Below are 72089 nucleotides of genomic sequence, written 5' to 3'. Positions count from 1 at the left end.
TCAGCTCATTCTGAAACCTCTAACCCTAGTTTACAAGTAAAACAGAAGTGGACCGTCCATTTTTTGTAAACCACTTTTGATGGGGTTAGAAGTTTCGGAATGAGCTGATTTTTGGTGAGGATGATCTCCTCATCATAGAGATCATCCTCCCAAAAAATCAGCCTGTTCCAAACCTTCTAAACCATACATTGAAAAATGTTTGGCTCCCTTTAGGGCCTCTGAACACCACCCTATATATATGGGGAGCGTTCAGTCGACAATCTTAGGGGGACAACGTTGAGAGACAAAATTTGTCCTTTATGGCTTAAAAGTTTCGGATGATTTTTTGTGAGGATGATCCCTATGGTGAGGAGATCATCCTCACAAAAAAAAAATCAGCCCAATCTGAAACTTCTAACCCCATCAAAAGTGGTTTACAAAGTTGAAGAATTGTGGACCGTTGATTTTTATTGTTCATTTGTAAATCACTTTTGATGGGGTTAGAAGTTTCAGATTGGGCTAGTTTTTTGTGAGGATGATATCTTCATCATAGAGATCATTCTCACAAAAAATTAGCCCAATCCGAAACTTTTTAAGCCATATAGGATAAATTTTGTCTCCCAGCGTTGTCCCCTAAGATTGTCTATGAACGCTATATAGATATATGGGACATGTTCGGGGGACATCTAAAATTGACAACTATTTTTAAACAAACACCCGGAAGCTGTCCATTTTTTTAATGTTTTCTACAACACCGCCAGATGCCATCGGATCTTTGTAAAATGGATGGCATCTGAGCCATGTAAAAATAGTTGTCACTTGTAGATGTCCCCCAAACGCGACCTTTTATATATATATATATATATAGAGAGAGAGAGAGAGAGAGAGAGAGAGAGAGAGAGTGTGATGTAGGACGGTGAGGGGAGATAAAAAATACGGGGGGTTTAGGGAATTTTGCTTAGGATTTTGGATAAGGATTAAGGATTTGAGATTGTGTTTATAATTTGAATAAGGATATGATAAACCCAAAAAGTAAAATAAAAATTTTATTTCAATTATTGTAGGATGGAGAAAATGATTAAATGTTTGTAGGATAAGTAAATGATTAAGAGTTAAAGATTTGGAAAAGAGATTAATGAAATAAGGGTTAAAGAAAATGGGAAAAGGATTAAGGGTTGAGGTTTGTACGTTTGTATGCTTCAAGAATCAAGAATTCTAGAAAACCAAGAAGGAACTAAAAGAGAATCAAGAAAAACATAAAAAGAAAAAAAGAAAAAAAATATTAGAAGAAAATAATGTTATACTAAACTCACTCCAAAATGGCCTCACACCACACCCAATGTTGGGAAGATGAAGCTCAAACTTTCCTTTTATTCATCGTTCCTTGTTGTTAATAAAAAAACCCTAATACAATCTATATATAAAGAAAATAAATCAAGAATCCTAATCAAGCTAAAACACCAAATAAATAACCTTATTTTCGTAACTTTTTCTGTCCTAATTTTCAAACCCTAATAAACTTAAATATAAGACAAACTAAAATTACTAAATTGTCCCTAAATATTATACTAAGACTACGGGCCAATCTAATATCAAAATAAGCCCCAAAAACATAAAATTAAAGTCCTAAAACAAAAATCTAAATAAAAACTAAAATCTACAGTTCAAGATTTGATATCCCCATCAGAGAGAGAGAGAGAGAGAGAGAGAGAGAATGCACCCTTGAGAATGATGTTAAGGGGGTATGCAAAGATAGGCCATCATAATAAGGCCCATAATAAAAAAGCCCAAAACAAAGTGCTATTTCACACTTATGCAGTCATTGGTCTTTGTTTTGTATCTCCAAACCAACTTGTCAACTTTCTACTATTTGATTTCCTACTGAGACTAATCTTGAATCTAAATGTAACTTTGATATGCTCATTCTACGAACATGCTTCTTGTAGAATATTCAAGTACAACATGTTGGCTCAACATGTCCTTATAAAATATTCCACTTAGTTTATGTTCCATGATACCAATTTCACTAAATAATTAGTATTGGGGTAAAGAAGGCCTTTTGGTTTTTTTTCTCAAATGTAGATTTGTCAATTTGGTATTATGTGTTGGAACCTATAGTAAAGAGAAGGGGGAAGAGGGTCAAATCCATTCTCCATTCTCCCCTACTTTTCATTCTTCTTCGATATTAAATGTGATGATAACCTAATTTTATCATGGTATCAGAGCATGGTAGATCATTTGTTATCAAAACCCTATTCCAAATTATGGAAGACACATGGAAGATCAAGGGGGTAAGGACAGGAATGAAGACTCTATAGCAATGTCTATCCTCTTTATTTTTAATGTTTTATCATTATTTAAGGAATGCAAAGAAATGAATCTTCAAGTAGCATAACTAAGGATAGTCATAATGATCACCCAAGATTAATGATTACCACATGCAACTTGATGAATATAATTACTTAGCGTAGTCTCAATCCGTTAAATGTTTATCGATAGTTGAAGGAAGCTCGAAAAAATAGAAGTTAAAAAAGAGAGCCATTGCTAGAAGATGAATCCCGTAAAGATTGAGAAAATGACAATTATAGACACCCAAAAATTGCACAACCAAAGAGTAGAGATTCAAAGAAATAGCGAAAGAAAAAGAAATTGTTAAAGGAGGAAAAATCAAAAATCAATACCCAACCCAAAGTCCTCACTCAACTCATCCCTTGCGACCTCAACACAACTCACCAACTCATTTAACTAATTCCCATTCGTTTACTGTAGCTCCCACCAACACAAACCTTGAGCCAAACTACCCATGTATTTCATCATCCAACCCATTAACAACTCCATTTTCTACCACTTTTTCTCAAATACACCCTCTAACTATCCCTATTATCCACTTTACCTCACCTTCACATTTTGATTTTTAAACAAAATCACCCCCAACTCCACATGAATATGCCAACATTCCTCAACAATCTCATCTCAATTCCTCTCTACTTCTAACACGTAGCCCCACTTTCAATCACTATCAATCACCTAAGCCAATTCCTTCCCCACTTCCTCTTCTGCTCACACACGTCTCTTTCTTCATTCTTTACCATTCCCTCATTTTCTCTCACACAAACTCCATGAAGGAGAGCATGCTGGAAAAACTTTTGAGGGCATATAAAATAAGGATGGGAAGATCAAAAAAAGAGGAGAAGTGTGACAAATTTGAGGGTCCAACTCAAAACCAATTGGCCATGAGTGGAGAGGCCCAGGAGCTTATAAGGAGAGAGACAAGGCAATTTGTGCCCAATGTGGGACTAAACTCAACACGCCCCCTCACACGTGGGCTAGACTAGGCCAAAACACGTGGAGATATGAATTGGGTGATGTGGAGGAGAGAAAGGCCCATTTTGTCTTGTGTGTGTGAAGAGCTTCTCTATTTAGATTCAATTGTATGAAATAAAGAATGAAATAGATAGGAATGAAGATGAGATTGTTGAGGAATGCTGGCATATTTGTGTGTAATTGGGAGCAAAAAACAAAGTATGAAAATGGGGTAAAGTGTTAATAAGGGCGGTAAAAGAGTGTGTTTGAGAAAAAGTGGTGGAATAATGGAGTTGTTAATGGGTTGGATGATGGATGACGTGGGTGGTTAGACTCAAGGTTTGTGTTGGTGGGAGCTACAGTCAAGGAATGGGGATTAGTTAGATGAGTTAGTGAGTTGTGTTGGGGTTGTAATAGGGTGAGTTGAGTTGAGTTACAATTTTGGGTTGGGTATTGGTTTTGACTTTTCCTCTCTTTTTACAATTTCATTTTCTTTCTCGATTTCTCTAAATTTCAACTATTTGGTTGTGCAATTTTTGGGTGTCTACAAATGCCACGGAGTATATGTGAAGTACATGCAAAATGGAGTGGTTGAATGCAAAACAAAAATTGACATTTACTCGAGGTTACTTGATTTGACTCAATTGGATTGAAAGTTTCTATGATTTATTGGGACAAAGCTACACTAGCAGTTGCATCTCTGACATTTACTCATCATATCGTCTAAAGCTTTTGTGTCTTGATAAGCCTCTTTTTACCCTTCCACAAAAGGTATTTGGGTGTGTTTATTTTGTTTAATTTCTTGGTCCATCTAACGAGGAAATCAAATTGAGAAGATTATTTTCTTAGGATAGTCAAGTGTCGAGAATGAGCATAAATGTTATTGTACCATGACTATAAAGTGGTATGTTCCTAGAGATGACACATTCTATGATAACCCATTACACAATTAATAGTCTATTTTGTCTTCGTGTTATATAATCTGCAACTATGTGCTTCATTATTTTTTTTTTTTTTCCATTTAATGTTTTGTCCATTATTCTTATTATTTAATTCTTAATTTCTTATGAAATAAATTAATAAAGAGATGAAAAATAAATCATCATTTAGGTTTTGCCCTAGAGTCGCTTCGCCCGAACATGAACTATGACATAGGCATTGCCCAATGCTTTGAATTACAATGCTCCTATCAAAACCACTTCCAATAAATATAAGAAATCAAGATGTAACAATCAAAAAATCTTTTCAAATATTAAAAATAATATTAATAGATCCATACCTTTGTTTATAGAAAATTATGTTTTTATTTAAAAAAAAAAAAAAACCCTTAAATCTTCTTAATCTTGATTGTAACAAACTCCTTTATCTTCTCAATAGCTCTATTGCTCTGCCTTACTAAAATGAAAAAAAAAAAATCAAGAACTTAGGTTGATTATATAAAGAAAAAATGAAGTGAATAGACACAAATACCCTTTAACGTGTATTAAATTAGGGTTTTATTTGCCTAAGTGCAATTAAACAATTCTCCCATGCAATTGATTTTCTTGAGAAAACGTTTTTTACTGCAATCAGCAATCAAACTCAAACGGATAGAAATTAGAGAAAGAAATTAAACAAGAATCCAAAACCCTAGGTTTCTAACCTGAATGGAAGACTGGAGTGATCTCTTCTTTATTTTCGAAGAACAAAGAAACATCCTCTGTTTTCTTCCCTCAAACCCTAACAGAAGTGATGTTGAGGAGAGGAGACATTATCGACGTCAGACTTGGATCTCTCCAGCCTTGATCTTCTCTACTCATCGCCGCGTTAAACTTGATATTTCTTACACGTGGCACTCCAAACCTTGATCATCCAGGTTTAAACGGTTAGTATGTCGTACTAGGACCTCGCCCTACGAAGAAACACGTCGATTAATAGCCTCGCCCCAAAAATTAAGGGTTTTAAAACCAATAATTTTTAGTCTCTCAATTAATAGTTGTATCGAATGGGACAATCCATTTAACTTGATTTATAATGATTAATTATTATTATATCTTAAAATAATTATATCTTTTTAATAAAATAAGAAAGATTATAATTTTTTTAAACATAAAATAATAGTTAATTTATACAATAAATATTTAAATTCTAAAAAAATAATTATTTTAAGAGTCGTGCTGGGGTGACACAAACAGAGACATAGGGGGTGACAAAATGATGTGGTGTCAGTGCACATTACCATAAATGCTTTTTCGGGAGATAAGAATAAAAAACATCTATAGTTATATGTGTGCCTTCACATCATTTTTGTCACACTTGTATCTTCGTTTGTGTCATTCTAACATTTTGCTTATTTTAATCAAAATATACACAATCCCGATTGACTTGATCGAATTTTATTGACTCGGGCGAGTCATCTTGGTCTCGAACAAGATTTAAAATCATTGGTCTAATTGCGAGTTGATGAAAGTATACTAGCGCACTAGGGCTCCTTTGAAGTCGACATCTGGCATCTAAAGATATAGTACAATACACAATATACAAAGCCCAAATAGATGAATCAAACAACTTGAAACTACACTAAACAAAATTATAAACTCTCTATTCAATATAGTGCTCAATAGCAAACAAAGGTAAAAAACAAACAAACAAAAGAGCCTAAGAAAAATCTTGGTACCACTTTGACTTAGAGCTGCCACCATTCTTTTTGAAATAAGGTACGAATGGTTACCTAGGTATTGTTTTAAGAAAATCATTTTTGTAAGGCATGTAATGACATTTTAATGGATAAAGACTTGGCTTAAGTCTAGGTAAGAGGTGCGTGTTAAGTACTCCATTATCTCTATCCTAAGACAATTAAATATTTTTTTAACTTGGCCATGTATACACCCCAATTTGAACAGGCTAAAAAATGTGTTGTACAATTAAAAGAGACCAAGTTCTTAAAAATATGTTCATTTCAAATAAAGGACCCCTAAGGTCCCAATTGACCTAAGGGTCCACCATAAATGCCTTTCTTTTAAAAAATCCACCAAGATCCTCAACCCACTTCCAAGTCCAATTTCAAAGCCATCAAAACCAAAGCTCAATGTCCAAGTCCATAACCTTTTTGAACTTCAAAGCCCATTGATCAAGGTTAAGGCTTTCCCTAACCACTTTGCCACATGTCACCACCATAATCAATTTCCCCAAAAATCAATCTCATCATCACCATCCCCACACCATATCACATGTCACCACTATAGATACCCGAATTTGGATGGGTCTTCTATGCAAAATGTAAAAGTCCACAAAAATTGGAAGAAGTCCCAAGACCCAAACCCTCTAAAAATTCATTTATCTTTCTAATAAATAGTCTAAAGCCCATGTTTGCTTAACTCATGGGTTAGAAAACCCTAACTCAAAAACATACTCAACCCACCACTTAAGCTCATTAAACTTAAAATCAAATCCTATACACATATAATCCACCACCAAGCCAATTAGTCTCAAAGCCCAACCACAATTCCAAGCTCAAGTATCAATCCAATAATCACAACCAATCATGACAATAACTCAAGCTCATCACAAGGGTACATATGTCATTACCTTAACCCATTACCTAATTCATCTACTAACCCCATCACTTTTCTTTAAAAAACCAATCTACTCACATCTCGCCCATACCTATAACATACCCCTATCATTTTCTCCAAACCTCTCATCACAAGCTACCCCCAGACCCCTTCTCCCGAATCAACTCACCTAACACACATCCCCAACACCTTTTACACATGTCACCACATCCTCCACCCTCCCAAAAAATTCTACAACCATTTTCGTACACCCTCATTTTTTTAATCAAAACTCACTTCATTTAACTTACCTAACACTCAATCTACAACCATTATCTTATACTTTCATTCTTTTAACTAAAAATCACTACATTCAACTCACCTAACACTCAACCCAAATGGGTTACAAGATCCAACCCATTTACACCCTCTCCCATAAATATTAGAAGTGCAAGTTAATTCGGTTCAAACCGAAAATCGAACCAAACAGTGTGTTTTGGATTGGTTTGGTTCGATTTTGGATTTAAAAAATGAAAAATCGATAGGTTTGGTTCGGTTTTCGATTCAAACTTGATAAAAAATCAAACCAAATAGAAATCGAACCAATAATTTTTTTAAATAAAATATAAGTTTTTTTTTTCATTTTAAAAACCCACATCTACCCTCTCTTTGTTGTCTCTTACAATTGAGGGCAGAAGGCTAAGGGCTGCGGGTTGAAAGTTGAAGGTTGCCGGCTGCTCTCAACTCAGGCGGTCGATCGGTCGGTCTCTCTATCTTTATTTCTCTCTCTTCTCTTATAGCTGAGGGCTGAGGGCTGCGGGCTGAGGGGTGAGGGTTGTGGGTTGCCGGCTGCTGGCTGCTCTAAACTCAAGCAATCGATCGGTCTTTCTCTCTCTTTTGCGACTATGGGAGTGCGGCTAATGGCTAGCCGTTGCGGGCTCTCTCAACTTCGACGGCCGATGGGTCACCTCTCTCTCTCAGTCACATTAGGTAGGGGGTCTCTTCTTCCATCATTCTTATCTCTAACTGCAATTGCTAAAGAAGGTATGTGTTTCCTCATTTTATTGATTAATTTATGTTTTTTTTTCAACCAATGGAATCGAACTGAACCAAACCGAATTAAGGTCGATTTGAGTTGCTTCGATTCTAGTTCCTATATAATGGAACCTACCTTAGTCGGTTCGGTTCTGATTTTGCTCTAAACTGAACCAATCCGAACCAAGTTGCACCCCTAATAAATACCCTTCTACCACCATTAATTTACACACACCCTATTCACGAATCTCACATCATTATATCATTTTCACCTTTTCACCATCATTTTAACACAAAAAAAACATCCCCAAAATCCTATAAAACTCTTTTATTTTCAATGCAAAAGGCCCCCAAGAAACAAATGCTTGAATACCCTCCTCAAGTCATCTCTTTCAACTCTAAACTTATAATCCTTACACTAAATACCTTCATTATCATCCTTAAGTTCAAGCACAATGACAAGAAAACACATTAGAAGATCAAGAAGAAGAAAATAAAAATAAAAAAAATAATACTCTAAAAATAATGTAGAATAATGACGAGTGATGTGAAAAATCCCTCTTCTTTCCTCTCCATCTTCCATCTTCTATCCTCCATATTTCTCTTATTTTATTTTTAATTTAGAATAACCATAAGATGTAATTCTAACCCTCCCCTACCTCCGATAGATTGGACTTCGGTTTGATCGAAAGTGTAAGGGTTGTAACTACATTTAAAACAAAATCATCTTTAATCCCTGGTCACAAGTTGCACATACCACAAAACTCATTTTGGGGCTAAAGGAAGTTGGGTCATTTTCATTCCATGTGAATGGGCCCATAATCGCAAAGCTGACACTTTTCTAAAACTTATGTTTTAAAGGCAGAACATGGTAGGGTCTCTTCTCTCTATGCGATGACCCTCTTTGTTTAAGTTGACATTAAAAGCCATTTCGTTTGAGGGACACAAAATCTTCGTTCAATCGAGTCTTTCTATTTTCTTTTATTTTTCTAAAATGACCATGTCTTTCGAGGTTACCATTATTTGATGGAGAGAAATGGGTGCTTAACACCCTCTCCTCTCTCTACTCGGACCGCTTACCTAGATTATAGGTGGATTAGTATTTTATACGTAAGAGTCACTAAATGTAAAAATATATATTTTTTTTATAAAAATATGTTCTAGGTGACCATTCACACCCTCTTACAAAAGGAAATGGTGGCGACTCCAAATCCTCATAGAGGTGATATTCGAATTCAAAAATCACATATCTACAACCACTTTACACCATCATTTTCTCCAAGAATAACTCCACAAGTCACCCACATACTTCACGACACCCTATCTCCTTAATCAACTCACATAACCCATAAAAAAAACTAACACATGCTTTAATTTTGGATACATGACATAACCGCCTTCACCTTTCCAAAATCAAACCCCTAACCTCAACTATTCTCTTAAGCAATCACCATTTCACTTTGCTTGACCCACATTCAATATAGGTATGGGTTGAAATATCCAACCCATATGGGTCAAAGCACTCAACATGGGTTTAAATATCCATATATCTCACTTCTCAATTTTACCTTCCACTATCCTTGAATTCCAACCAAAATCCCATGTCATTATTTTTCCACATTCTATCTTGGATCATCACACCTTGAAAAAGCCCCTAAAAATCTTATAAAAGTCCATCCCTTTCTCATAAAACCTTTCATGCTTGAACATTTTCTTTCAAGCCTATCAATTATCAAAAACTCTCTTTTAAATCTCAACTAAAACTTCTAAACCATTTTTCTCCCAATCTCAAATCCCTAAAACTTTCAACTTAAAGTCCTTCAACCTCAATCCTTTACACTACAAACATCTTAACCGTCAATTTCCCTATAGTAAAATTCAAAATAAAAAGACTCTTTTAAAGATAAAGAAGAAAAAGACAATAACAAGATAGGATGAGGATAAAAATAATATAACAATTCCCCTTATCTTTCTTCTATCTTCCCTCCTCTATCTTTCATTTTGTTTTTTTATTTTATTTTTTTGATTTAGATCAACCCTAGGATATAGTGGACACCCCCATCTACACCCGATAAATTGGGTCTTAGCTCAATCGAAAGGGTAGGGGTTGAAACTCATTTTCCAAATTTTCAAATTCTTTAAAAATCCCTACACTCATTTGTACCCATCACTGGATATTTTCAAAGGCTAAAGACATTGGCCCCTTTTGCATGAAAATTGGCTCATAACCAATATGGTTCCTTTCTTAATAAGAAATCCCTTATGATCTAGGCCAAAATTAGAGTTTTTCGCACTCGAGGGTACAAAATAGATTTTTTTATTTTATTTCTTTGAAAATGATCATATTTTAAGGTTATCACTTAAGGTGGAGAAAATAAGGTGTTTAACACATTTCCTATTTTTAAATGGACCCCTTACCTAGATCTTAGATAGATTGGTGTCGAATTTATACGAGAGTCACTACAAAAATTGAACTTCTAAAAGTTATTATCTAGGTGGCCATTCACACCCATTTCCTAAACATAAATGGTGGTGACTCTAACCCACACAATATTGATGTTTCAAACTCGAAAATCGTATAGTTACATGTCATTTTAAGAAAACGTCAAACGTAGATGCATGATGTAGCTATATTTCAAAATCCAATATACTTTGTCACTTTTTTTTTCAATAAATGGCCTGAGGCCCTTCCCACGTGGCCCATGGACCAAAGACTCATCACCCCACCTCTATACTTCTCAATCCATCACCATAATTATCCAATCTACTACCCAACTATCCTACCCAAGTCCAATCATTCTACTGAAACCTAAGCCCAATCATTCCTCAACTCATCACCATAATTATCCAATCCACTATCCAACTATCATACCCAAGCGCAACAGATCATAACCAATCACATATGATCATTAAGGTGAGACACATGTCACCACCCTAACCCATCTCCCTTATCCAATTACCAACCCCCATCACATTTTCTCTAAAAAATCCATCTATCCACATCTCAACCCGTACCCTCATCTAACCTACCCTCATCATTCCCTACATATCTATCCTTACAAACCAAACCCAAACCCCTCATCTCATTTCAACACACCTAAAACATTCCATCCCCGTACCTTTTGACACATGTCATTACCTTATTCACCCTTTCAAAATCTAATCAACTAATCTTTTTACATCTCTATTCTCTTAAACTAAACACCATTCTTTTTCACCTCACCAAACACTCAACCAATCAACTAACCCTCTTATACACTCATTTTCTCAATCAAACACCATTCATTTCACTCCACCAACACTTAATCCAAATAGGTTGAAGGATCCAACCCATTTAGGATTACAAATGATCCATTTATACCCCTTTCCCTAAATACCTTTCCATCTTCTTCAATTCACACACAACCCTTTTGACAAACCTCGAACCATTCTACTCATTCTCATCAATTCACTGAATTCTACCCCTATAATTACTCTCCAAATCTTATAAAACTCTCCTCACTCTTAACTTACACCACCTAATGAAAAATTAAGAAAAAAAGACAAAAACTCCATCTCAACACTCTACCCATATTCTATTCACTACTCACTCTCAATTTTCCCAACTTATTAATTCAACCCTCAATCATCAAAAGTCTAACTTTTTATCATATCAAGATAAAGATAAAGATAAAGACGACTCATCCTTTGAATAATCAAAGAAGATAAAGTTAAGATCTAGATGAGTTTTTGACAAAACATCCCCTTTCTCTCATCTCCACTTCCGTTCTTCTACTTCTCCCCTTTTCTACACCTATGCACACATCACAAAAGGCTCGAGCCATCAAAGGGCCCATTTTTTAATAAGGGTGTTCTCAATGGTTTGAACCAACATCGAAGTCCATCACTCGAGGGCACATATCGAATCTTTTCAATTTTCTTTTCTTTTTTATATTTTATTTTCAAAATGATTGAATTCGAGGTTATCACCAACGGTGGAGGGAGTGTGGTGCCTAACACATTCCTTACTTCCTAATATGGACCCCCTTACCTAGATCCAAGGTTGAACCAACGAACCTTATCTGTACGAGAGTCACAAAATGTCAAAATAATATGCTTTTCAAAAAATGCAACTCGGGTGACCATTCACACTATTTTTCAAAATGAATGATGGCGACTCCAAAACCGCCAAAGTGGGAGAGATATTCAGAAACCAAGAATCTCGTGTCCATAAAATAGGTAAGAGAAAAGAATAGGGGTTTCTTAAGATGAGATTTGAATAAAGATTAAGGTGGTGAAGAGTGCTTAAAACATGTATCCCAACTCAAAGGATATGCCTTTTTTTTATAGAATTTTAAAAGCACTTTTGAGGGTGAAATTGTTCAACCCTAGAAATAATAGTAAAAGACATGGGATTTGCATGGAATTTTTCTTTGATTTTTCAATCTTGTTAAGGCAAAATGCGCAAATTGTCATGATCTCTTAAGTCATGCCACTTGGCCAAATCACTGTGGTATATCCTATGTGGCAAAATCTTGGTGGTGGAGGGAAAACATTTGGTTGGAGAAAATGGTTCTTGGGAGAGTGAATGGTTGGAAAACATGTGGAAATGTGAAATAGTAGATAAAAAATGATTTTAAGGTGATTTTGGGAGAATAAATGAAAGTAAGACATGTAGAAATGCAAGTGTAGACACCCCATTTTTGCATCCACCTGATTTAGATAGTAAAAAGAGTGTTGAGGCGTTTTCAACAAGTCTTGCTCATTTTATAAATATCCTAAAAAAACATGATTGTCATGTGGCAATCATAGACCAAGTACATGTACTTTAATGCTTTTTTTTACTTTTTGAGGGTAAAATGGACCATCCTCATAATGCTTTTTGATATATTTACAAGAGTCTCAAGTATTTACCTTGTTAACTTTATTTTTATAAGGGTCATAAAAGGGGTCGACCCACCAATAGGCTTTAAGCATTGACTTACCAACGAATAATTTCCTTGAATGTTGAGACTTATAAGAATTAGTTAAGTGACAAGTAAAATAGAAAGTGAATGGAGAGCTGCCAAGTGACTCTTTTGGGGAATAACATAAGATCCATGGGTTAAATTAATAGGTTTGGGGCTTTGATTTTGAACATGAGCTAGGGTTAGAAATCCCCTAAATTGACCATAGGCTTTGAGCTGTAATCAAGTTTTTAGATCCCTTTTTGTGAATAGGCTTGTGCAATTTAGGGTGTCTATAGTAAGATGAAGATTTTTCTGGTAAAATTTAAATAAAAATAAATATATAGTACTAACTATCATCTGTAACCATTATAGGTTAAATAAGATATCAATTTTAATTGATTGGATATTTATATATATATATATATATATATATATCTTAAAAATATACTTTTTTCTAAATAAAAAATGTTGAATTCTAGTCATTTTATTTGGCCAAAACTCTATTAGGGTCGAGTTAGGGCTTAGTCGACTTAGGCCCAATTAGAATATAGGGCTGATCTAAGATAGTGCTTGTCTCTTTGGATTTGGGTTAGGACTCAAGCAAACCTGGCCTCAACTTGCCCAATAATAGTCTGAGTTGGCTTCATCTCAATGTGACTCATACGTCCAAGTAATGGCCAACAAGTCAAATCTATTGAGATTTCAATTGTTTAAACACAAAATCTAATAATTGAGATTTATATGCATATCCATAACACATGTCTCATATATACTTATATCTATGACAATCTCAACTATTGGATTTTGCATTTACATGATCAAGATCATTACACGTTTTGTCCTACATGGGTGAGAAGTTTCGGAATGGGCTGATTTAGTGAAGATTATATCTATGATGAGGACATCATCCTCACAAAAAATCAGTCATTTTCGAAACTTCTAACCCCATCTTAAGTGATTTACAAAAAATGGATGGTCCACGATTCTTCAAGTCATAAACATGGGGTTAGAAGTTTTAGAATTTACTGATTTTTAGTGAAGATGATCTCCTTATCATAGAAATCATCTTCATAAAAAATCAGCCCATTCCGAAACTTCTAACCCATGCGAGACAAAATGTGTTGGCCAAATAATATATATATATATAGGGTGACGTTCCTACGACCCCCATCGCGATCCCCGATGTCAGCCATTCGATTTTCGTTAGATCTACGGTCCAGATCAATTATTCAATGGTAAAATAACGAGAATTCGTTATTTGCAAACGCCTCCCCGTAAAAAATAACAAAAAAAGTTCAGATTTCTTTTCTCTTCCTCTTCCTCATCTCTCTCTCAAAAACAGATCAGATTTCTTCCTCTTCGTCTTCTTCCAAAGCTCTCTTTAAACTCACATCTGCGACAACCCCCATCGCCGTCTTCCTCATCTCTCTCTCAAAAATAGTTCTGATTTTTTCCAAAGCTTTCTTCCTTTTCATCTTCTTCCAAAGCTTTCTTCCTCTTCGTCTTCTTCGTCCTCTTCAAACTCACATTTGCGACAACCCCCATCGCCGTCTTCCGCATCTCTCTCTCTCTCTCTCTCTAAGTCGTTGCGAAGAAACGAAGAGCTCGGCCGAACCCCAGCTCGACAGAAACCCAACTCGTCATCCCTCCCTCTGCTGGAAACGAAGACAGAACCTCGGCTTCGTCCTCATCTCTCTCCCTCTCTCTCTCCAACAGAAACCCTAAGGTAAACCCTTAATTTTTTTTTTCTTATTTTTTTTTCATTTGTTTTTTTTTATGTATCGATATATATATATAAACAATGATTTATTATGTAAAAGACTAATACACCCTTGTTTTTTCACTGAAAGATAAAACGAGAAAGGGTATTATTGAGAAAAAGAAGTGTTAGACAATGCTAAAGTGCCCATGGAGTATTGGATGTTAGCATTCCCCATGTATATTAGTTATTTTCATGCCAAACCCTTACATTAAACACATATTAATTAAAAATAAATAAATGGCCCACAATGTAGAGTCAACTATAATCAATCTTTCATATAGGGCCCCAATGGTCTTCAAATATATTGATATTTAAAGCTACAGAAGTACACAAATTAATTAACAAAATTTCCAATTTTTCTACACTTGTAGACGTTGAAACCATTGATTTTGATTGATCAAGACCACCTTGAGAATATGTGGAGTAGAGCATCTTCACCTCTCTTTCATGGGCAATTCCTTGAATGCCACATGAAGACTTAACGAACACGTCTTCTCATTTTAATAAATAAATAATACCACTTCCTCAAAATTGAAATTTAGGCTTTTCTTGATATGTTGTGCATTATAAAGTTTTATTTACGGATAAAATACATGTTATTGTCATAAAGTAATTTCCTGCAACAAACATCATTTAGTATAATGATACTCATAACTCATTTCAAATATATAAAACCCATCATCCACTAATGATAAAAGATTATCTACAATTTATACAAAAGAATAAAAAATATTGCATTCATTGTTAATGTATAGTGGGGACAAAAAAGATAATGAGTTTACTAAACACATATTTTTATGGGCAATTTGGACTTGAACCCACGACCTCAAGGTTGTTTTATTATGTGTCAAACCAAGTCAGCTAGGGCTCTAACCCTTTAAAAGAGAGAGGGTGCAGCACGAGGACTTCCCAGGAGCTATAATTTTTGTAGAACTCATTTTATCATCTTTATTATTCACTTCCTTTAACTCATTTTATTATTTTTCATTTTGAACTCCCTTAAACTCAATTTTTTTTAATAATACCTATCTAATTTTTTTTTTTACCTTTACTCCCCTTTATCCCCAAAGAGGAACTCTAGTCAATATAATAAATCACAATTGTAGGGTCTACTTCGCAATAATTTTGTAGGAGATGTGTCCCATTTAACTATAAATTTTATGAGACTCACTTATTACTTAATTGCCTTTCCTCTTCACCTCCTTTAATTTTACTATATTTTATCTTTAACTCATGTTATTGTTTTTTATTTTTTTAACCCATTAATATTAATTTTTCAATAATACCCCTTAAATTTTATTTTTTTCACTTTTAACCCTAAAGAATATGCTCATGTCGTACGCACGAGCAAACTCTACTATATAGATATTTTTCAACTTTTAAATAAATATAGATCGGTCCAATTGAATTGACTAGGCTTCGATTGTGGTCCAACCAACTTAACAAATATTCGATCTGATTATCGGTTTCATTTTTTAAAATATTCATTAAATCATCAACAAAAAGGACGTTAACTTTTGACTTAGAAGATGAACCTAATCTTTCATTTAGCAAGGGGGAAAACCTAATACTGCTTATTTTGTAAGGGGTATCATTAAAGTTCTCAAAAGAAAAAAGATGTTCAAGCAGTTTATATTGGTCGTCGATTTTAGTTTGAAAATGTGGTCTAGATCGAACGGTCCAAAATAATCCATAGACTTGACACTTTCGTCAAACATGACTTGGCCGAAGTCTCCAACACGGTTGACTTAAAAGTCTTTGAACGACGTTTCGAATATTCCCAATCCCCGATCAATTGCCCCAAGACCTCCGTGAAATTACCAAACTAACCCCTCAATTATCTCTTCTTTTTTTTGTTTTTGTTTTTGTTTTTGTTTTGACTAACTCTTTTTTGACAAGCTTCTCATCATATTAGATGATAAAGAGGGGTAAAAAAGAAAAGAGGAAAAAAGCTCAATCGCTAGATTATAGGACGAAACCTCAAAAGAAATAATAAAATTACTTTTATTTTTTAAAATTAATAAATTATAATATTGTGTGGGAGATTTTTCACATCCACCTAAGAATAAGATCACAAATTGTTAAATTTCATCTTTTTGGTGTCCTTTGTCACCTTGTCCACATGTACAAAGCTTATCACTTTCGATATTTTTCTATTATTTATTTATAAAGTTTAAATTAATCATTTTTTTTTTTTTTTGAATTTCCAATCTTAGGAATATCCCTTTAATTTCTATTAATCACAAGAGTTTTTAGGATCTGATTCAATATTACCTGACATTATTATTCTAAGACTTGTTTTATACTTATCTTGAGATAACACACGTCCCATGTAGGAAGGAAAATTATTTTTGAATCATGATAATCTGATGCCACCCTCTAACATATGCCCCCACCATATAACCATAGATCATTTGCCTCGGATACACAAGAAAAAGATTTGTGACTCTAGATATCATTTCCTAAGAAAAATGATCTAAGATTCTATGATGGGGGTGGGGGAGATCAAAAAATCATTATTCATTATTCTTTGAAAAATGATCATATTTTAAAGTTATCACCTAGGATGGATCAAGTAAGGTGTTTAACACTTTTCCTATTTTTTAAATGGATCCCTTATTTAGATCTTAGGTAGATTGGTGTCGAATTCGTACGAGATTCGCTATAAAAATCAAATTTCTAAAAGTTATTATCTGGGTGGCCATTCACAATAATTTCCTAAAAATGAATGGTGATGACTCCAATCCATATAATTTTGATGTTTCAAACTCGAAAATCGCATAGCTACATGTCATTTAAAGAAAATGTCAAATGAAGATGCATGATATACATGGAATGTACCTTTGAGTAAGGGGGGCATTGGTTTTGCATTAAGTCATGAGGACACCATTATTGAAAAAGATGTCATTGTTCGTGCCTTGCCATATAAATGGTATGGATACTTGGATGTTCTCTTGAAAAATAGATGATGATGTGGGCTAAGAGATTAATAGTCATCTTATTAGAAGATGGACTCTTGTCACATAGCCTTAAAAATGTATGGAAATGCATAAGTATGCAACATTTCATTTAGAGCTTAGCTAGAACATGGTGGTCACTCCCATAATGGAGGATTCATTTTTCATTATTGCCATGTGTATGAATGCATAAAAAAGATGCATGAAATGTTGGCCAAAAGTTAGGAAAAAAGATCTCATGCAAATAGACTTTCTTATTTATTTATTTATTTTTGCCATTTTAATAAAAATGAGTTTATGTGTGTGCAAGGTGTGAATGTCATGAAAAAATAATGACATGTAAACAAAGTTAGTGTCATTCCCTTAGGAAAAAAGGGCACCAACTAGTGACATCTTTTTATTGGATTTTTTAGGATTTCAACCCCCACCTCATCGACCAAGCCTTCTCACATGCATTATATAAGACTTGAGCTTGATCTATCGAGTGTTGGAAATGGTTATTACATTGTAGGGATTTTTCCAAAAAGAAAATAAAGAGAGATTGAGGGGATAGAAGAGGGATAAAGGGATGCAAATACTTGAAAATAAATTATCTTAAGACCCTCATTGACTGCATGTTCTTCTACTTTCTCTTCCTTCCTTACGTCTTGAATGCGGCTTTTAAGATAATGAATAGGTAAGAGAAAAGAACGAGAATGCAAGTAAGAGAAGGATTTCTTAAGATGATATTTGGATAAAGATTTAGGTAGTGAAGAGTGCTTGAAACATGTGTCCCAACTCAAAGGATATGCCCTTTTTTATAAAATTTTGAGAGCACTTTTGAGGGTGAAATTGTTCAACCCTAGAAATAATAGTAAAAGACATGGGATTTGCACGTAATTTTTCTTTGATTTTCAATCTTGTTAAGGCAAATGGTGCAAACTGTCATGACCTCTTAAGTCATGCCACTTGGCCAAATCAATGTGGGATATGCCATGTGGCAAAATCTTGGTGGTGGAGGGAAAACATTTGGTAGGAGAAATTGGTTCTTAGGAGAGTGAATGATTGGAAAAATATGTGGAAATGTGAAATGGTAAATGAAAAATGATTTTAAAGTGATTTTGGGAGAATAAATGAAGGTAAGACATGTGGAAATGCAAGTGTAGACACCCCATTTTTGCATCCATCTGATTTGGATAATAAAAAGAGTATTGAGGTGTTTTCAGCAAGTCTTGGTCATTTTATAAATATCCCAAAAAAATATGGTTGTCATGTGGCAATCATGAACCAAGTACATATACTTTGATGTTTTTTGCTTTTTGAGGGTAAAATGGACCATCCTCATATATATATATATATATATATATATTTTTACAAGAGTTCCAAGTATTTACCTTGTTGAATTTATTTTTATGAATGCAATAAAGGGGGTTGACCCACCAATAGGCTTTGAACAATGGCTTACCAACGAATAGTCTCCTTGAATGTTGGGATTTATAAGAATTTGCTAAGTGACAAGCAAAAGAGAAAGTGAATGGAGAGATGCAATGTGACTCTTTTGGGAATAACGTTAGATTCATTGGTTAAATTAATGGGTTTGGGGCTTTGATTTTGAACATGGACTAGAGTAAGAAATCCCCTAAATTGACTATGGGTATTGAACTATAATCAAGTTTTTAGATCCCTTTTTGTGAGTAGGCTCATGTAATTTAGGGTGTCTACAGTAAGATGAAGAGTTTTATGGTAAAATTTAAGTAAAAATAAATATATAATACTAACTATCATCTGTAATCATTATAGGTTAAATAAGATATCAATTTTAATTAATTGGATATTTTTTATAAAAAATAAAAACATATATATTTTAAAAATATACTTTTTTCTAAATAAAAAATGTTGAATTCTAGTCATTTTATTTGCCTAGAAACTTATTAGGGTTGGACTAGGGCTTAGTTCACTTAGACCCAGTGTGAGTATAAGGATGATCCCGTCTCTTTAGATTTGGGTTAGGGCTCAAGCATGCCCATCCTCAACTTGCCTAGTGATAGTCTGAGTTTTCTACATATGATTTTCAAACTAGGTATTTTGTCTTCATCTCAACGTGACTCATACGTCCAAGTCAAGGCCAACCAATCAAATCCATTGAGATTTTAATTGTTTAAACACAAAATCCAATAATTGAGATTTATATGCGTCTCCATAACACATGTCTCATATACACTTATATCTATGACAATTTCAACTATTGAATTTTGCATTTACATGATCAAAATCATATGATTTTTTGTCATGTCATTCTTCACGAGTCATAGGGAATTAACCCTAAAGTGAATATATATATATGGGTCCCGTTATTTGGCCAACAGTTTGGCAAACATTTTGGCAAACACTTTTTCAAAACATGGGTTAGAGGTCTTGGAATGGGCTAATTTTTGGTGAGGATGATCTCTACGGTGAGGAGATCATCCTCACCAAAAATCAGCTCATTCCAAAACTTCTAGCCCTAGTTTACAAGTTGAAAAATTGTGAACCGTCCATTTTTTGTAAACCATTTTTGATGGGGTTAGAAGTTTTGGAATGGGCTGATTTTTGGTGATGATGATCTCCTCACCGTAGAGATCATCCTCACCAAAAATCAGCCCATTCCAAGACCTCTAACCCATGTTTTGAAAAATGTGTTTGCCAAACTGTTGGCCAAATAACGCTACCCTATATATATATATATATATATATATATATATATGAGTCGTTCGGATTCCAACTATTTGACCAACACATTTTGTTCTACATGGGTGAGAAGTTTCGGAATGGACTATTTTTGTGAAGATAATCTCTATGACGAGGCCATCATCCTCACTAAAAATCAACTCATTTCGAAACTCCTAACCCTATCAAAAGTGATATACAAAAAATGGATGGTCCCCGATTCTTCAACTCATAAACATGGGGTTAGAAGTTTCAGAATCAACTGATTTTTGGTGAGGATGATCTTCTCATTATAGAAATCATCTTCACCAAAAATCAGTTTATTCCAAAACTTCTAACCCTTGGGGGATAAAATGTGTTGGCCAAATAATTTACATTATATATATATGGGGGTGATTCAAGGGACATATAGAAAAACATATGTAAAAACAATGGTTTTTCAAAATATGGGTTAGAGGTTTTGGATTGAGCTGATTTTTTGCGAGGATGGTCACTATGATGAGAAGATCATCATCACAAAAAATCAGCTTAATTTGAAACTTCTAAATCCATCAAAAGTGACTTACAAATTATTGATAAAAATTAGAAAAAAAATCGACGGTCCGCATTCTAAATCATTTTTAATGGGTTAGAAGTTTTAGATTGGACTGATTTATTTTTCAGATGATTTTCCCATCATAGAGCATCCTCACAAAAAATCAGCTCAATCCAAAACTTCTAAGCCATATTTTGAAAATTTATTAATGTTACATTGTTTTTACATATGTTTTTTCATATGGCCCTTGAACCTGACCCATATATATATACATATAGGTCCCATTCCCACCCTAAGCTTTACCCTACATTTTAACAAACGTGTTTTGTCCTACATGGGTTAGAAGTTTTGGAATGGGCTGATTTTTGGTGAGGATGATCTCTATGGTGAGGAGATCATCCTCCCCAAAAATCATCTCATTTCAAAACTTCCAACCCCATCAAAAATGTTTTACAAAAAATGGACAGTCCACGATTTTTCAACATGTAAACATGGGGTTAAAAATTTCGGAATGGGCTGATTTTTGGTGAGGATGATCTTCTAATCATAGAGATCATCCTCACCAAAAATCAGCCAATTCCAAAACTTCTAACCCATGTAGGACAAAACACGTTTGTTAAAGTGTAGGGTAAAGCTTAAGGTGTTGAACATTTCCCATATATATATATATATATATATATATGTATGTTAAAAGACAAAACGAGAAGGGGGTATTATTGAGAAAAAGAAGTGTTAGACAAAGTGCCCATGGAGTATTGGACGTTATCATTCCTCATGTATATTAGTTATTTTCATGCCAAACCCTTACATTAAACACATATTAATTAAAAATAAATAAATGGCCCACACTGTAGAGTCAACTATAATCAATCTTTCATATAGGGCCCCAATGGTCTTCAAATATATTGATATTTAAAGCTACAGAAGTACACAAATTAATTAACAAAATTTCCAATTTTTCTACACTTGTAGACGTTGAAACCATTGATTTTGATTGTTCAAGACCACCTTGAGAATATGTGGAGTAGAGCATCTTCACCTCTCTTTCATGGGAAATTCCATGAATGCCACATGAAGACTTAACGAACTCGTCTTCTCATTTTAATAAATAAATAATACCACTTCCTCAAAATTGAAATTTAGGCTTTTCTTGATATGTTGTGCATTATAAAGTTTTATTTACGGATAAAATACATGTCATTGTCTTAAAGTAATTTCATGCAACAAACATCATTTAGTATAATGATACTCATAATTCATTTCAATATATAAAACCCATCATCCACTAATGATAAAAGATTATCTACAATTTATACAAAAGAATAAAAAATATTGCATTCATTTTTAATGTATAGTGGGGAAAAAAAAGATAATGAGTTTAGTAAACACATATTTTTATGGGCAATTTGGACTTGAACCCACGACCTCAAGGTTGTTTTATTATGTGTCAAACCAAGTCAGCTAGGGCTCTAACCCTTTAAAAGAGAGAGGGTGCAGCACGAGGACTTCCCAAGAGCTATAATTTTTGTAGAACTCATTTTATTACATTTATTCTTCACCCCCTTTAACTTTATTATCTTTAACTTTACTATTTTTCATATTTCATCTCTTTAACTCATTTTATTGTTTGTCATGTTGTACCCCTTTAATACTTAATAATACCCATCTAATTTTTTTTCTTTTTTTGCTTTTACCCCTCAACCCTAAAGAGGAGCTCTAGTCAATATAATAAACCACAACTGTAGGGTCTACTTTGTTATAGTTTTGTGGGAGATGTATCCCATCTAACTACATATTTTATAGGGTTCACTTATTATCTAATTGCCTTTTCTCTTCAACTCATTTAATTTTACTATATTTTCTCTTTAATCTATATTATTATTTTTTTATTTTTTTACTCTCTTAATATCAAAATTTTAATAATGGCTCTCCAAATTTTTTTTTTTTTTTTCGCTTTTAACCCCAAAGAGGATGCTTGTGCCATAGGCACAAGCAAACTCTAGTATATAGACATTTTTCAACTTTTAAATAAATATAGACGGGTCCAACTGAATTGAATAGGTTTCGACTATGATCCAACCAACTTAACAACTATTCGATCTGATTATCGATTTCATTTTTTTTTTTCAATATTGGCTAAATCATCAACAAAAAAGGAACTTAAAGGACATTAACTTTTGATTTAGAAAATAAACATAATCTTTCATTCTGTAATGGGTCAGGATCTGTATACACATATATATACTCATATATTTACAACGTGTTTTGTCCTATGTGGACTAAAAATTTCGGATTGAGCTGATTTTTGGTGAGGATGATCTCTATGATAAGAAGATTATCCTCACAAAAAATCAGCTAATTCTAAAACTTCTAACTCCATATTTATGAGTTGAAAAATTATGGACCGTCAACTTTTTGTAAATCACTTTTGACGAAGTTAAAAGTTTCGAATTAAGCTGATTTTTGGTGAGAATGATCTCCTCCTCATAGAAATCATCCTCGCCAAAATTCAGTTCAATCCGAAACTTTTAACCCACAAAGCACAAAACATGTTGTAGATAATATGAGTAGCACGGTCCTTACACTTATTAAAGTTCTCAAAAGAAAAAAATCTTCAAGCCGTTCACATTAATCGTCGATTTTAGTTTGAAAATGGGTCTAGATCGAACGGTCCAAATTAATCCATTGACTTAACACTTTTGTGAAACATGACTTGGCCGAAATCTTTTACACGGTTGACTTGAAAGACTTTGAACGACGTTTCCAATGCTCCTTCCAATCCCTGATAAATTGTCCCACCCGAAGAAATCCATGAAATTACCAAACTAACCTCTCAATTATTTATTATTATTTTTTGTTACTAACTATTTTTTTCAAGCTTCTCATATATTAGATGATAAACAAGGGTAAAAAAAAGAAAAGAGAAAAACAGCTCAATAGCTAGATAATAGGAAGAAACCTCCAAAGAAATAATAAAATTACTTTTATTTTTTTTAATTAATAAATTATAATATTGTGTGGAGAGATTTTTCACATCCACCCTAAGAATAGGATCACAAATGATTAAACTTCATCTTTTTGGTGTTTCACCTGTTACCTTGTCCACATGTACAAAGCTTGTCACTTTTGATATTTTTCTATTATTTATTTATAAATTTTCTAATATTTTAAATTAATCATTTTTTTTTTTTTTTGAATTTCTAATCTTAGGAATATTCTTTAATTTCCATTAATCACAAGAGTTTCTGGGATCTGATTCAATATTCCTTGACATTATATATTCCAAGACTTGATTTTATACCTATCTCGAGATAATACACGTTTCATTAGGGAGAAAAATTATTTTTAAGTCGTGATAATTTGATGCCACCCTCTGACATATGCCCCCACCACATAACCATAGATCATTTGCCTTGGGATACACAAAAAAGATTTGTGATTCTAAATATCCTGAGAAATATGATCTAAGATTCAATGGTGGGGATGGGGGAGATTAGAAAATCATTATTCATTATTTTTTACCAAAAACATATGCATGTAGGGTTAGGTTTCAATGACTCATGAGAGAAATACATGATCCCCAACTGTGTAAACATGAAATCCAACAGTCATGAATTATTCTCGAGATAAGTATCTCCAAGATGTGTGGTATTGAGATACATATAAATTGTGTTTACATGGTTGGGCCTATTTTTATGAGTTTTCGAACCCAACCCATATACATAGATAGTTTCAGTTTTAAAATTTTAAGGTTGTCTATGCTGACTATAAAACTTATTTTAATTAAATAAGTATGGGTAATACTATAAGACTTTAATCAAGAATATTATTTGAAAACAAATTTTTAGATTAATTAGTTAGCAACTCCATTTTTTAATAGTAATATTTTGGCAGTAGTCTATATAATATAGAAATAAATAAGGCTTGTCTGCAGGACTAAGGACACTTGGACCAAATTATCTTCTTAAAAGACAAATATTGTTTAATTTACTTTCTAGTCAAAGTGGTATCTGATATTGAGCTTTGGGTTTGGATTGCCCATCCCAAACCTGGAAGAGCTAGAAGAGTGCCGGCCTAAATTTGTGTCTAATTTCTTCACCTAAATTTAAAATTGAAAAAAAATTTGTTTAACCCAAATTTCAAATTCTATACAATATTGCAAAAAAAAAATTAGAATTTTGATTGAAATTAAAATCTCTTTAATCCATACTTGTTTTTTGGGGTTAAATCTATGGACATGCCATCTATCGTCCATGTTTCAACCCGTTTAACAATGAGACTTAATCCTATGGACATTATCTCGACGGAAGCTTAGTGGCCAAAAGAACTGCCAAGAAAGACACCTTGACATTTACGATGTTGAGAGATTTACAGTTGAGTTGTTTCATAATTAAAAATTGAGAGATTTATCCGATAGACCTAATTGTTGCATTTTTATCATAAAAAATTGATTGGAGTTCTAACAATTCCAAGGAACCTTACTTTATGAAGTTTGCCACCTAACAAACCTTGAAGTGGGGATCCACGTCATAAAATTCAAATTAATGAGGTTAATTGTTACTTAACATACCTTGAAGTGGATCCTTACTGAATCAATATGTGGCATCTAAAAACATGATCTAATGTGATAGGGTTATAAAGGACAAAAAATGTTAATTTTAACGTTGAATTTTAATTTTAAATTGGGAGTTCGGCAACCATCCATTTTCAACACCTTTGATTAAGCTAAAAAGAATTTTTTATTTCTACTTTGAATTTGAGTTTTTCCATTAAATCTAGAAGGTTGTGGTATTGGATTGACAATTTGATAATTCATGTGGGTCCAACAACCTTAGTAAGATTTGAAATTGAACTTAGTTAGTCATGCTAGCCAGTCTTATTCGTAAAGTAAGATTTGTTCACGTAACAAACTTGATAAAATAGCTTTTTGTAATAAAATTACAACAAATAGGTCTGCCCGGTAAATCTCTCTTAGATGTTTAAGGTCTGATGTGCCAGTATAACATTCTGACAATTTGGAGGTACTTTGACAATTTACAATGTACTTTCAAACTATTTGAGATGGCATTCTTCTGATTATTAAGGATAGGAGGGGAAGGGAAGGGGGGAGAGGGCACACTTACACATGTTGGGTGAACTTATTGGTGGAGTGTTGGTCGCATGTCAAGAAACTACTAGCAAACTACTTTTACATATTTTGTTCCACTCCTCTCATATTAAGGAGGATAATGAAGGTAGACAATTTTTTTTTTGTTCAATTCAGAATATTAAGACTAATGTTTTATATAATATTTATTTTTTTTCTTCCTCAACTAACTTGACTATCAGAGTATCTTTGAAGGATATCACACCAATATTCCAATAGATTAATCTTTCTTGAAGTTGAAGAAAAATGAAACTAGTAGAATTTGTTAAAGGATTTGATCTTTGAAGAGTGCACAATTAAAATAGTTGCCACTCCAACCTCAATGCACATATTATGGTAATTAAGAGTTATATATCATGAACAAAAAGAAATGAATTGAGAAATAATTCAATCAAGGCCAAAATGGTAAATTCAAATATTATGACTATCAGCACGTGCCGAACATCTTACTTTTGGACCCACACTGTTAGATTTTTCCACGCGGCATTCATTTTATAAATAAAGACCATACAAAACCTCTAACCACAAAACCAATATCCCATTAAACACACCAAGTCTAACCGGCATCTGACATCACCGGTCAGATATGGCTTCCCTTCCCGCCAAAACCCATCTCTCTCTTCTCGTTTTCCTCTCATTCGCCCTTCTCATCCACGCTGGATTAAATCTCCACCGTTCAGATTCCGACGCTCTCCTACTTTTCAAAAACATGTAGGTTTCAACGGTCAACTCCACTCAACGGAAAACCTCTGCAATTCCGACGGAATCTTCTGCGCGAGAAGAATCTCCGACAACTCTCCAGTTCTCCGAGTGATTCGAATTGTTCTCGATTCAAAAGGCCTCAATGGATCCTTATCTCCAGTAATTGGCCGATTTTCAGAGCTCAAAGAGCTCTCTCTCCCCAACAACCAACTCGTTGACCGAATCCCATCCGAAATCGTTGACTGCCGGAAATTACAAATTCTAAACCTCCAAAACAACCGATTTTCCGGAAAAATTCCTTCCGAGTTCTCTTCTCTAGTAAATCTACGAGTTGTTGATCTCTCTTCCAATAGATTTTCAGGTGATTTGAGCTTCTTGAAGTATTTTCCAAACCTGGAAAATCTCTCTCTTTCGGATAATTTTTTTTCTGGAAAAATTCCGAAATCAATTCGTTCTTTCCGTAATCTTCGATTTCTCAATCTCTCTGGCAATAATTACCTTGAACAATCATCAATACAGACGTCGATGAGGCGAGTAGAATATTCCCTCAATGATTTGAGGACGAAGAATGTTCTTCCAAAGCGGTATATATTTGCAGAAAATTCAACTAGAAATCACAGTTCGGCGGCCATGGCGCCGAATTCGGGTACTTCAGCGCCAGCACCTACAGTTTCAAACCCTAAACATCACAAAAAGAAAAAAAACGTTAAAGGTTGGGTTATAGGGTTTGTTGCTGGAGTACTGGTTGGAATGATGTCTGGGGTGATGTTCTCAGTGATGTTTAAGTTGGTAATGATTTGCATCAAAGGGAGAGAGAAAGAATCAGGTCCGGAGATCTTCAGCCCATTGATCAAGAAAGCCGAAGATCTAGCTTTCTTGGAGAAAGAAGATGGGTTAGCCTCGTTGGAGATCATCGGGCGAGGCGGGTGTGGAGAGGTTTATAAAGCTGAATTGCCCGGAAGCAATGGAAAGATGATTGCAATTAAGAAGATAATTCAGCCTGAAATCGATGCGGGTGATATTAATGAAGAAGATAGTAAGCTATTAAGTAAGAAAATGCGACAAATTAAGTCGGAAATCAAGACCGTGGGTCAGATTAGGCATCGGAACTTGCTTCCGTTGTTGGCCCATGTCCCTCGACCCGATTGCCATTACCTTGTGTATGAGTATATGAAGAATGGGAGCTTACAAGATATGTTAAAACAAGTCTCGGACGGGACTAGGGAGTTGGATTGGATTGTTCGACATCGGATCGCTTTGGGGGTTGCTGCTGGGCTTGAATATCTCCATATTAGTCATAGCCCGCGAATTATACATCGAGATTTAAAGCCAGCAAATATTCTTCTTGATGATGACATGGAACCTCGAATTGCTGATTTTGGACTTGCTAAGGCCGTCCCTGACGCTAACACACATGTCACGACTTCGAATGTGGCGGGTACGGTGGGGTACATTGCACCCGAGTATCACCAAACGTCCAAGTTCACGGACAAGTGCGATATTTATAGTTTTGGAGTGCTTTTGGCTGTGTTGGTGATGGGGAAGTTACCGTCGGATGAATTCTTCCAACATACCGATGAGATGAGCCAAGTTAAGTGGGTGAGGAATGTTATGACGTCGGAGGATCCAAATAGGGCAATTGATTCGAAGCTGAGGGGTAACGGGTACGAGAGCCAGATGCTTTTGGTTCTCAAGATTGCTTGCTTTTGCACTATGGATGATCCGAAGCAGAGACCGGATAGTAAGGATGTTCGGTGCATGTTGGATCAGGTGAAACATTAAGCGAGCTGAATAGTGATGCCTATTTATATAGAATCGTGCCCCCCCCAGCATTGTGTCTTTGCCGTATTCCTACCATTTTCACACAATTCAAATCTAGAGCTGATGGATATCATCTGTTGAAGTTGTCTTACTTGTTATGGGGGTTGTTTGTTGTTCATGTAGAATTGTTGTATTTCTAATGTGCAAGTGTGATAAGAAATTACTAGGTTTCTCAAGGAAATGAGTCATTGGTGTTGGTTTAATTTCCAAAGAAACAATGTAATCTGAGTTTGAATCTTAATTTTCATAGAGAAACAGAGAAGGGTCTTTACTTCTTCACCATTGTAATTGAAACTTAGAACTGAAATTTAGATACTACATTACAATCTCCTGTGTTATCATCTGAACCCTTTGTAGATGAGTATTTGAGGCATTCCATTCTGCCAAAAAGAATTTGAAGATGAATGGTTTTAGGGAGAAATTCAGAGGTTTTTTTTATATTATAAGTTGAAGAAAATGATATTTAGATCAATTTTAATTAGTATATGAGAAGGCCTGGTCAAGAGGCAATGTCATCAACAAAAATTGAAGGGGGTGTGGGGGCAAACCATGGTTAGTTGTATAGTTGAAGAACTTGAAGATGAGATGAATGGTTTTAGGGAGAGGTTTTTTTGTTAGAAGTTGAAGAAAAGGATATTTAAATTATTTTCATTTAGTATATGAGAAGGCCCGATCAAGAGGCAATGTCCTCAACAAAAATTGAAGGGGGTGTGGGAGCAAATGGGGAGAGAAATGAGGGAGTGTGGACAAATGGGGATGTAATTAGTTGAAAATACAAGGGTGTCTTAAAGTTCTATGGGGGACAATTGCCCCCACCACCTCCTTACTAGCTCCACCCAGTTTACTAACCTATTTAACAAGTTTTAAGGATATTGCTTTTTGTACTAGAAAACCTTATTTGAAACTTATGTAGGTTCAAAGAAGAAAAATTAGAAAGCAAGATACAAATGAGAGAGGAGGAGGAATTTGAGATTCACCAAGTATGATGGATGAAAACAGTGAAGTGGGTGTATATAGTCCACCCCTTTCTATTTCTCATAATACCAAAAATTAAAAACACATTTTCCCCTACTTGATTAGGCTTTTTTTCATGAAAAATAGAAGTTTAATCTCATCTTAAAATCCATCAAAATGTAGATTTTATTTTTAAATGATGATAGGTGGGAAAATGATATCCATTCAAACAAAATCTTAATCTCTTTTTTTAATCATATTCACACCACCACCAACACCATTGACACACAAAACTTAAGATTTCAAATAACAGCCCAATTCATGTTGATAAATTGATTAAAATTAAGTGTTTTTTCTCAATAGGAAGAGGATCAAACAATTCCCAATCATGATCCTCATAGATCAAATATTTTGATGAATACTAATCAAAATATTATTTGCTAATAAATTATTCTAAAATAATTGATAAAATAAAATTTAAAAAAAAAAATGAGGGGAGCGACTAGCAGATATTCACTCATTACCTAATTGTACCCCATCAATTAAAAAAATCCTCGTTGCACTCCATTTGTATGATTACACTAAAAACTAAAAAATAATTGCATTTTTTTTTTGTTTCCTCTTCCTCTATTATTCACGAAGAGATAAAAATAAAATTGGAGACTCTCCACCAATTTGTTACCTTTCGTTTTGCTTAGAAGTGCATCGCATCACCATTTGATCATTTTTCCTTTGCAAAGGTAGCCCTCTACCTAGGATGGAGCTGGTAAGGAGTCGGTGGCACCAATTGCCCTTACAAAATATTTTTAGATGATTTTAAATAACCTTACAATTAGCTTTAATTTGAGATACCTAGAATTTTTAACTGATTACATAGCCCATTTGCCCCCACTCCCTCACCTCCTTCCAATTTTTGCACCCTCACCTCCTCTCAATTTTTTGAAGATGACATTGCCTTTTGACCTAGGCCTTCTCTCATAGACTAATTGAAAATGACCTAAAGATCCTTTTCATGAACTTTTCCCCAAAAATCTTTGAATTTCTCCCCAAAACACATTCGTATTCAAGCTCCTAAACTGTACCATTAATTATAAGTTGCCCCTACTAAAATAAAATCCTGATTCCGCCTATACCCCTTATGTTAATCTTTACAAAATTGGGGATTAACCACAGGAATTGCAAATAGTAGGTTTAGATAGAGATTATAAAAAATAAAAAAATAAAAACTTATTTCTTTCTAAGATTGGGGTGGGAGTAACAACTAACAATCCCTTAATATATAAATTGCCTGTAGAAAGGACTTGTAAATTCATCATCCCACAGCTATATTCTAAAAAATTGGGATTTGCCATGGACATGTAAATTACTCAAAATATTTATCCATTAAAAAATAAATTATTATTAATTAAATATAGGACATGTAAATTACTCAAAATATTTATCCATTAAAAAATAGATTATTATTAATTTAAATATTTAAATATAATCTTAATTCAATTATTCTAAGCATATGAGTGTTCTTAAAAGCATACACATATAATATTCCATGTCGTTATTACTTGGTTATTTTATTAATAGTTTGTTTATAAGTATTTAAAAATAAAATATAATAATGTGTTAATTTAGTACACGATAGTCTGTTTATTTAAGCGAATATTTTAATGTGAGGGCATGTGTAATTAGTATGACGTTATTGTTCTCATTTTTACAAATAATTTTGTCGTTTTTGATGATCTACGAGTGTTTTCATGCCAATTTTATCACTTCCTACTATATCGTTTATAGTAGTTTGATGATCTATGAGTGTCTTTTCAAGTAAGTTTTATCATTTCCAATAGTTATAAAGAAAATTTTCTTAATGTTTCAATTATTTTTATAACGCTAATGATTTTCTGACTCAAATTTTTTTACTCGGTCTGTACTCGGTTGACGTGGTAAGGGCACAAAATCGTTGATCTTTTTCCTTATGTCTGATCACGCAAGCTTTACTTTGAGACTGAAAACAAATGCACAAATTCAGATGAAAGCCCGCAAGACCTCAAAATCAAAAGCAAGAGAATTGAAGGGTCCAGCTTCCACTAATAACCTTGAACTTGGCTGCCTCGTCTTCCTCTGATGAAATTGCATCAGGGTGCTTGCTCTCCATGTCTTCTTCTGAGCCTGATGCTTTTTTTTTTTAATAAATTACCAAAACGGTAGACTTTTTGAAATTATTTACCAAAACGGTACATTGTACAAAATATTTCCGAAAACGATAAAGTTACCATTTTTGGAAAATATTTACCAAAACGGTAAAAACAGTAAAAACATTAAATTGTGTACCGAAAATGCCCTTTTTTGTTTTAAGTGTGGATTTACACTTATAACCCTCACAACAACATATAATCCAAAAAAGTTTTTGAGAAAAAGCTGAACTTCATCTTCTTCACCTCTAAAATTCAAAAAAATTGCAAAAATACGTAGGAACCTTTACGTTGTTCATGAAGCTGTGGCTGTCGTTTGTCCCATATGAGTACAGTTTCAAGGTCATACTGTTCACCTTCTGTTTGATTATAGTCTCTGGTTATCGAGTGGGGAACCCGGTGAGAACTGCCATGGATCGGTTATACTCAATTGCCATGGGAGGGTTTGTAGCTGTTCTAGTGAACATTCTTATTTATCCTATATGGGCTGGGGAACAGCTTCACAAGGAACTAGTTAACAACTTTAACTCAGTAGCTGATGCTCTTGAAGGTTAGCTATCTATGAGTACCGTTTCACCATTTATGTGAAGATCCTATATTCCTGGAGTTGAGTTGCAATCCTACTCCCAGCCTCCCTTGGGCCGGTGGATTCAAGTAAGTGGGCCCGCAAGGATTTGCCACAGGGCACCAAAGCAGAATAATGAAAGATGACAAGAGGGCTGAATCGTAATTTCAGTTAAAATTCAAAAAGGGTATTTTCAAAAATTAAAATTTTTTTTTTTTACAGTTTTTACCGATTTGGTAAAAAAAATTATTTTCGAAAACGGTAAATTTACCGTTTTCAGAATTAATTGTTACAGTGTACCGTTTTGGTAAATAATTGAAAAGTTGTGCATGTTTTGATAAATCTGCCTTTTTTTTTCATAAAAGTATAACTATTATAACTTTCATGTAATAAATCATGCGTTATGGTTCTCAGATGTTGCATTTCGTTAGAGGGAAATAGTACAATGGACCTGCATTGAATCATAAGGAAGGCCTTTAGCAACATGATTTTAAAACTCATTTTTACGTCTCGTCTCATTCATGGACGAGTCAACTTGTCTCGGATGACACATACTATTCAACTTGGTTTATAATTATTTATTCATATATGTTTATATAAAAATAATTGTAATTTTTTTTATATAGAATATGTTTGGTCATAAAATCGTATTTTATTTATAGATAATATGAATTTAAATATTAAAAAAATAATTATTTTAAATAAAATATACAAAATTCTGGTTGATTCGTCCAAATTAGCTCGTTTATCTTGTGAGATTCGACACAGTAGAGATGCCATAACTATCTGTTTCGATCTTGGACGAGATTTGAAGCCATGTTTTGCGAAGAGAGATGAAGCCCACCAGATCCACATTTTTCTTCTCAGCATTATCATCAATATTTGCATAGTTGCATTTGGTGATCCAATGATTGTCTTTGTAGATGATCATTTTGATGGGTTTACTTAGGGGTGTTAATGGGTTGGTTCCTAAGGAACTTAAAACCACAACTAATTATATTTAGTTCAGTTTTGATTCTTGCTAGTTCCGGTTCTAAAATAAATGGAATCGGAACTGCCAAAAATCATGGGTACCCAGTGGTTTCGATTCTCAAGAATCGAATGAAAAAAAATTGTATTTCAAATCATTATAAATAAATAAATAATCCTTTCAAAAAATTAACATGTCAACAAAATTACTAACTTAGTTATAATTTGTTATATTAAATATACAAATTAAAGATTTCATTCAAAAATAAAAATTTATCTCAGTTAAAAGTAATAGATTTTTAGAAAAGTAACTCATTTTAAGTTCCAATTGATAATTTACATGAACAATTGAAGCATTTTATACAACATGCATTTATTTTGAAATAAAAAAATATCTTAAATCATTTATAGTATGGAACGAAATGACAAAATAAATTGGTTTCAAGTACCTACAGGTACCCATTGGATAGAACCTAACAGTTCCGGTTCCATTTTAGATCCGGTTCCGATTCCATTTTAGATCCGATTCTAATTAATTCCAATAAAAAGGGAACCGAAATCAGGGTTTTCAATTCGAGTTCGGGTTCGATTTCAATTTTGGTTAAATGGGTACCCATCGACACCCCTACGTTTATTCCAATGCATGGGACCTTGCTTTTCGCTAGAGAAGGAGCCTTTTAATGAAGAAGTATTGTAATAAATACCCCTAACGATTGGGATCTTTTTACCTTGTCATTTTTACGATTTTAATCCCAACCACAATACCCCCTATTGCAAGGAGTATGACAATCATTTCGAATTAACATCATTGGGGAGATGTATACAATCCCACATTCATCATGAGCACAATTAATATGCTAGGTGTCCTTGGTAATTTAGCTAAGGATGTCCATACCAAAAATCAATCCATTCCAAAACTTCTAATCCATGTAGGCCAAAACGTGTTGGCCAAATTATATATATAATGTAAAATAAGTATTTATTGTGTAAAAGACCAATACACCCTTGTCTTTTTCACTAAAAGACAAAATAACAAGGGTATTAATGATAAAAAGAAGCATTAGACAATGCTAACCTCCCCATGAAGAATTGGACATTAGCATTCCTCATATATGTATATAGGGACGGTTCAAGGGACAATTGTAAAAACAATGGTTTTTCAAAATATGGGTTAGAGGTTTTGGATTGAGCTGATTTTTTGCGAGGATGGTCACTGTAATGAGAAGATCATCCTCACAAAAAATCAGTTAAATTTGAAACTTCTAAATCTATCAAAAGTGATTTACAAATTATTGAGAAAAATTAACAAAAAATCGATGGTCCACATTCTAAATCACTTTTAATGGGGTTAGAAGTTTTAGATTGGACTGATTTTTTTTTTTTTTTCCGGATGATCTTCCTATCATAGAGATCATCCTCACAAAAAATCAGCTCAATCCGAAACTTCTAATCCATATTTTGAAATTTTATTAATGTTACATTATTTTTACATATGTCCCTTGATCCTAACTCATATATGTATGTACATGAATTAGTTATTTTCATGCCAAACCCTTGCCTTAAACACATATTAATAAATATATAAAAAAACGGCCCATAGTGTAGAGCCAACTATAGTCAATCTTTCATATAAAGCCCCAATGGTCTTCAAATATATTGAGATTTAAAGCTACAGAAGTATAATAATTAATTAACAAATTTTTTTATTTTTCTACACTTGTAGACATTGAAACCATTGATTTTGATTGATCAAGACCACCTTGAGAGTATGTGGAGTAGAGCATCTTCACCTCTCTTTCTTGGGCAATTCCAACAATCTTCAAAAAAACCCAAACGAACATCGTTCATTTGACTTTTTTCGCTTTAAAAAAAAAAAAAAAAAAAAGACTCTTGAAGCTCAAATGAATAAGCCCTTAACCAATGTGTCTTCTCATTTTAATAAATAAATAATACCACTTTATCAAAATTGAAATTTAGGCTTTTCTTGATACGTGGTACATTATAAAGTTTTATTTCGGGATGAAATACATGTTATTGTCATAAAGTAATTTCATGCAATAAGCATCATTTATTATAATGATACTCATAACTCATTTCAATATATAAAACCCATCATCCACTAATGATAAAAGATTATCTACAATTTATATGAAAGAATAAAAAATGTTGCATTCATTGTTGATATATATTGGAGAAAAAAAAAAAGATAATTAGTTTAGTAAACACATATTTTTTTATGGGCTTCGTGGACTTTTGAACCCACTACCCCAAGGTTGCTTTGTTATGTGTCAAACCAACTCAACTAGGGGACTAAACCCTCTAAAAGAGAGAGTGTGCAACATGAGGACTTCCCATGAGCTATAATTTTTGTAGAATTCATTTTATTATCTTTATTTTTCACCCATTTTAATTTTTCTATCTTTCCTCCTTCACCCCTTCAACTCTCTTTATTATTTTTCATGTTGAACGCCCTTAATCTCACTTAATTTTTAATAATACTCATCCAATTTTTTTTTTTTTTTTTTGGCTTTTACCCCTTAACCCTAAAGAAGAACTCTAGTCAATATAATAAACCACAATTGTAAGGCCTATTTTGCTAATGTTTTGTGAGAGATGTGTCCCATCCAACTACAAATTTTATGGGACTCACTTATTACTTAACTGTCTTTACTCTTCACCTCCTCTAATTTTACTATATTCGCTCTTTAGTCATACTATTATTTTTCAAATTTTTGCCCTCTTAATATCATTTTTTAATAATTCTCCTCCAACTTATTTTTTTCGTTTTTAAACTCTTCAACTTTTATATAAGTATAGATCGGTCCAACTGAATTAATTAGGTTTCGACAGTGATCCAACCAACTTAACAAATATTCGATATGATTATTGGTTTCATTTTTTTAAATGTTGGTTAAATCATCAACAAAAAGGGATGTTAAACGACATCAACTTTTGATTTAGAAGAGGAACTTAATCTTTCATTTTGCAAGGGGGTAAACCTAATACTGTCTGTTTTGTAAGGGGGGTAATATTAAAGTTCTCAAAAGAAAAGATCTTCCAGCCGTTCACATCGGTCGTCGATTTTAGTTTTAAAATGGGGTCTAGATCGAACGGTCCAAACTAATTCATAGACTTGACACTGTTGTGAAACATGACTTGGCCGAAGTGTCCAACACGGTTGACTTAAAAGTCTTTGAACGACGTTTCCAATGCTCCTTCCAAGACTTGCATGAAATTACCAAACTAACCTCTCAATTATCTCTTTATTTTTTTTTACTAAACTCCTTTTTACAAGCTTCTCATCATATTAGATGATAAAGAGGGGTAAAAAAAAGGAAAGAGAAAAACAGCTCAATAGCTAGATTATAGGAAGAAACGCCAAAAGAAATAATAAAATTACTTTTATTTTTTTAATTAATAAATTATAATATTGTGTGGGAGATTTTTCACATCCACCTTAAGAATGAGAATCCAAACTCTTAAATTTTATCTTTTTGGTGTTTCACCTGTCACCTTGTCCACAAGAACAAAACTTGTCACTTTAGATATTTTTCTATTATTTATTTAAAATTTTTATAATATTTTAATTTAATCAATTTGTTTTTTTGAATTTTCAATCTTAGGAAAATTCCTTAAATTTCTATTAATCACAAGAGTTTCTAGGATCTTATTCAATATTCCCTAACATTATTATTCCAAGACCTGATTTTATATGTATCTTATTCAAGTGTTGGTAGCATGTCAAGAAATTGGCAATCTGCCGCGTTTGTTCCACTCCTCTCATATTAAGGAGGATCATGAAGGTAGACAATCTTTTTTTGATCAATTTAGAATATTAAGATTAATATTTTAAATAATATCTCTTTTTCTTCTTTCTCAACAAATTTGACTATCAGAGTATCTTTGAAAGGTACTATACTGATGTTTCGATAGAATAATTTTCCCTAAAAATGAAGAAAGTCATTTATCGAAGAAAAGTGAAAAGTTAGTAGAATTTGTTGAAGGAATATCTTCGAAAATCAAAGTAACTCAAGGTGTGCACACTTAAAATAATTGCCACTTCAACCTTGATGCACATATTATGGTAATTAAGAGTTATATGATGAAGAAAAAAGAAATGAATTAAGAAATAATTCGATAAAGGTCAAAATGGTAAATTCAAAAATTATGACTATCTGCACGTCGAAAATATCTTACTTTGGGCCCACACCGTTAGATTTTTCCACGCGGCATTCATTTATATAAATGAATACAATACAAAACATCTAACCAGCATCTGACACATATGGCTTCCCTTCCCGCCAAAACCCATCTCTCTCTTATCGTTTTCCTCTCATTCGCCCTTCTCATCCACGCTGGATTAAATCTCCACCGTTCAGATTCCGACGCTCTCCTACTTTTCAAAAAACATGTAGGTTTCAACGGTCAACTCCACTCACCGGAAAATCTCTGCAACTCCGACGGAATCTTCTGCGCGAGAAGAATCTCCGACAACTCCCCAGTTCTCCGAGTGATTCGAATTGTTCTCGATTCAAAAGGCCTCAATGGATCCTTATCTCCAGTAATTGGCCGATTTTCAGAGCTCAAAGAGCTCTCTCTCCCCAACAACCAACTCGTTGACCGAATCCCATCCGAAATCGTTGACTGCCGAAAATTACAAATTCTAAACCTCCAAAACAACCGATTTTCAGGAAAAATTCCTTCCGAATTCTCTTCTTTAGTAAATCTTCGAGTTGTTGATCTCTCTTCCAATAGATTTTCAGGTGATTTGAGCTTCTTGAAGTATTTTCCAAACCTGGAAAATCTCTCTCTTTCGGATAATTTTTTTTCTGGAAAAATTCCGAAATCAATTCGTTCTTTCCGTAATCTTCGATTTCTCAATCTCTCCGGAAATAATTACCTTGAACAATCATCAATACAGACGTCGATGAGGCGAGTAGAATATTCCCTCAATGATTTGAGGACGAACAATGTTCTTCCGAAGCGGTATATACTTGCAGAAAATTCAATTAGAAATCACAGTTCGGCCATGCCGCCGCATGTGAATGCGAATCCAGCCTTCGATTCGAATTCGAATACTCCAGCGCCAGCACCTACAGTTTCAAACCCTAAACATCACAAAAAGAAAAAAACGTTAAAGGTTTGGTTATAGGGTTTGTTGCTGGAGTACTGGTTGGAATGATGTCTGGGGTGATGTTCTCAGTGATGTTTAAGTTGGTAATGATTTGCATCAAAGGGAGAGAGAAAGAATCAGGTCCGGAGATCTTCAGCCCATTGATCAAGAAAGCCGAAGATCTAGCTTTCTTGGAGAAAGAAGATGGGTTAGCCTCGTTGGAGATCATCGGGCGAGGCGGGTGTGGAGAGGTTTATAAAGCTGAATTGCCCGGAAGCAATGGAAAGATGATTGCAATTAAGAAGATAATTCAGCCTGAAATCGATGCGGGTGATATTAATGAAGAAGATAGTAAGCTATTAAGTAAGAAAATGCGACAAATTAAGTCGGAAATCAAGACCGTGGGTCAGATTAGGCATCGGAACTTGCTTCCGTTGTTGGCCCATGTCCCTCGACCCGATTGCCATTACCTTGTGTATGAGTATATGAAGAATGGGAGCTTACAAGATATGTTAAAACAAGTCTCGGACGGGACTAGGGAGTTGGATTGGATTGTTCGACATCGGATCGCTTTGGGGGTTGCTGCTGGGCTTGAATATCTCCATATTAGTCATAGCCCGCGAATTATACATCGAGATTTAAAGCCAGCAAATATTCTTCTTGATGATGACATGGAACCTCGAATTGCTGATTTTGGACTTGCTAAGGCCGTCCCTGACGCTAACACACATGTCACGACTTCGAATGTGGCGGGTACGGTGGGGTACATTGCACCCGAGTATCACCAAACGTCCAAGTTCACGGACAAGTGCGATATTTATAGTTTTGGAGTGCTTTTGGCTGTGTTGGTGATGGGGAAGTTACCGTCGGATGAATTCTTCCAACATACCGATGAGATGAGCCAAGTTAAGTGGGTGAGGAATGTTATGACGTCGGAGGATCCAAATAGGGCAATTGATTCGAAGCTGAGGGGTAACGGGTACGAGAGCCAGATGCTTTTGGTTCTCAAGATTGCTTGCTTTTGCACTATGGATGATCCGAAGCAGAGACCGGATAGTAAGGATGTTCGGTGCATGTTGGATCAGGTGAAACATTAAGCGAGCTGAATAGTGATGCCTATTTATATAGAATCGTGCCCCCCCCAGCATTGTGTCTTTGCCGTATTCCTACCATTTTCACACAATTCAAATCTAGAGCTGATGGATATCATCTGTTGAAGTTGTCTTACTTGTTATGGGGGTTGTTTGTTGTTCATGTAGAATTGTTGTATTTCTAATGTGCAAGTGTGATAAGAAATTACTAGGTTTCTCAAGGAAATGAGTCATTGGTGTTGGTTTAATTTCCAAAGAAACAATGTAATCTGAGTTTGAATCTTAATTTTCATAGAGAAACAGAGAAGGGTCTTTACTTCTTCACCATTGTAATTGAAACTTAGAACTGAAATTTAGATACTACATTACAATCTCCTGTGTTATCATCTGAACCCTTTGTAGATGAGTATTTGAGGCATTCCATTCTGCCAAAAAGAATTTGAAGATGAATGGTTTTAGGGAGAAATTCAGAGGTTTTTTTTATATTATAAGTTGAAGAAAATGATATTTAGATCAATTTTAATTAGTATATGAGAAGGCCTGGTCAAGAGGCAATGTCATCAACAAAATTGAAGGGGGTGTGGGGGCAAACCATGGTTAGTTGTATAGTTGAAGAACTTGAAGATGAGATGAATGGTTTTAGGGAGAGGTTTTTTTGTTAGAAGTTGAAGAAAAGGATATTTAAATTATTTTCATTTAGTATATGAGAAGGCCCGATCAAGAGGCAATGTCCTCAACAAAAATTGAAGGGGGTGTGGGAGCAAATGGGGAGAGAAATGAGGGAGTGTGGACAAATGGGGATGTAATTAGTTGAAAATACAAGGGTGTCTTAAAGTTCTATGGGGACAATTGCCCCCACCAGCTCCTTACTAGCTCCACCCAGTTTACTAACCTATTTAACAAGTTTTAAGGATATTGCTTTTTGTACTAGAAAACCTTATTTGAAACTTATGTAGGTTCAAAGAAGAAAAATTAGAAAGCAAGATACAAATGAGAGAGGAGGTGGAATTTGAGATTCACCAAGTATGATGGATGAAAACAGTGAAGTGGGTGTATATAGTCCACCCCTTTCTATTTCTCATAATACCAAAAAATAAAAACACATTTTCCCCTACTTGATTAGGCTTTTTTTCATGAAAAATAGAAGTTTAATCTCATCTTAAAATCCATCAAAATGTAGATTTTATTTTTAAATGATGATAAGTGGGAAAATGATATCCATTCAAACAAAATCTTAATCTCTTTTTTTAATCATATTCACACCACCACCGACACCATTGACACACAAAACTTAAGATTTCAAATAACAGCCCAATTCATGTTGATAAATTGATTAAAATTAAGTGTTTTTCCTCAATAGGAACAGGATCAAACAATTCTCAATCATGATCCTCATAGATCAAATATTTTGATGAATACTAATCAAAATATTATTTGCTAATAAATTATTCTAAAATAATTGATAAAATAAAATTAAAAAAAAAAAAAAATAAGGGGAGCGACTAGCAGATATTCACTCATTACGTAATTGTACCCCATCAATTAAAAAAATCCTCGTTGCACTCCATTTGTATGATTACACTAAAAACTAAAAAATAATTGCATTTTTTTTTTTTGGTTTCCTCTTCCTCTATTATTCACGAAGAGATAAAAATAAAATTGGAGACTCTCCACCAATTTGTTACCTTTCGTTTTGCTTAGAAGTGCATCGCATCACCATTTGATCATTTTTCCTTTGCAAAGGTAGCCCTCTACCTAGGATGGAGCTGGTAAGGAGTCGGTGGCACCAATTGCCCTTACAAAATATTTTTAGATGATTTTAAATAACCTTACAATTAGCTTTAATTTGAGATACCTAGAATTTTTAACTGATTACATAGCCCATTTGCCCCCACTCCCTCACCTCCTTCCAATTTTTGCACCCTCACCTCCTCTCAATTTTTTGAAGATGACATTGCCTTTTGACCTAGGCCTTCTCTCATAGACTAATTGAAAATGACCTAAAGATCCTTTTCATGAACTTTTCCCCAAAAATCTTTGAATTTCTCCCCAAAACACATTCGTATTCAAGCTCCTAAACTGTACCATTAATTATAAGTTGCCCCTACTAAAATAAAATCCTGATTCCGCCTATACCCCTTATGTTAATCTTTACAAAATTGGGGATTAACCACAGGAATTGCAAATAGTAGGTTTAGATAGAGATTATAAAAAATAAAAAAATAAAAACTTATTTCTTTCTAAGATTGGGGTGGGAGTAACAACTAACAATCCCTTAATATATAAATTGCCTGTAGAAAGGACTTGTAAATTCATCATCCCACAGCTATATTCTAAAAAATTGGGATTTGCCATGGACATGTAAATTACTCAAAATATTTATCCATTAAAAAATAAATTATTATTAATTAAATATAGGACATGTAAATTACTCAAAATATTTATCCATTAAAAAATAGATTATTATTAATTTAAATATTTAAATATAATCTTAATTCAATTATTCTAAGCATATGAGTGTTCTTAAAAGCATACACATATAATATTCCATGTCGTTATTACTTGGTTATTTTATTAATAGTTTGTTTATAAGTATTTAAAAATAAAATATAATAATGTGTTAATTTAGTACACGATAGTCTGTTTATTTAAGCGAATATTTTAATGTGAGGGCATGTGTAATTAGTATGACGTTATTGTTCTCATTTTTACAAATAATTTTGTCGTTTTTGATGATCTACGAGTGTTTTCATGCCAATTTTATCACTTCCTACTATATCGTTTATAGTAGTTTGATGATCTATGAGTGTCTTTTCAAGTAAGTTTTATCATTTCCAATAGTTATAAAGAAAATTTCTTAATGTTTCAATTATTTTTATAACGCTAATGATTTTCTGACTCAAATTTTTTTACTCAGTCTGTACTCGGTTGACGTGGTAAGGGCACAAAATGGTTGATCTTTTTCCTTATGTCTGATCACGCAAGCTTTACTTTGAGACTGAAAAAAAATGCACAAATTCAGATGAAAGCCCGCAAGACCTCAAAATCAAAAGCAAGAGAATTGAAGGGTCCAGCTTCCACTAATAACCTTGAACTTGGCTGCCTCGTCTTCCTCTGATGAAATTGCATCAGGGTGCTTGCTCTCCATGTCTTCTTCTGAGCCTGATGCTTTTTTTTTTTTAATAAATTACCAAAACGGTAGACTTTTTGAAATTATTTACCAAAACGGTACACTGTACAAAATATTTTCGAAAACGATAAAGTTACCATTTTGGAAAAAATTTTGGAAAAACGGTAAAAACAGTAAAAACATTAAATTGTGTACCGAAAATGCCCTTTTTTGTTTTAAGTGTGGATTTACACTTATAACGCTCACAACAACATATAATCCAAAAAAGTTTTTGAGAAAAAGCTGAACTTCATCTTCTTCACCTCTAAAATCCAAAAAAATTGCAAAAATACGTAGGAACCTTTACGTCGTTCATGAAGCTGTGGCCGTCGTTTGTCCCATATGAGTACGGTTTCAGGGTCATACTGTTCACCTTCTGTTTGATTATAGTCTCTGGTTATCGAGTGGGGAACCCGGTGAGAACTGCCATGGATCGGTTATACTCAATTGCCATGGGAGGGTTTGTAGCTGTTCTAGTGAACATTCTTATTTATCCTATATGGGCTGGGGAACAGCTTCACAAGGAACTAGTTAACAACTTTAACTCAGTAGCTGATGCTCTTGAAGGTTAGCTATCTATGAGTACCGTTTCACTATTTATGTGAAGATCCTATATTCCTGGAGTTGAGTTGCAATCCTACTCCCAGCCTCCCTTGGGCCGGTGGATTCAAGTAAGTGGGCCCGCAAGGATTTGCCACAGGGCACCAAAGCAGAATAATGAAAGATGACAAGAGGGTTGAATCGTAATTTCAGTTAAAATTCAAAAAGGGTATTTTCGAAAATTAAAATTTTTTTTTACAGTTTTTATCGATTTGGTAAAAAAAATTATTTTCGAAAACGGTAAATTTACCGTTTTCAGAATTAATTGTTACAGTGTACCGTTTTGATAAATAATTGAAAAGTTGTGCATGTTTTGGTAAATCTGCCTTTTTTTTTCATAAAAGTATAACTATTATAACTTTCATGTAATAAATCATGTGTTATGGTTCTCAAATGTTGCATTTCGTTAGAGGGAAATAGTACAATGGACCTGCATTGAATCATAAGGAAGGCCTTTAGCAACATGATTTTAAAACTCATTTTTACGTCTCGTCTCATTCATGGACGAGTCAACTTGTCTCGGATGACACATACTATTCAACTTGGTTTATAATTATTTATTCATATATGTTTATATAAAAATAATTGTAATTTTTTTTATATAGAATATGTTTGGTCATAAAATCGTATTTTATTTATAGATAATATGAATTTAAATATTAAAAAAATAATTATTTTAAATAAAATATACAAAATTCTGGTTGATTTGTCCAAATCAGCTCGTTTATCTTGTGAGATTCGACACAGTAGAGATGCCATATCTATCTGTTTCGATCTTGGACGAGATTTGAAGCCATGTTTTGCGAAGAGAGATGAAGCCCACCAGATCCACATTTTTCTTCTCAGCATTATCATCAATATTTGCATAGTTGCATTTGGTGATCCAATGATTGTCTTTGTAGATGATCATTTTGATGGGTTTACTTAAGGGTGTTAATGGGTTGGTTCCTAAGGAACTTAGAACCATAACCAATTATATTTAGTTCAGTTTTGATTCTTGCTAGTTCCAGTTCTAAAATAAATGGAATCGGAACTGCTAAAAATCATGGGTACCCAGTGGTTTCGATTCTCAAGAATCGAATGAAAAAAAATTGTATTTCAAATCATTATAAATATATAAATAATCCTTTCAAAAAATTAACATGTCAACAAAATTACTAACTTAGTTCTAATTTGTTATATTAAATATACAAATTAAAGATTTCATTCAAAAATAAAAATTTATCTCATTTAGAAGTAATAGATTTTTAGAAGAGTAATTCATTTTAAATTCCAATTGATAATTTACATGAACAATTGAAGCATTTTATACAACATGCATTTATTTTGAAATAAAAAAATATCTTAAATCATTTATAGTATGGAAAGAAATGACAAAATAAATTGGTTTCAAGTACTTGCAGGTACCCATTGGATAGAACCTAACAGTTCCGGTTCCATTTTAGATCCGGTTCCGATTCCATTTTAGATCCGATTCTAATTAATTCCAATAAAAAGGGGACCGAAATCATGGTTTTCAATTCGAGTTCGGGTTCGATTTCAATTTTGGTTAAATGGGTACCCATCGACACCCCTACGTTTATTCCAATGCATGGGACCTTGCTTTTCACTAGAGAAGGAGCCTTTTAATGAAGAAGTATTGTAATAAATACCCCTAACGATTGGGATCTTTTTACCTTGTCATTTTTACGATTTTAATCCCAACTACAATACCCCCTATTGCAAGGAGTATGACAATCATTTCGAATTAACATTATTGGGGAGATGTATACAATCCCACATTCATCATGAGCACAATTAATATGCTAGGTGTCCTTGGTAATTTAGCTAAGGATGTCCATTCCAAAAATCAATCCATTCCGAAACTTCTAACCCATGTAGGCCAAAACGTGTTGGCCAAATTATATATATAATGTAAAATAAGCATTTATTTTGTAAAAGACCAATACACCCTTGTCTTTTTCACTAAAAGACAAAATAACAAGGGTATTATTGATAAAAAGAAGCATTAGACAATGCTAACCTCCCCATGAAGAATTGGACATTAGCATTCCTCATATATGTATATAGGGACGGTTCAAGGGACAATTGTAAAAACAATGGTTTTTCAAAATATGGGTTAGAGGTTTTGGATTGAGCTGATTTTTTGCGAGGATGGTCACTGTGATGAGAAGATCATCCTCACAAAAAATCAGTTAAATTTGAAACTTCTAAATCCATCAAAAGTGATTTACAAATTATTGAGAAAAATTAACAAAAAATCGATGGTCCACATTCTAAATCACTTTTAATGGGGTTAGAAGTTTTAGATTGGACTGATTTTTTTTTTTTTTTCAGATGATCTTCCCATCATAGAGATCATCCTCACAAAAAATCAGCTCAATCCGAAACTTCTAATCCATATTTTGAAAATTTATTAATGTTACATTATTTTTACATATGTCCCTTGATCCTAACTCATATATGTATGTACATGAATTAGTTATTTTCATGCCAAACCCTTGCCTTAAACACATATTAATAAATATATAAAAAAACGGCCCATGTAGAGCCAACTATAGTCAATCTTTCATATAAAGCCGCAATGGTCTTCAAATATATTGAGATTTAAAGCTACAGAAGTATAATAATTAATTAACAAATTTTTTTATTTTTCTACACTTGTAGACATTGAAACCATTGATTTTGATTGATCAAGACCACCTTGAGAGTATGTGGAGTAGAGCATCTTCACCTCTGTTTCTTGGGCAATTCCAACAATCTTCAAAAAAATCCAAACGAACATCATTCATTTGACTTTTTTCGCTTTAAAAAAAAAAAAAAAAGACTCTTGAAGCTCAAATGAATAAGCCCTTAACCAATGTGTCTTCTCATTTTAATAAATAAATAATACCACTTTATCAAAATTGAAATTTAGGCTTTTCTTGATACGTGGTACATTATAAAGTTTTATTTCGGGATGAAATACATGTTATTGTCATAAAGTAATTTCATGCAATAAGCATCATTTATTGTAATGATACTCATAACTCATTTCAATATATAAAACCCATCATCCACTAATGATAAAAGATTATCTACAATTTATATGAAAGAATAAAAAATGTTGCATTCATTGTTGATATATATTGGAGAAAAAAAAAGATAATTAGTTTAGTAAACACATATTTTTTTATGGGCTTCATGGACTTTTGAACCCACTACCCAAGGTTGCTTTGTCATGTGTCAAACCAACTCAACTAGGGGACTAAACCCTCTAAAAGAGAGAGTGTGCAACATGAGGACTTCCCATGAGCTATAATTTTTGTAGAATTCATTTTATTATCTTTATTTTTCACCCACTTTAATTTTTCTATCTTTCCTCCTTCACCCCTTCAACTCTCTTTATTATTTTTCATGTTGAACGCCCTTAATCTCACTTATTTTTTAATAATATTCATCCAAATTTTTTTTTTTTTTTGGCTTTTACCCCTTAACCCTAAAGAAGAACTCTAGTCAATATAATAAACCACAATTGTAGGGCCTATTTTGCTAATGTTTTGTGAGAGATGTGTCCCATCCAACTACAAATTTTATGGGACTCACTTATTACTTAACTGTCTTTACTCTTCACCTCCTCTAATTTTATTATATTCGCTCTTTAGTCATACTATTGTTTTTCAATTTTTTGCCCTCTTAATATCATTTTTTAATAATTCTCCTCCAACTTTATTTTTTTCGCTTTTAAACTCTTCAACTTTTATATAAGTATAGATTGGTCCAACTGAATTAATTAGGTTTCGATAGTGATCCAACCAACTTAACAAATATTCGATATGATTATTGGTTTCATTTTTTTAAATGTTGGTTAAATCATCAACAAAAAGGGATGTTAAACGACATCAACTTTTGATTTAGAAGAGGAACTTAATCTTTCATTTTGCAAGGGGGTAAACCTAATACTGTCTGTTTTGTAAGGGGTAATATTAAAGTTCTCAAAAGAAAAGATCTTCCAGCCGTTCACATCGGTCGTCGATTTTAGTTTTAAAATGGGGTCTAGATCGAACGGTCCAAACTAATTCATAGACTTGACACTGTTGTGAAACATGACTTGGCCGAAGTGTCCAACACGGTTGACTTAAAAGTCTTTGAACGACGTTTCCAATGCTCCTTCCAATCCCTGATTAATTGTCCCACCCCAAGACTTGCATGAAATTACCAAACTAACCTCTCAATTATCTCTTTATTTTTTTTTACTAAACTCTTTTTTACAAGCTTCTCATCATATTAGACGATAAAGAGGGGTAAAAAAAGAAAAGAGAAAAACAGCTCAATAGCTAGATTATAGAAAGAAACCTCAAAAGAAATAATAAAATTACATTTATTCTTTTAATTAATAAATTATAATATTGTGTGGGAGATTTTTCACATCCACCTTAAGAATGAGAATCCAAACTGTTAAATTTTATCTTTTTGGTGTTTCACCTGTCACCTTGTCCACAAGAACAAAGCTTGTCACTTTAGATATTTTTCTATTATTTATTTATAAATTTTATAATATTTTAATTTAATCAATTTGTTTTTTTGAATTTTCAATCTTAAGAAAATTCCTTTAATTTCTATTAATCACAAGAGTTTCTAGGATCTTATTCAATATTCCCTAACATTATTATTCCAAGACTTATTTTTATATGTATCTTATTCAAGTGTTGGTAGCATGTCAAGAAATTGGCAATTCGCTTTTGTTCCACTCCTCTCATATTAAGGAGGATCATGAAGGTAGACGATCTTTTTTTGATCAATTCAAAATATTAAGACTAATATTTTAAATAATATCTTTTTTTCTTCTTTTTCAACAAATTTGATTATCAGAGTATCTTTGAAAGGTACCATACTGATGTTTCGATAGAATAATTTTTCCTGAAGACGAAGAAAGTCATTTGTTGAAGAAAAATGAAAAGTTAGTAGAATTTGTTGAAGGAATATCTTCGAAAATCAAAGTAACTCAAGGAGTGCACACTTAAAATAATTGCCACTTCAACCTTGATGCACATATTATGGTAATTAAGAGTTATATGATGAAGAAAAAAGCAATGAATTAAGAAATAATTCGATAAAGGTCAAAATGGTAAATTCAAAAATTATGACTATCTGCACGTCGAAAATATCTTACTTTGGGCCCACACCGTTAGATTTTTCCACGCGGCATTCATTTATATAAATGAATACAATACAAAACATCTAACCAGCATCTGACACATATGGCTTCCCTTCCCGCCAAAACCCATCTCTCTCTTATCGTTTTCCTCTCATTCGCCCTTCTCATCCACGCTGGATTAAATCTCCACCGTTCAGATTCCGACGCTCTCCTACTTTTCAAAAAACATGTAGGTTTCAACGGTCAACTCCACTCACCGGAAAATCTCTGCAACTCCGACGGAATCTTCTGCGCGAGAAGAATCTCCGACAACTCCCCAGTTCTCCGAGTGATTCGAATTGTTCTCGATTCAAAAGGCCTCAATGGATCCTTATCTCCAGTAATTGGCCGATTTTCAGAGCTCAAAGAGCTCTCTCTCCCCAACAACCAACTCGTTGACCGAATCCCATCCGAAATCGTTGACTGCCGAAAATTACAAATTCTAAACCTCCAAAACAACCGATTTTCAGGAAAAATTCCTTCCGAATTCTCTTCTTTAGTAAATCTTCGAGTTGTTGATCTCTCTTCCAATAGATTTTCAGGTGATTTGAGCTTCTTGAAGTATTTTCCAAACCTGGAAAATCTCTCTCTTTCGGATAATTTTTTTTCTGGAAAAATTCCGAAATCAATTCGTTCTTTCCGTAATCTTCGATTTCTCAATCTCTCCGGAAATAATTACCTTGAACAATCATCAATACAGACGTCGATGAGGCGAGTAGAATATTCCCTCAATGATTTGAGGACGAACAATGTTCTTCCGAAGCGGTATATACTTGCAGAAAATTCAATTAGAAATCACAGTTCGGCCATGCCGCCGCATGTGAATGCGAATCCAGCCTTCGATTCGAATTCGAATACTCCAGCGCCAGCACCTACAGTTTCAAACCCTAAACATCACAAAAAGAAAAAAAACGTTAAAGGTTTGGTTATAGGGTTTGTTGCTGGAGTACTGGTTGGAATGATGTCTGGGGTGATGTTCTCAGTGATGTTTAAGTTGGTAATGATTTGCATCAAAGGGAGAGAGAAAGAATCAGGTCCGGAGATCTTCAGCCCATTGATCAAGAAAGCCGAAGATCTAGCTTTCTTGGAGAAAGAAGATGGGTTAGCGTCGTTGGAGATCATCGGGCGAGGCGGGTGTGGAGAGGTTTATAAAGCTGAATTGCCCGGAAGCAATGGAAAGATGATTGCAATTAAGAAGATAATTCAGCCTGAAATCGATGCGGGTGATATTAATGAAGAAGATAGTAAGCTATTAAGTAAGAAAATGCGACAAATTAAGTCGGAAATCAAGACCGTGGGTCAGATTAGGCATCGGAACTTGCTTCCGTTGTTGGCCCATGTCCCTCGACCCGATTGCCATTACCTTGTGTATGAGTATATGAAGAATGGGAGCTTACAAGATATGTTAAAACAAGTCTCGGACGGGACTAGGGAGTTGGATTGGATTGTTCGACATCGGATCGCTTTGGGTGTTGCTGCTGGGCTTGAATATCTCCATATTAGTCATAGCCCGCGAATTATACATCGAGATTTAAAGCCAGGAAATATTCTTCTTGATGATGACATGGAACCTCGAATTGCTGATTTTGGATTTGCTAAGGCCGTCCCTGACGCTAACACACATGTCACGACTTCAAATGTGGCGGGTACGGTGGGGTACATTGCACCCGAGTATCACCAAACGTCCAAGTTCACGGACAAGTGCGATATTTATAGTTTTGGAGTGCTTTTGGCTGTGTTGGTGATGGGGAAGTTACCGTCGGATGAATTCTTCCAACATACCGATGAGATGAGCCAAGTTAAGTGGTTGAGGAATGTTATGACGTCGGAGGATCCGAATAGGGCAATTGATTCGAAGCTGAGGGGTAACGGGTACGAGAGCCAGATGCTTTTGGTTCTCAAGATTGCTTGCTTTTGCACTATTGATGATCCGAAGCAGAGACCGGATAGTAAGGATGTTCGGTGCATGTTGGATCAGGTGAAACATTAAGCAAGCCAAATAGTGATGCCTATTTATATAGAATCGTGACCCCCCCCCCCCCCCCAGCATTGTGTCTTTGTCGTCTTTGTCGTATTCCTACCATTTTCACACAATTCAACTCTATCTAGAGCTGATGGATATCATCTGTTGAAGTTGTCTTACTTGTTATGGGGGTTGTTTGTTGTTCATGTAGAATTGTTGTATTTCTAATGTGTAAACGGGTACGAGAGCCAGATGCTTTTGGTTCTCAAGATTGCTTGCTTTTGCACTATGGATGATCCGAAGCAGAGACCGGATAGTAAGGATGTTCGGGGCATGTTGGATCAGGTGAAACATTAAGCAAGCCAAATAGTGATGCCTATTTATATAGAATCGTGACCCCCCCCCCCCCCCCCCAGCATTGTGTCTTTGTCGTATTCCTACCATTTTCACACAATTCAACTCTATCTAGAGCTGATGGATATCATCTGTTGAAGTTGTCTTACTTGTTATGGGGGTTGTTTGTTGTTCATGTAGAATTGTTGTATTTCTAATGTGTAAGTGTGATAAGAAATTAGTAGATTTCTCAAGGAAATGAGTCATTGGTGTGTGGTTTAATTTCCAAAGAAACAATGTAATCTGAGTTTGAATCTTAATTTTCAAAGAGAAACAGAGAAGGGTCTTTACTTCTTCACCATTGTAATTGAAACTTAGAACTGAAATTTATATACTATATTGCAATCTCCTATGTTTTTATGTGAACCCTTTGTAGAAGTGTACTTCCGGCATTCCATTCTGCCAAAAAGAGGATACACAGAGGATAGTGGGTATCGGTCATCATTCAAAATATCAATAGTACAAAAAATTTGTATCAGTATCAGTCGATGCCGATACAAAACATTGACTTCGAAACAATAAATGTTTTGGGAATGTATTTGGATTTTATCGGAATGTATCGGCCGATACAACATGGGTTCCTCATAAATGATATTTTAAACCTTGCTAGTATCTCAAGAATTTAATCCATTTAATTCACAATCACAGAATTTTTGAGTTTTTCAACTTAATTAGGAATTGTAATTTGTAAAGACATAAATTGATCTACCATCCATGGCCAATATGTGTTATCTTGCGATGCAATCGTAGTTGGTGGGTATTTGACGAGACCCTATAGCGATGGTCAATATGTGACCATGCATTGTTAAGTCCCATCACCATAAATCCATTTTCATGTGGTATCTTCCATCCATGGCCTACACGTGTTATCTCATGATACTATCATAATTTGATGATATTGGTTGATCTACAAGGATGTACTGTTTTATCAAGTCACAATGGACTTTTGTGAAGGTCGTTTATATGGTCAACCGATTTCATTAGAGGTATTTAATATCCTTTTTGCGTGACAAAGGATTGTAAATTTGTAATTGAATCAAGATACTCTAACTTACTCACGTGGCACATTCAAGCGACACCTCTGATGTGACAGGTTTGAGATCCGGAGGTTTACTCTTCTTGGGATCTTCTTGCGTGAATGCATACAGTCCTGTTCATTCTACTGTTCCCATAACCATTGCAAATGGATCCACTTTATCATGACTTTGTAATTTTATTTGAAACATCAAATATATATTAAAAAAAAAAAAAAAGGCTGATTGCCGTCTTTCATTGAATACTTGTCTAAATGACAAGTGAACGATGAGAGTTCTTTCTTCCTTCCTGGTACAAGTCAGTAAGTCAGTAAGTCAGTCAGTCAGTCAAGAGTGGGGTCTCATGGTGCCCTTTTTTTAATGGTCCAAAAGTTGGTGAAAAACTAGCCAATAGAAGCAAGGCCTTATTGACTTAAGAATCAGCCAAATGTCACACAGCATGAGCAATCCACATTTTTAAGGTGTATGTATATAATCATCTCCATGTAGGCTTGGGTGCAAGAATTTTCCTTTCATTTGGACCCAATTCATGGTACCTCAACTTGAGAAGTCAACCCACTATCTAATAGGTTTCATAGAAAATTACACTTTTAAAAATATAAATATATACTTAATTAGAAATATATATATATATAGGGTCCCGTTCAGCAACAAACATTTTGACAAACATTTTGGCAAAACATTTTTCAAAACATGGGTTAGAGGTTTTGGAATGGGCTGATTTTTGGTGAGGATGATCTCTACGGTGAGGAGACATGTGTAAAAATATATGTAACATTAATAAAATTTTAAAATACGGGTTAGAACTTTCAGATTGAACTGATTTTTTGTGAGGATGATCTCTATAATGGGAAGATCATCCGGAAAAAAAATCAGTTAAATCTGAAACTTCTAACCCCATTAAAAGTGATTTAGCATGTGGACCGTCGATTTTTTTTTTTAATCAATTTTTGCCAACAATTTGTAAATCACTTTTGATGGATTTAGAAGTTCCAGATTGAGCTGATTTTTTGTGAGAATGGTCTTCTCATCATAGTGACCATCCTCGCAAAAAATCAGCTCAATCCAAAACCTCTAACCCATATTTTGAAAAAACAATTATTTTTACATTTGTCCCATGAACCGCCCCATATATTTATGGGAGCGGTTCAACGACCCTAAACTCTACCTAGTTTCGTGCCAAGTTTTAATTGCCGTCAGATATCAACGCATCTAACAGTTGATATCTAATTTTACAATTTTAGAATAAAATGTAATGTAATTACATTCGCCCCCCTGTAAAATCTTATTATTCTGTTTTAAATCCCTCTTCCTACACATCCCTCTCTTTTTCGAATTGAAACCAAGTTACAAAATGTTTGTAACCTAAACTCTCTCTCTCTCTCTCTCTCTCTCTATTTTCTTAAAATTTGAAAATATTTTCTTGCTTAAAGAACAAATTCAACTTTTCTCCACAACAAACAAAATTGGGTTTTGTAAATAGTCAAGTCAGGAAGGGCATCTTTAGCAGACAAAAACTCGTTTCTACCATAACCAAACAAAGCTTCAATGAACAGATTCCAAGGGAAATGAAGACTACAAAAAACGAAAGGCATAGAAATGGTGAATAAAAACAGACACACACACACAAACACTAATTCCCTAGAATCTTTCAAGCAAGTTAATTTACTCGACACAAAGCTGGTGCCGCTTGTATCACACCATCACTTTCCCCTTTACTCCAACAACCATAGCATTCCAATCAATTTCTGGAAAAGAAGAGATCAGTTCCAACTCAAAATTCCTCAACAAATGACTCCATATAGCCTTGATCTGCAGATATGCAAACGGCTCCCCAAGACAACCATGCCTGCCACCTCCAAATGAGAGAGAGAGAGAAAGAGAGCAAGTTTAGGTTACAGACATTCTGTAACTTGGCTTCAATTCGAAGAATAGAGAGATATGTAAGAAGAGGAATTTAAAATAGAATAATAAGATCTTACAGGGGGCCAAACGTAATTACATTACGTTCTATTTTAAAACCGTAAAATTAGAAATCAACCGTTGGATGTGTTGATATCTGACCGCAGTTAAAACTCGGCACGAAACTAGGTAGAGTTTAGGGTCGCTGAACCGCTCCCTATATATATATCATGAGATACAACTCTCTTATAATCTAATACTGTAAGACTATCTCTTGAACTTGATGGGAATAAACGATCTCCATGAGGTTTAAAAGTTTATAACTTGAATATTGTATTGATTCTTTATAAAGGAAATGATGTTGTTGATAAATTGTCAAGAAGCGTCCGATTGTGCTTGTTCATAGTTATTGTTTATCTATGAAGATCATCATTATTGCATCATACTCATTTTTTGAGTTTGTAAAAAATAATGACCCACTAGATATGATCTATCATGATTATATACAACAATTTTGCTTTCCAGCCCCATTCCTATTGGGTCGGTTTTTCCTATTTTTAAATGATTTCGAGACAATTATGGTAATAGAAATGAAAAATCAATTTGATTTTGGAGCAAAAACGATTTCGATATACTCCACCCCACCCTAATTATATTTATATATATTAGATCTACTATTAAGAAGGACCACTTAACAAAGTGGTAAGACACATATAAAATAATTCTCACATCCTAGGTTCAAATCTCTATCAGGCCAGGATGAGAGTAGGGCGTGGGATGGGTGAAAAAAATATTAGATCCTAGTTGGTGTCGAGACAAATTCAAGGCAACCAACCCACTCTGTTGTCATTCCTAATCATTACTTGTCAACGAAGCATACAAAGTAAGGTCCGCGCTGGAGAGAAAGTGGATAAAATAAAAGAAGGAATTGACAGGCATGAATGTGAGGATTAAAGGGTTTATAGAGATACAAAAGAGTGTTGGTTTTTATAGGAAAATATATATAATTAAGCAAATAAAGAAGAAAAATAATTAAACCTTGCAACCAAGATGACATCCATTCTACCGAGTAGAGCTCGTGCTTCAATATTATGTTAAAAGAAGCAAGTTTTGTTCAATTGCTTGAACATTCATAAGCCTAAGTAGAGTTTTTATACAGAATTAATGAATTTTTCTTCTATGTAATTAATTAATATTTATAACTAAAGAATCCTAACTATTCTCATAGATCATTAGAAACAACTTTCCTATTTAATGATATACGCCAATTGTTATCTTCTTTTGATCTTTCTTTTACTTTCAACTCTATCACCACTTACTAACTAGTATTTTTTTTTTAATTTCAATTTTTTTCAAAAGAACTTTTCTTTAACATGTTAAATTTGGAAATCTTTAACATTGGATCCGAACCATAAAAATGGAATATCATCATATAAAAGATCCCATTTATCATGCTCATAATAAGGCATTAACAATCAGGGCCAGAACATCTCTACATTCTATTGATTTACCACCCCTCTACAATTTGGGGTATTGGAGATACCTCCGTGTTTTCAAACGTACGTAATTCCCCCCTTCCAAACCCAAATTGATGACATGCCTTATTTGACGTGTTGCCCCCTCCCTCAATACACCTTTTTTTTATAGGGAAAATTACTTAAAGGATCCTTGACGAGGAGCATCTTTCTAAATAGTCCCTAAGTTTCCAACGGTTTCTTAACAAGGCATTTCGTAAACTTCTTTCTAAATGGTCCTTAGATCTCATCTCCCACATTTCTCATGATTGAATATCTTAACTGTTTGAACTTATCGTTTTCCATCTAAAAATTGAATTTTTGACATCTCAATCAAGTTTCGAAAACTCCATTCCATCATAAAGAAGAAGAAGTCATTTTCGAGGATTTTTCAAATATTTTGAAAATATATGTAAAAAAAACTAGGATTTATTCACTTTTTTTCCTTAATTTTTGAATGAAAATTGATCAAGAATGGGTTTTTTAAATTGAAATTATCTAAACAAGTTGTTAACTCAATATTTTAGTCGATAGTTCCATATATTTTAATAAAAAAAAACTCACAAATTGAAAATGGGTGGGTTTTACCGGTGTTGAGTTCGTCACTTTTTATTTAATAAGTGGTGAGCTCGACAATAATTAAACAGTGTCGAGTTCAACAATAAATAAAAATTGATGAACTCAACAGTAAATAGTAGCGAGTTTGATAGTAAATTTTTTAAACGTGACACTAAATAAAAAAATGTCGAGTTCAATAGTAAATTTTTTGAATTCGACAATACTAAGGATCATTTTCCCCTTTTTTCAATGGGTAAACTAGAGTTGAACCTGATAAGGTCCCAATTATTCGATTTTGGGACCGTAATTGCATTAAGATTACCATTGCATAAATGTTAGTTCCTTTAAATAATTGCAAGTTTTATTTTATTTATCCAAATTAATAAAGCTAATGATATATTAGTGTTAATTGTAGCGCACGTGGAAGCCAACAAATCGCGAAACAATTACGGTTACAATACACGAGTCGAAGGGAAGTTTCCAGAAAAATCTCGATCGATTTGGGCGCCACGTCACCGCGCCGCGGCTAGGCATGACCGCGCCGCGGTCATCTCGAGGAATTTGTCTTCGAGATTTTTACAGAAACTTCTAGAAGCTTCGGTGGTTGTAACTGATTGGGTAGTTCGAAGCAAATCATCCGAAAAGTTGACCCGATTACCCGAATACAAATGTTATAAATTGGGGGCTCTTCTCTTCTTCTCTTGTTCCATAAGTTTTGATTTTTTCTTCTTTTAATTTTCTGTAATTTTTCATTTTGGTGAGATCTTGAGTGTAGTGAGAACATCAAGAGTAAGCCATTGGCTCTATTGTAACTCTTTTGAGAGATCCATTCAAGAAGGAATCAAGTTGCATCTTCATCTTCTTCTCCTATCTTCTCTTTTCTTTTATTATTTTCTACAACTATAACCCTTGCAATGAGTGGCTAGAATCTCCTTAGAGAGTTCAATAATGCCTGAGCAAGTCCATCCATTTAATGTAGTTTAAATTCATTATTTTTGCTTGTCTTGTTAATCATTCTATAAATTCTCCTTTGATTAGATTCCTTAGCTTATCAAAATTTTGCTAGATCAAAATTTAAATGTTTGATCGCCCAATAAGCTCGATGCTCAAGTTCGACTGGCAAATGACAGGTTCTACCAAAGATTAACCGATAAGGAGACATTCCTATTGGAGTTTTGATCGGTTGTAAAGCTTGCAATAGAGATGTAGAGATTAAGATTAAGAAATAGACTTTGGGTAAGTCGAATTCGTTCCACAGGGACAATGAGGATTCAAGGATTCATTCGGATAAAAATGCCAAAACAGAATTTAGAAACAAAAACAGATTAGTTTTAAAAACAAAACAAAGTTGTAGTAGAAACTAAATTGAAATCTAAACAGAAAATAAAGATTGAAATTCTAAGAAAGAGGGATTAGAGAGTTCAATGTAGCCTTTGCAAACCATCCACAATGCAGATTAATTCTGAATCTAACTCAATCCATGTAGCAAGTCATTGCTCATGGATCGGAAAGTGGAGCCGTTTAATCAACGAAAGTAACTAGAAGTTATTCATGTAAATCCTAATCTGATTGAGATTGCTTAATCTATTTTCCGATTCTTCACAGAGCATAGCCATTCTTGAACTTATCTAAGTAATGGCTATCAAAGTTGAATCAGAAATATAAACTAAGGGATCTAATCAAAGAAGAAATTACAGAATATTTAACAAGATAAGCAAGAACAATGAATTTAAAACTACATTAAATGGATGGACTTGCTCTAGCATTATTGAACTCTCTAAGGAGATTCTAGCCACTCATTGCAAGATTCATAATTGCAACAATTAATAAAAAAAACAAAGAGAAGATGGGAGAAGAAGATGAAGATGCAACTTGATTCCTTCTTGACAATCTCTCAAAAGAGTTACAATAGAGCCAATGGCTTACTCTTGATGTTCTCACTACACTCAAGATCTCACCAAAAGGAAAAATTACAGAAAATTAAAAGAAGAAAAAAAATCAAAACTTATGGAACAAGAGAAGAAGAGAAGAGCCCCCAATTTATAACATTTGTATTCGGGTAATCGGGTCAACTTCTCGGATGATTTGCTTCGAACTACCCATTCAGTTACAACCACCGAAGCTTCTAGAAGCTTCTGTAAAAATCTCGAAACCAAATTCCTCGAAATGACCGCGGCGCGGTCATGCCTAGCCGCGGCGCGGTGACGTGGCGCCCAAATCGACCGAGATTTTTCTGGAAACTTCCCTTCGACTCGTGTATTGTAACCGTAATTGTTTCGCGATTTGTTGGCTTCCACGTGCGCTACAATTAACACTAATATATCATTAGCTTTATTAATTTGGATAAATAAAATAATTTTGCAATTATTTAAAGGAACTAACATTTATGCAATGGTAATCTTAATGCAATTACGGTCCCAAAATCGAATAATTGGGACCTTATCACACCCCCAAACCTCAATTTTGCTAGTCCCGAGCAAAACTTAAATGTAAACAACTCCTCTTTCGTGAGGTTCCCGACTGCATTTAGCTTATGCAGTAAGCCCTTAAACCCCTAGGTTACCCCTAGTGGACGAGTTTGACTCGTGAGGGTTTGCAGTGAATATACCCACAAAATTCTAACATTTTAAAAGATAACAACTTCAAAATTATTGTATATAATGCCATCACACCAATTTTCAGAATCCAGTCAAAGGTCTATTTGAGTAAAAATTCTTTTTATTCCTCATTTTCAGAAATATCTTGAGTGTGTGCACAAATTTTTCTGATTGTAACATAAATTTTTCGGAACAAGGTTTCCCTTCTTAACTACTAAAATGTATGGGTCTGCCTAAATTCTAACTCGAAACTGAGCCTCCTGTCTGGGATTGTGAGAAGTATGGATGTTCACTTTAATACCTCTAAGGGGCTTTATCTGTGATATTCCAGTGTACTCACGTTTTTACCATTGACGGCTTTCACCCTACTGAACTATTTTGGTCCCATTGGACTCTTTTTACAATTTGCACTTTTTCAGTTCTAACCTTCACATCTTTCTGCTTTTCTTTTCAACCTTTTTCACGCTTTATCATTTTTCTGATATTCTTTTTTTTTTTTTTTCAAAAAGCAGGTAGCCCTTTTCAAGGTACCCAGTCTAATCCTATGGTTGCTGTCTCCAAAAATATCAACTACAGTTCTGTTTTTCTTCTATTCAGCCAACCAAAGGACAAGGAGGTCAAAGTTCATTATTTTTCAAGCTTTCCCTCTCATTCTAGACAGTGAAGAAGACAACTCTTAATCCAAAATAACTTTTTCACTACAATCAGAAGTGACGTGAAGTTTGTTTTTCAAAATATCTTGTTTCCGAGGAATAAGAATTTATAAACAAACTGGACATGAGCCTGGTTTTAAAAATTCGTATGATGACAGTACATATAAAAATTTTGATGAAGGTATTTTTGAAAATGTACCAAAAACAATGTACAAAAATTAAAATGTGCTATCCCACACCCCCAAACCTAAATTTAGCATTGTCCTCAATGATTAAAGAGTAGAGGTTTAGAGTACACCTGAAAACGGATGTCATTACGTAGCAGAAGTTGTAGGTACAACCAACAGAAGTGTTCCGCATAGGATGTAGAAGCTAAGAAGCACGCCACATAAAAAGTATGCCAAAATAAGTGGTCCGAAATTTTTTTTTTTTTTTTTTTTTTGAAAAGATTTAAACTTTTTTAGAAAGTGAGTAAATGTGGAAAAAAAATTGACAAAATAAGCACACAAATCAAGGGTTGCCTCCCGAAATAGCGCTAAGTTTAATGTCTTCAGCCAGACATGGAACTGGAGCTAATCCTGGTACACAGGATTACTCAAAAATGAATCTTTTTCCGATGAATGAGGGAGAGTCTGAAATGGCTTCAGCCTTTGGCCATTGACTTGGAAAATATTTCCATTGGCTGGGTTGAGTACCTCGATGTTTCCATGAGGGTGAATATTGTGAATAAAAAATAGTCCAGTCCAACGAGACTTTAATTTCCCTGGAAATAAATGAAGGCGAGAGTTATAAAGGAGCACTCTCTGCCCTACGTGGAAAGATTTTCTCTGAATATGCCTATCATGCCAGATTTTCGTTCGATCTTTGTAAAGTTTTGCGCTATCGTAAGCATCATTCCTTAATTCTTCCAACTCAGTGAGTTGGAGTTTTCTAAGCTCACCGGCCTTCGCTAGATCAAAATTTAAATGTTTGATCGCCCAATAAGCTCGATGCTCAAGTTCGACTGGCAAATGACAGGCTCTACCAAAGATTAACCGATAAGGAGACATTCCTATTGGAGTTTTGAACGCTGTTCTGTAAGCCCACAAGGCATCTGATAATCGTAAGGACCAATCTTTACGAGTCGGATTGACGGTTTTTTCAAGAATGGTTTTGATCTCACGATTAGAAATTTCGACCTGCCCACTAGTTTGTGGGTGATACGGAGTAGCTACCTTATGAGTGATTGAATATTTGCGCATCAAGCTTTCGAAAACTCGATTACAGAAATGTTTCCCTCCATCACTAATGATAGCACGAGGGGTACCGAATCGGGCAAACACAGTATTTTTTAGAAATTGAACAACAACCTTATGATCATTCGTTCGACAAGCTGTGGCTTCAACCCATTTTGACACATAGTCGACTGCGACTAAAATGTATTGGAATCCATGTGAAATGGGGAAGGGACCCATGAAGTCAATACCCCAAACATCGAAGATTTCGATGATCAAAATTGGTTGTTGGGGCATCTCATTTCTTCGACTGATTTTTCCTAGACGTTGACATCTATCACAAGATTTAGCAAAGAGATGAGCGTCACGAAAGATTGTGGGCCAATAAAAACCACACTGTAGGATTTTAGCTGCTGTTTTCTTTCCTCCAAAATGCCCACCACAAGCATGATTGTGGCAGAACTCGAGAATACCATTTTGTTCTCTCTCATCAATACATCGACGAATTATCTGGTCTGGACAGTATTTAAATAAATACGGATCATCCCAGAAGAACCATTTGGCTTGGGCGAGGAAACGCAGGCGATTTTGTTTACTCCAAGAGGTGGGAGTTTGACCTGTCACCAGGTAGTTGACAATGTCAGCGTACCAAGGTGTGTCAGAAATAGAAACTGCCATGATTTGCTCGTCAGGAAAATTTTCAGAAATCGGAAGAGAGTCAGAGAGAGTTTCAACTACTAGCCTAGATAGGTGGTCTGCAACCACATTCTCACATCCCTTTTTGTCTCGAATTTCGAGATCAAACTCTTGAAGAAGAAGGATCCATCGTATCAACCTCGCTTTTGCATCCTTCTTGGCAAGAAGGTATTTCAGCGCTGCGTGGTCAGTGAAAATGACTACTTTGGACCCTATAAGATAGGAACGGAATTTATCTAAGGCAAAAACTACTGCTAGTAGTTCCTTTTCCGTGGTGGAATAATTGAGCTGGGCATCATTAAGCGTCTTGCTGGCATACTGGATGACATGGGGGAGTTTGTCAACTCGTTGCCCCAATACAGCACCTATGGCGTAATCGGATGCATCGCACATCACCTCAAATGGGAGATCCCAATTGGGTGGTTGGATAATAGGTGCTGAGGTCAACTCAGTTTTCAGTTTCTCAAAGGCGGATAAGCAAGCGGTAGAAAACTCGAAAGAAATGTCTTTGGCTAACAAATCACACAGGGGTTTTGAAATTTTTCCAAAGTCTTTGATGAACCTTCTATAAAACCCTGCATGCCCTAGGAACGAACGAACTTCTTTCACAGTTCTAGGTGGAGGGAGATTTGCGATGAGATCGACTTTGGCTTTATCTACCTCAATTCCTTTGTGGGAAATAATGTGCCCTAGAACTATCCCAGAAGTGACCATGAAATGACACTTCTCCCAATTTAGCACAAGATGCTTCTCTCGACATCTTTTCAAAACTAGCTTTAAATGATTCAAACAGTCATCAAAACTCGACCCGAATACAGAAAAATCATCCATGAAGACTTCAAGAAAGTCTTCGACCATATCAGAAAATATACTCAACATGCACCTTTGAAAGGTGGCAGGAGCATTACATAGCCCAAAGGGCATACGTCGATAGGCGAAGGTCCCAAATGGACAAGTAAACGTTGTCTTTTCTTGGTCCTCTGGGGCTATTGGGATCTGGTTGTATCCCGAATATCCGTCAAGAAAACAGTAATAAGCATGACCGGCTAAACGTTCTAGCATCTGATCGATGAATGGAAGAGGGAAGTGATCCTTACGTGTCATCGTGTTTAGTTTCCGGTAGTCTATACAAACTCGCCATCCGGTTTGGACTCGAGTAGGTATGAGTTCATTATCCTGATTTGTCACAACTGTGACACCTGACTTTTTAGGGACAACCTGAACTGGACTAACCCATTTACTATCCGAGATGGGGTATATAATACCCGCATCTAAAAGTTTGATGACTTCTTTTCGAACGACCTCTTGTAACACCGGATTGAGTCGCCTCTGTGGTTCTCTCGATGGTTTGAAATTTTCCTCAAGATAAATTTGATGCATGACCACAGAAGGACTGATGCATTTGATATCAGCTATGGTCCACCCAATAGCTTCTCGATTTTCTCGCAGAACGTCAAGTAACCGATTTTCTTGTGATTTTTCTAGAGTAGGGGAGATAATGACAGGAAAAGTTTCAGCAGTACCCAAAAATGCGTATTTCAGCGTATCAGGCAATTGCTTTAACTCGAGCTTTGGAATTTCTTCCACTATTGGAGATGACGAGAGAGAGGACAGACTCTGAATTTTTGGCTGCCAATCCATCATAGGGACAGATTCAAGAAGAGAGTTCACCTCCCTGATGGATTTCTCAGTATCGAACTCAAGGCCGAATTGGCCAAAATACTCTTCAAACGGATCCTTGTTCTCCTCTTCTTTGAACGTACTACTGACCAGAGTGTCGATCATATTGACTTCTTCCAAATCATCCATGTCAGTAGATTGAAACTTATTTTGGAAGACATTCATTTTGACCTTCATGTCCCCAAATGATAGGGTCATGATACCATTGCGACACTTGATGACTGCATCGGAAGTGGCTAAGAAGGGTCTTCCTAAGATGACTGGAACATGAGAATTTGGGTTAATGACAGGTTCAGTGTCAAGAACCACGAAGTCGGCAGGAAAGTAGAAATCCTTCACCTTGATAATCACATCCTCTACTATTCCCTTGGGAATCTTCACCGATCTATCTGCTAGACTCAGAGTGATATCCGTAGGTTTAAGTTCACCTAAACCTAATTGCTGGTAGACTGAGAAAGGAAGAAGATTCACACTAGCCCCGAGATCTAATAGACATTTCTCAATCATCGTATCTCCGATGTGCACAGAAATTGTAGGACAGCCTGGGTCCTTGAATTTAGGAACAATTGTCTGCTGAATTAGACAGGAAGACTGGGCTGTCATCATAGCCTCTCTTGGCACAGGAGTTTTTCGCTTCACTGTGGTGAGATCTTTGAGAAACTTGGCATACGAGGGAATTTGACGAATTGCGTCAAGGAAGGGAATATTTATTTGCACATTTTTGAACACTTCTAAAATTCCTTCTAATTGTTTTCCCTTTTTGTTGTCTAGAAGTCTATGAGGGAACGGAGCTTTGGGAATGATTACTCGACTTTCGAGAGGAGGAGGTGTTTGCTTAGACTGGTCTTCTTTTTCTGTGGAGGGTGCACTAGAGGTTGTTTCTTTGGATAGAACCTCCTCAGGCATTTCAACTTTATTGTCCACTAATTTGCCAGATCGTAAAGTATGGACGGCTTGGACAGAATTAGAGGGACCTGCCTGACTATTGATTTCATACTGTCCTCTTGGAACAGTTCCTACTGGATTAGGCACAGTTTGACTAGGAAACTGGCCTTTATTTTTCTCTCCTATGGATGAAGCTAACTGACCCATCTGAACCTCTAAATTTTTGATTGCTTGTGCCGTGACCTGGTTGGTCTGAGACTGGCTCTGGGTAGTTTGGATTTGTTGATGTATGAGTTGCTGTTGTTGCTTTAATATCTCAGCCATCATTGATTCCAATGCTGAGTTTGGTTGAACAACAGGAGGAGAGTAATTGGTCATAGGGTTGACAACGATCGCCCGTTGATCAGAATTTTGAGGTGAAGAATAGGATGGCTGCGGAGTTCATTATTCCACCACGGAAAAGGAACTACTAGCAGTAGTTTTTGCCTTAGATAAATTCCGTTCCTATCTTATAGGGTCCAAAGTAGTCATTTTCACTGACCACGCAGCGCTGAAATACCTTCTTGCCAAGAAGGATGCAAAAGCGAGGTTGATACGATGGATCCTTCTTCTTCAAGAGTTTGATCTCGAAATTCGAGACAAAAAGGGATGCGAAAATGTGGTTGCAGACCACCTATCTAGGCTAGTAGTTGAAACTCTCTCTAACTCTCTTCCGATTTCTGAAAATTTTCCTGACGAGCAAATCATGGCAGTTTCTATTTCTGACACACCTTGGTATGCTGACATTGTCAACTACCTGGTGACAGGTCAAACTCCCACCTCTTGGAGTAAGCAAAATCGTATGCGCTTCCTCGCCCAAGCCAAATGGTTCTTCTGGGATGATCCGTATTTATTCAAATACTGTCCAGACCAGATAATTCGTCGGTGTATTGATGAGAGAGAACAAAGTGGTATTCTCGAGTTCTGCCACAATCATGCTTGTGGTGGGCATTTTGGAGGAAAGAAAACAGCAGCTAAAATCCTACAGTGTGGTTTTTATTGGCCCACAATCTTTCGTGACGCTCATCTCTTTGCTAAATCTTGTGATAGATGTCAACGTCTAGGAAAAATCAGTCGAAGAAATGAGATGCCCCAACAACCAATTTTGATCATCGAAATCTTCGATGTTTGGGGTATTGACTTCATGGGTCCCTTCCCCATTTCACATGGATTCCAATACATTTTAGTCGCAGTCGACTATGTGTCAAAATGGGTTGAAGCCACAGCTTGTCGAACGAATGATCATAAGGTTGTTGTTCAATTTCTAAAAAACACAGTGTTTGCCCGATTCGGTACCCCTCGTGCTGTCATTAGTGATGGAGGGAAACATTTCTGTAATCGAGTTTTTGATAGCTTGATGCGCAAATATTCAATCACTCATAAGGTAGCTACTCCGTATCACCCACAAACTAGTGGGCAGGTCGAAATTTCTAATCGTGAGATCAAAACCATTCTTGAAAAAACCGTCAATCCGACTCGTAAAGATTGGTCCTTACGATTATCAGATGCCTTGTGGGCCTACAGAACAGCGTTCAAAACTCCAATAGGAATGTCCCCTTATCGGTTAATCTTTGGTAGAGCTTGTCATTTGCCAGTCGAACTTGAGCATCAAGCTTATTGGGCGATCAAACATTTAAATTTTGATCTAGCGAAGGCCGACGAGCTTAGAAAGCTCCAACTGACTGAGTTGGAAGAATTAAGGAATGATGCTTACGATAGCGCAAAACTTTACAAAGATATCGGTAATGAACTTCGATTCTTATCTTATGGTGCCATCCTCGTAAGGGTGCCCTTGTTACTATGTGCAATCCAATGTGTACAAATTAATCACTCAAAAGCAATACAGAAACTCACTAGCGAGTGATGCGTGAGTGTTTCGAAATTTACCTCCCGTTCTAGACGGGGGATGATCGAGTTGAGTCGACTCGGGCCACCAACACCAAACTTGGTGTACGAACCCGAGGGGCTGAGATAGTTTCGTCCCACTATCGTCCGTCCCTAAATCTATTACAATCCGAGCCCTCTCGGATGAAATTAAAATTTAATACAAGTTCAACTACCTAATACAAATTGTTTTCTAAGAAAAAAATAATAATAAAATGAACAGAGAAAATTGGAAGTTGCTGTCTTCTTGGTGATGGAACCAATTTAGTGGATAAAAATTCCACGTGTCGCCTTCCGTCAATTTCCGTCGACTTCCGTCGAGTCCTTCACCTAAACAGAACAAAATTATTCAAATCAGAATACTAAGAAAAAAAAAATAATATGACCATTACAATGTCCATGATGTCAGAAACTTGTTCAACAAAAATCAGCAGAAAATATTGCCACGTCACCGCGGCGCACCAAGGGACAACCGCGGCGCGGTAAAATTTTGATGAAAATCGTTTTTTCAAATTGGAAATAGTTTCTGATATCCTGAGGATTGTAATGAAATTTTTTTCAATTTTTTCTCTATTCGTTTGGCTTCTGTTTCAAGCAAAATACATTTGGTTCTATTTCGGAAACTATTTCGGATACTTTCCGAATTGAAGAATGAATCAACTCGCTGTCCCCGGCAGCGGCGCCATTTTGATCGATTGTAAAGCTTGCTATAAAGATGCAGAGATTAAGATGTGAATTAAGACTTTGGGCAAGTCGAATTCGTTCCACAGGGACAACGAAGATTCAAATATTCATTCGATTAGAAACCAAAACAAAGCTTTGAAACAGATTGATTTAAAAACAAAACTGATTTGTTGCACAAATAAGATGGAAATAAACTTGCAATTCTATTTAAAACAGAAACTAGAGGTTGAAGATAAAAGGAAGGGAGATTAGAGAGTTCAATGTAGCCTTCACAAACCATCCATAATGTAAATTAAATTTGAATCTAACTCAATCCATGTAGCAGAACCCAACAATACACCTCCTATGGTTTGGTGAATATTTGAGATACCCCCTTTGCTTTCAAATTAATGACACACTCCCTCTTCTCTCAATTTTTTGAAAGATTTGAACATTCCAACATAATTTGGTGAATTTTTAAGATACCCCTATCTTTGTTAACTTATGATATGTCGTCTTTGACCCTCGATCTATTTTTTTTTCTAATCTAAAAAAATAATAATTTGAATACCCTCATTTTCAATCTGTAATAAAAAAAAAAGAATAATGATTTTCTTGCACCCGTTCTAATACACGCTCCCTGACGTGACATGTGCTAGAACCATAAATTCTTTTCCTATGCAATGTCGGGGGCATGTATCAGCGGGAACATCAGAAAATCATGACTCATAAAAATCATTGATTTTTCTTCTTAAAACCAATCATCTTCAAGCTTCTCAACCTCTATAGCAAATTAATTTTAATGATTTAATTTCATCTTTTTTGTAGATTCTGCACACGAGATTTAAGATGATCACAAAAGTCACCTCCACAGCTATTATGAAAGTTCTCAAGAGAAAAAAGATCTTCAAGCCTTTCACATTGATCGTCAATTTTAGTTTAAAAATGGGGTCTACATCATTCGTCCAAACTAATCCATAGACTTCACAATTTTGTGAAACATGACTTGGCCGAAGTCTCCAACACGATTGACTTAAAAGTCTTTGAACGACGTTTCCAGTACTCCTTCCAATCCCTGATAAATTGTCCCACCCCAAGACCTCAATGAAATTACCAAACTAACCTCTCAATTATCTCTTTTTTCTAAGTATCTATTTTTAGCTTCTCATCATATTAGATGATAAAGAGGGGTTAAAAAAAAGAAAAGAGAAACAGCTCAATAGCTAGATTATAGGAAGAAATCTCAAAAGAAATAATAAAATTATTTTTATTTTTTTTAATTAATAAATTATAATATTGTGTGGGAGATTCTTCACATCCACCCTAAGAATAGGATCACAAACTGTAAATTTCATATATTTGGTGTTTCCTCTGTCACCTTATCCACAAGTACAAAGCTTGTCACTTTCAATATTTTTCTATTATTTATTTATATATTTTATAAAATTTTAAATTAATCATATTTTTTTTTTCTTTTTATTCTTTTGAATTTCCAATCTTAAGAACATTCGTTTAATTTCTATTACTCACAAGAATTTCTAGGATTTGATTCAATATTCACAAGCATTATTATTCCAAGATTTGATCTTATACTTATTTTGAGATAACACACGTCTCATGCAGGGAGGAAAGCCACCCTCTAAGACCCCCATCACATAATCATAGAACATTTGCCTCGGGATGTAAAAGAAAAAAATTTATAATTTTACATATCTTGAAAAAAATTAATCTACGATTCTATGATTTGGGAGGTGGGGAGGGGGGTTTTGAGAGATCAAAAAATTATTATTCATTATTTTTAATTATAATTAATGAAGTTTGCCATTCAACAAATCTTGAAGTGGGAATCCGCGTTATAAAATTCAAATTATGAGATTAACCTTAGTTTTGGACCCACATTCTTAGATTTTTCCACGCGTCAATGAAGACCGTACAAAACCTCTAACTATTAAACCATTCTCCCATTAAACACACCACCTCTAACCGGCATCTGACATTGCCGGCCATTTCTGACATATATGGCTTCGCTTCCCGCCAAAACCCATCTCTCTCTTATCGTTTTCCTCTCATTCGCCCTTCTCATCCACGCTGGATTAAATCTCCACCGTTCAGATTCCAACGCTCTCTTACTTTTCAAAAAACATGTAGGTTTCAACGGTGAACTTCACTCACCGGAAAACCTCTGCAACTCCGACGGAATCTTCTGCGCGAGAAGAATCTCCGAAAACTCCCCAGTTCTCCGAGTGATTCGAATTGTTCTCGATTCAAAAGGCCTCAATGGATCCTTATCTCCAGTAATTGGCAGATTTTCAGAGCTCAAAGAGCTCTGTCTCCCCAACAACCAACTCGTTGATCGAATCCCATCCGAAATCGTTGACTGCCGAAAATTACAAATTCTAAACCTCCAAAACAACCGATTTTCCGGAAAAATTCCTTCCGAGTTCTCTTCTCTAGTAAATCTACGAGTTGTTGATCTCTCTTCCAATAGATTTTCAGGTGATTTGAGCTTCTTGAAGTATTTTCCAAACCTGGAAAATCTCTCTCTTTCGGATAATTTTTTCTCCGGAAATGTTCCGACATCAATTCGATCTTTCCATAATCTTCGATTTCTCAATCTCTCCGGAAATAATTACCTTGAACAATCATCAATACAAACGTCGATGAGGCGAGTAGAATATTCCCTCAATGATTTGAGGACGAAGAATGTTCTTCCGAAGCGGTATATATTTGCAGAAAATTCAACTAGGAATCACAGTTCGGCGGCCATGGCGCCGTATGCAAATCCAGCATTTGATTCGAATTCAAGTAATTCAGGTCCAGCACCTTCAGTTACAATCCCTAAATATCACAAAAAGAAAAAAAACGTTAGAGGTTGGATTATAGTTGGAATGATATCTGGGGTGATCCTCTCATTGTTGTTTAAGTTGGTAATGATTTGCATCAAACGGAGAGAGAAAGAATCATGTCCGATGACGATCTTCAGCCCGTTGATCAAGAAAGCCGAAGATCTAGCTTTCTTGGAGAAAAAAAATGCATTAGTGTCATCGGAGATCATCGGGCGAGACAGTTGTGGAAAGGTTTATAAAGCTGAATTGCCCGGAAGCAATGGAAAGATGATTGCAATTAAGAAGATTATTCATCCTGAAATCGATTCAGCTGACCTTAGTGAAGAAGATAGTATGCTATTAAGTCCTAAAATGCGAAACATTAAGTCGGAAATCAATACCGCAGGTCAGATTAGGCATATGAACTTGCTTCCGTTGTTGGCCCATGTCCCTCGACCCGATTGCCATTACCTCGTGTATGAGTATATGAAGAATGGGAGCTTAAAAGATATGTTAAAACAAGTCTCGGACGGGACGAGGGAGTTGGATTGGATTGTTCGACATCGGATCGCTTTGGGGGTCGCTGCTGGGCTTGAATATCTCCATATTAGTCATAGCCCACGAATTTTACATCGAAATTTAAAGCCAGCAAATATTCTTCTTGATGATGACATGGAACCTCGAATTGCTAATTTTGGACTTGCTATTGCCGTCCCTGATGCTAACACATATGACGCTGTGGTGGGTACGATAGGGTACGTTGCACCTGAGTATCACCAAACGTCCAAGTTCACGGACAAGTGCGATATTTATAGTTTTGGAGTGCTTTTGGCTGTATTGGTGACGGGGAAGTTGCCAATGGATATTGAATTCTTACTACATACGAATATGAGCCTCGTTGAGTGGTTGAGGAATGTTATGACCTCGGAGGATCCGAATAGGGCAATTGATTCGAAGCTGAGGGGTAACGGGTACGAGAGCCAGATGCTTTTGGTTCTCAAGATTGCTTGCTTTTGTACTATGGATGATCCAATGCAGAGACCGGATAGTAAGGATGTTCGATGCATGTTGGATCAGGTGAAACATTAAGCGAGCTGAATAATGATGCCTATTTATATAGAATCGTGATCATCTGACGTACCCACATGGCATGTTCAAGCGACACCCCTGCCATGACAGGTTTGGAATAGTAAATCTGCCCTTCTCGGGATATAGAATTGCACTAGTTCATAAAAAGTACAGTTTTTAATCCAGAGGAGAGCATATCTACACTTCCCGAACCTATGATGTCAACAGTGTCGATTGAGCATAACAGTCAGTCATCCCATGGTGCCCTTTTTTCCTGGTCCAAAAGTTGTGTGAACAACTAACCAATAGAAGCAATCTTATTGACTTCAGAATCAGCCAAATGTCACAAGGCATAAGTAATCCACCTTTTAAGTTGTAAGAATTTTCCTTTCATCAACTTGAGAAGTCAATCCACTGTCTAATAGGGTTTCATAGAAAATTACATTAATCAAAAATATAAAAATATACTTAATTAGAAAGATCCTAAATAATATTTCCCAATTAGAGAAAAAAAATATTCATATATACAATGAGATACAACTCTCTTATTTAGTGATATTCTCTGATAGCGAATCAATGTATCTCACACACATTTATAATCTAATACTATAAGACTCTCGCTCAAACTGATGGGAATAAACAATCTCCATGAGGTTGAAAAGTTTATAGCTTGAATATCGTATTGACTCTTTATAAAGGAAATGATGTTGTTGATATATTGTCAAGAAACGTCTGATTGTGCATGTTCATAATTATTGTTTATCCATGAAGATCATCATTGTTGCATCTTACTGATTTTTTGAGTTTGTAAAAAATAATGACTCACTAGATATGATCTATCATGATTAGGGATGACAATTTTGCCATGCCCCGCCCCGTTCCTATTGGGTCGATTTTTCCTATTTTTAAATGGTTTCAAGATGGTTATTGTAATAGAAATGAAAAACCAACTTGATTTAGGAACAGGGATGATTTTGATATACTCCGCTCCACCCTGATTATATCTATATATATTAGATTTACTATCAAGAATTACCACTTAGCAAAGTGGCAAGACACGTAAAATAATTCCCACATCCTAGGCTCAAATTCCCATCAGGTGGGGTGGGGGTGGGAGTGGGGATGGGTGAAAAAAATATTAGATCCGAGTTGATATCGAGATGGATTCAGGGCAACCAACCCACCCGAAACCCACTTTGTTGTCATCCCTAATCATGACTTGTCAATGAAACATACAAAGTAAGGTCCGCACTGGAAAGAACGTGGATAAAAGAAAAGAAGGAATTGTGAGAATTAAAGGGTTTATAGAGATAGAAGAGTGTTGGTTTTTATAGGAAAAAAAATCAAATTAAGCAAATAAAGAAGAAAAATAGTTAAACCTTGCAACCAAGATGGCGTCCATTCTACTGAGTAGACCTCGTGCTTCAATATTATGTTAAAGAAACAACTTATGTTCAATGGGTTGAACATTCATAAGCTCAAGTAGAGTTTTTAAAGATAATTAATGATTTTTTTTTCTAACTATGTAATTAATTAATATCTATAAATAAAGAATCCTAAATATTCTCATAGATCATTAGAAATAATTTTCCTATTTAATGGTATACGCCAATAGTTATCTTCTTTTGATCTTTCTTTTGCTTTCAACTCTATCACCACTTACTAACTAGTATGTTTTTTTTATTTCAATTTTTTTTTTAAGAATTTTTCCTTAACGAGTTAAATTTGAAAATCTTTAACATAGGATCCGAACCATAAAAATGGAATATCATCATATAAAAGATCCCATTTATCATGCTCATAATAAGGCATTAACAATCAGGACTGAGCACCTCAACTTTCAAATGATTTACGACCCCTTTACAATTTAGTGTATTGGAGATACCTCCGTGTTTTTAAACGTACGTAATCCCCACAACCCCCCAATTGATGACATGCCTTATTTGACTTGTTACCCCCTCCCTCAATGCACCACCTTTTTTTAGGGAAAATTATTTAAAGGATCCACGCGAAAGGGCATCTTTCTAAATAGTCCGTAAGTTTTCATCGATTGCTTAACATGACATTTCGTAAACTTTTTCTTTCTAAATGATCCCTGGATCTCATCTCCTACATTTCTCATATGATTGAATGCCCTAACCGTTTGAACTCATCGTTTTTCATCAAAAAATTGAATTTTTGACATTTCAATCAAGTTTTGGACACTTCATTCCATCATAAAAAAATTTAAGAAAGAAGAAGTCATTTTCAGGAGTTTTTTCAAATATTTTAAAGTGTATGTAAAAAACAAGTGTTTTTTTTCACTTTTTTTTTCT

The 72089-nt window shown here is 34.8% G+C and overlaps 3 protein-coding genes and 3 pseudogenes across 4 annotated transcripts in view; 4 read left to right on the top strand and 2 right to left on the bottom strand.

Annotated features, from left to right (window-relative positions):
• Positions 1-5254, bottom strand: part of LOC147398676 (uncharacterized) — a 15370-nt gene extending 10116 nt beyond the window's left edge. Inside the window, exon 1 of one of the 2 annotated variants that reach the window (XM_086447933.1) lies at positions 4925-5254. The gene's annotated coding sequence lies outside the window, so the exon portion shown is untranslated. The remainder of the gene's footprint in view (positions 1-4924) is intronic. The other variant, XM_086447934.1, reaches the window with a different exon arrangement.
• A 21125-nt stretch (positions 5255-26379) lies between these two features.
• LOC147398675 (leucine-rich repeat receptor-like serine/threonine/tyrosine-protein kinase SOBIR1 pseudogene) lies at positions 26380-28714 on the top strand (annotated as a pseudogene).
• An 8599-nt stretch (positions 28715-37313) lies between these two features.
• Positions 37314-39634, top strand: LOC147398674 (leucine-rich repeat receptor-like serine/threonine/tyrosine-protein kinase SOBIR1). Its single transcript, XM_086447932.1, is given in 2 exon segments — positions 37314-38201; positions 38204-39634. Coding segments are annotated over 2 exon segments (1923 nt in total). The 5' UTR covers positions 37314-37342; the 3' UTR covers positions 39268-39634.
• An 8605-nt stretch (positions 39635-48239) lies between these two features.
• LOC147398673 (leucine-rich repeat receptor-like serine/threonine/tyrosine-protein kinase SOBIR1 pseudogene) lies at positions 48240-50378 on the top strand (annotated as a pseudogene).
• A 9014-nt stretch (positions 50379-59392) lies between these two features.
• On the bottom strand, positions 59393-63619 carry LOC147398672 (uncharacterized). Its single transcript, XM_086446751.1, has 4 exons — positions 63499-63619; positions 60935-63384; positions 60573-60651; positions 59393-59583 (listed from the first exon to the last, which is right to left on the bottom strand). The coding sequence occupies exons 1-4, from the start codon at positions 63617-63619 to the stop codon at positions 59393-59395; spliced, it is 2841 nt and encodes a 946-aa protein (XP_086302877.1).
• A 4131-nt stretch (positions 63620-67750) lies between these two features.
• LOC147398671 (leucine-rich repeat receptor-like serine/threonine/tyrosine-protein kinase SOBIR1 pseudogene) lies at positions 67751-70660 on the top strand (annotated as a pseudogene).
• The last annotated feature ends 1429 nt before the right edge of the window (positions 70661-72089 follow it).

Source organism: Akebia trifoliata, chromosome 7 (genome assembly GCF_017979445.1).
Source record: "Akebia trifoliata isolate Shusen 1 chromosome 7, ASM1797944v1, whole genome shotgun sequence".
In the NCBI taxonomy this organism is placed as follows: Eukaryota; Viridiplantae; Streptophyta; class Magnoliopsida; order Ranunculales; family Lardizabalaceae; genus Akebia; species Akebia trifoliata.
The sequence above is the reverse complement of the archived record's forward strand: the minus strand, read 5'-3'. Positions and strand labels throughout refer to the sequence as shown.

What these genes read in the sequence shown, in the direction of transcription:
- LOC147398672 (XM_086446751.1), bottom strand. Translation starts at nt 63,619, where the DNA reads ATGGCTGAGATATTAAAGCAACAACAGCAACTCATACATCAACAAATC. An exon ending in AAATTTAGAGGTTCAGATGG is followed by an intron (nt 63,385 to 63,498) that starts GTCAGTTAGCTT and finishes ATAGTCAGGCAG; the next exon opens with GTCCCTCTAATTCTGTCCAA. An exon ending in TGGTTCTTCTGGGATGATCC is followed by an intron (nt 59,584 to 60,572) that starts GTATTTATTTAA and finishes ATTTATTTCCAG; the next exon opens with GGAAATTAAAGTCTCGTTGG.